At 40.9% G+C, this 60,948-nt stretch overlaps 4 protein-coding genes across 6 annotated transcripts; 3 read left to right on the top strand and 1 right to left on the bottom strand.

Moving 5' to 3' along the window:
- The first annotated feature begins 12,211 nt into the window (after window positions 1–12,211).
- LOC102781651 (SMAD family member 4-like) lies at window positions 12,212–21,091 on the top strand. Of its 2 annotated transcripts, none has more exons than XM_006789758.2 (10): window positions 12,212–12,490; window positions 13,540–13,898; window positions 15,051–15,225; window positions 15,771–16,028; window positions 16,184–16,288; window positions 16,383–16,433; window positions 16,672–16,855; window positions 18,686–18,854; window positions 18,977–19,115; window positions 19,786–21,091. In XM_006789758.2, the coding sequence occupies exons 2-10, from the start codon at window positions 13,659–13,661 to the stop codon at window positions 19,995–19,997; spliced, it is 1,533 nt and encodes a 510-aa protein (XP_006789821.2). In that variant the 5' UTR covers window positions 12,212–12,490; window positions 13,540–13,658; the 3' UTR covers window positions 19,998–21,091. The 2 variants fall into 2 exon arrangements, with proteins under 2 accessions (XP_006789821.2, XP_006789822.2); XM_006789759.2 differs by lacking the exon at window positions 12,212–12,490 and adding an exon at window positions 13,040–13,188.
- Window positions 21,092–24,461: 3,370 nt separating this feature from the next.
- On the bottom strand, window positions 24,462–34,002 carry LOC102782129 (RNA-binding protein MEX3B-like). The gene is made up of 5 exons (XM_006789760.3): window positions 33,265–34,002; window positions 32,119–32,357; window positions 31,888–31,933; window positions 28,600–29,315; window positions 24,462–28,283 (listed from the first exon to the last, which is right to left on the bottom strand). The coding sequence occupies exons 1-5, from the start codon at window positions 33,866–33,868 to the stop codon at window positions 27,873–27,875; spliced, it is 2,016 nt and encodes a 671-aa protein (XP_006789823.2). The 5' UTR covers window positions 33,869–34,002; the 3' UTR covers window positions 24,462–27,872.
- Window positions 34,003–35,726: 1,724 nt separating this feature from the next.
- On the top strand, window positions 35,727–41,147 carry tmed7 (transmembrane p24 trafficking protein 7). 2 transcript variants are annotated; one of them, XM_006789761.3, is made up of 4 exons: window positions 35,727–35,821; window positions 36,105–36,300; window positions 37,671–37,916; window positions 38,886–41,146. In XM_006789761.3, the coding sequence occupies exons 2-4, from the start codon at window positions 36,142–36,144 to the stop codon at window positions 39,120–39,122; spliced, it is 642 nt and encodes a 213-aa protein (XP_006789824.1). In that variant the 5' UTR covers window positions 35,727–35,821; window positions 36,105–36,141; the 3' UTR covers window positions 39,123–41,146. The 2 variants fall into 2 exon arrangements, with proteins under 2 accessions (XP_006789824.1, XP_006789825.2); XM_006789762.3 differs by having other exon boundaries at window positions 35,758–35,829; window positions 38,886–41,147.
- A 2,971-nt stretch (window positions 41,148–44,118) lies between these two features.
- On the top strand, window positions 44,119–52,310 carry fem1c (fem-1 homolog c). The gene is made up of 6 exons (XM_006789763.3): window positions 44,119–45,551; window positions 48,414–48,583; window positions 48,671–48,859; window positions 49,151–49,662; window positions 49,967–50,143; window positions 50,309–52,310. The coding sequence occupies exons 1-6, from the start codon at window positions 45,008–45,010 to the stop codon at window positions 50,571–50,573; spliced, it is 1,857 nt and encodes a 618-aa protein (XP_006789826.1). The 5' UTR covers window positions 44,119–45,007; the 3' UTR covers window positions 50,574–52,310.
- Window positions 52,311–60,948: the final 8,638 nt, after the last annotated feature.

Here is a 60,948-nt window from a genome sequence, read left to right on the forward strand (position 1 = left end):
ACGACCCGGAAGCTACCTGTCCATCCATACTGTCTATGAGTAGTTTGTTACAAGCTACAATTTGAGGCGACTGTGCGCAAACGCCTTTCAGTTAAAAACTGCTGCTGTCACTGATTACGATGATTGTAACACTGTGCTCGAGGGAACATCAGAAGAGACGCATGACTGCCTTTGTGTGTCCTGAAAAAGAAAGAAGAAGAAAAAAGAAAGTGTATTTGAAGATGGTTTGACTGCGTAAATGTTTGTCTTGTGAATTGTTTAACCACCCTTGAACCCTGACTTCAGCCTTTACTCTTTCTGTTTCTTTGTGAGTGCTGCTGGTCAAATGTCTCATCTCTTTGTTTAGCTTGTCTTTTCTTGACGTTGCTGCTTCAGGAATTACCATACTTGTGTGCGCTCGCTTACTTATTATTTGACTGTGCAAACCCATTTAAACAGCTGACGCGGATAAGATCTCTCACTCACACTTGCTCCTGTTTACTATTTTCATAGCTGCTGAACTGCAGCCGTATACATAAAAAGGCTGAACGGTATTCTCGGAAAGCTTTGATCAGATTGGATCATGAACTCAAGTCATTCTGTCAGGGCTTTGTTAGCCTGCGGACAAAATCACAACACAAAAGCTAGCCTCTGTGGGCAATAGTCATTGTTTGGCTTCCTGTGTAACCATGATATCTGGATAAGTGGTAACTGATTCCATGCATCAGGCATTGTTTACAAATATGAACTTAAGAAGCTAATAAATAAAATAAAAATGCAAAATATTAGTCACACCCTAGCTACAGGTTGTAATTCAGCAAATCCAGTTCCTTTTTTGGTCTCCACATGGAGTGTTCACCTGCATACAGAAAAACCCGCTTAACTTGGATTGGTCAATAGATTATGGACAGCACACTAATACAAACAGAAACGTTATCCATTCCCAACAGAAATTAATGTTCTTGTGTTGGTCTATCAATATTAGCCTGTGTCATGGTGCAGAGGGAGTTGAGACTCAGTGAAGTTTTCAATTTACCTGTCAGTCTATGTTTCTTTCCTCACCTAAAGCTTAGGTCAAAGGTTTCATGCTCACACTCATTATGGGCATGAATGTCATGGTAATTATGGGAACTGTTCTTCTTCCAAGGTGGAATTATTGTACAGCATTACTTTAAAAAATAAGACTTGGGTGCACAAGATTGGATTTATTTTGGATTTTCTCTAATGCCCACAGGCTCAAATATATACACCTTCACTAATATTTGGTGAAATGTCCCTTAACAAACTGCAAACTCAACCGGTCAATTTTGGTAGACTGGCTGGATATTTGAGTTCATTTAAATTGGTTGGTTTTCCTGGCACACACCCGGTTTTCAAGCATCCTCAAATTTTCAGTAGGGTTGAGGTCGTGGCGTTGGGAAGGCTATTCCAGAAGCTTAATGTTAGCCTGCTCTATCCACTCCAAAACTATTTGTAATGCATGTTGGGCTCATTGTCCTGTTGGAACACCCAACTGTTTCCAGGTTTCAACCATTTAGCTGTTGATTTGAGGTGAAGTTGAAGAATTTGGAGGTAGTCCTCCTTCTTCATTATTTCATGTAACAGCATGATGCTATGACCGCCATGCACAGTGACACTAGTGTTCCAGTTCAGTTCAGTTTCCAACCAGAGCTTTCTGCCCTTCCCTGTGCGCTCATGCACCTTGCAGAACAGAGTTTAATGTGCAAGAAGTGGTTGATAAGGATGAAGAAACAAAAGCAAAAACAAACCAAAAACAAACAAAAGGTGGAGCTGAAAAGCTAAGAGAGAACTAGAAATAGATGCAGCAAATAGTGTCAGATTCACGGAAACATTAGTAGTTGCACGGTAAACAGTAGTGCCAGGAATAACTAATATGAAGCCCTGGCAGTCACAAGAGGATGCTGTTGCTACCACTGGAGAAATGCAGGAGGAGGAGCAGTAATTGATGTTTAAGAAGATAGGGAAGAAATTCAAGTAAAATGTAAAATTCAAGTATTGATCATGGTGGATGACCTGGACCAAAAATGGCAGGATCCATGATTTTGTCTATTATGAGCTTTGGTTTGTGAAGAGATCATAGATACAGGTGGCTGGAAGGAGTGTGTGGACTCATACTTCAGGACAGGGGTGGAGCTCGGACAAAGTTGGTTTTGTTTTCTGACTGTGATACCATCCAGACAAATCTCTGGAGATGTACTAGAAGGAAATCCAACTGGGAGGCTACAAAGCAGACTGAGTTAGCTGAGTTATTGTAGACTTTCTAAGTGTTATTGGTGAAATAATTTCAATTCTAACCTTACTGTTATGTTACTGCTTAGTTAATTTCATGTTTTAAATGTTAGTAAAATGTGCCACCCTGTGGCCCCTTTAAGTCGATATTTTGTGACAGTAGAAGAAGAGTTAGACAGGAAGTTCCTGTTTTCTTGCAATGCTGTTTCAAGATGGCTGCTCCACATTCATGTCCTTCTTTTGGTGTTTGTTAAAGCATTGTCTGTAAGTATTTAATGGTAAAAGGCAATGAGACACTCCAAGTGTTGTCTTTGTGTGTGATGGATCACAGTTAACAAATTTTCAATGTGCTGTTCATATGTAAAGGAGATCGCCAGTTCATATGCTAATTAGCGGTGCTAATCGTCATGCTAGCATCTCAAATGCATTGTTAGGTCACTGGCTTAGGGCACATGTTGTTGTTAACAGTACAGATGAGTAATGTACATTTCCACATATGCTTTATTGTTAGAGTTTCACAAAATGAAAGAACCAGTAAACTTCATAAGATCTCATCTATTGTCTGGAGTTCCTGGGTTCATGTTTAGCTGTTTGGATAGCTAGTCAGACTTCTAGCGAGGCCAATTACACTTACAAAGACTTATTTGTTTTAAGGCGCTCTTCATTAGCTTTAACTTTACCTTTCCACACATATTGCAAAACACTTTTGTCTCGTTTATTTGCTCCTGTTCTTTCTGCTCATGCTACATACACTATTTAGAAATCTAAATATCTAATGCTACATAAGGCATTAAATGCTAATCTCTGTGCTTTAAATAAAGCGACTATAACAACAAAGTAAATTTAAATCTGTGAACCCGAATGTGGTTGCTGTAAAAGGGACTGGTTGTGGATGCTTTTCTACTGTATCACATCCAGTCAGGATGGGGATGGACACCTGATGGAGCTGTAGTGCAACTTAAATAGCACAGCCAGCCAACCAGTGAACATCTGAGGATGAGGATTTTGGTAGGAATTCCTTTGGGAGCTCTGTTATACACCCTTTCTCATTCTCTCTGTTCTTTTCCAAATCATTTCATCTTTCCAAACCACACCTTTCCTTCTTTTTTTTGTATTTTGCTTTTTTTTAAAATTTCTTTTTGTCCCTTTTCCATTTTGATTGAGTTCATTCAGTCTCAATAGAACCATTACCTCCTTCCTTTTTACTTTCGGGGGGGGGGTGTCTCCATTTCTCACCTGTGGTTCTCTTTGGCTGATCATGTTTTCTCTGGGGAAATCTTTCAGAAGAGCAGTACAATGCTGCAAGCCCCCTGTGACTCTGTCTCAGTTTCCTATCATGGCATCACAAGGTTCACCATACAAAGAGAGTGCACACACAAATACAGTAAACAAATATGCACTAATGCAGGCACAAACAACACTCACATTAGAGTGTGTTTGTGTAGTAGAGCGAAACAGAGTGAACACAGCTATTTGTATTTATTCCATGTTGACTCTGTTCAGCACTGTAATGATGCTTGTCATTTTCCACAACAAAGAATGAGCCTACTCACATGTGTGCGGGCACACACACACACACACACACACACACACACACACACACACACACACACACACACACACACACACACACACACACACACACACACACAGGGCTTCTACAGGCTTCAGGCTTATAGTCACAACTGCTTAGATAAATAAGTAAAATATACTCCCAGACAATAAATAACTACAGGAGATTGGATAACTCCACCACCACAAATGTTTGAAGCAGCAAACAAACACTCACATATGTATCTTTGTGCACAAGTAAAGCTCTCTCACACTGTTACAGTTCTGATTTTAATCCTGTGTTAACTTCAGTACCAAATGTGGGTTAATCTGCTCACGGGAACAGGAAAAGTTATCCTGATTCTTAGTAGTAGCAGCATCAGTAGTGATGATAATAATACTAACAGTAAAAATAATAATGTATTGGTCAAATGTCGATTGGTTGATAAGTGGGCCAGAGAACACCAGGAATGGAAGAAGTGAGTAAAATAAAATATAAGATTAATAAAAAATACAGCATTACATTCTGTAATAATGTCCTCTGTGATTTTTTTTTCAGTCTCTTACAACCTTGTGGACAAATTTTGGCCCACTTGTTTACATTCATTTAATAAAAGTTTGTGGACATTTGCTCATGCACAGCTCTCTTCAGCTCCTGCCACATTTAACTGTAGAATACTTTGGTATAAAGAGTTCATCACCTCAGTGACTATGAGGCACCCTGTGGCTGCAAAACAAGCCCAAATCATCACCCCTCCACCACCATGTTTGACAGTTGGTATGAAGTATCCATGCGGATATGCTCTTTTTTGGTTTTTACCATTACCTTTTCTGGACATCCACTCTATCAGATAATGTTTAGAAAAGTTTGGGACAAGCTAGTATGTGTGAAAACAGCTTAGGAGAATCTAGAGTCCTAACAAGAAGTACTCTTATCTACATCTATTTGATAAATAGTAGATATCTTACCACTAAAAAAAGAAACAGCAGTCCAGTTTGGGGGGTCAAAGACTGCAGGAGGTTGGAGAGGTGTTGGTGTCACCGTTATCAGTTCACCAGCCAGCAGACTGAATTTAACATCCTGTGTGAAACTCCCTGTATGCACTTCCTTTAGCTTTTTTACACATAGTTTTTTCTAAATTATTAATTCTGAATATGTAATTACACTTGTGACACCGTAACCTTCACATTGAAAAATAACCAAAAATGTCACTAATACCACAATCTGGTGAGCTGTGAAGGCCCACCAAAGGAAACCCTATGAGTTACTAAGACATGCAGCTACACCTTTGACGTAACAGTATTGGTTTGCATCCCTCGGCCTGATACACACAGTCGACTACTGTGCATGCATCGGCGCAATAATACAATTAACTAACATGTTTCCCAGTATGATGTTGACTGGTTTGTTGGGGCCAGAGGCATCATTGGCAGACTTACGCAAACAATATTCAGAAGCACATACAGCTAAACTAAGGTTCAGTGTCCTTGAGGAACGCAGAGCAATCCAAGCATCACAGGTTTACGTGTTGCCTTGATAGCATTTAGCCCTGCGTCCCAAGTGAGCTTCTTACCACCCACAAAGAGTACCAAACAGAAACAAACTCAATAGAGTCACAAAAACATTCAACACATTCAACAAACACTTTTTGAGCTCTTTTAGAGAAGCTAAAATAAACTTTTCTGAAGTGCTTCTTTGTTTGCACCACTTGTTGCAGCACCAATGAATTTTGGGGTAAATACCACAAATAAAAGAAAATTCATGATGAATTACTCATTTTTGTGTTTCCCTGTTTTTTCTATCCTCCACTGTGCCCTCATCTCTGTTCTCACATTTGCTTGTTAGTCATTTCTTTTTAGTTATTTCCTATTTTCTGATGTGCTGTTTTCACTTTACTGTTCCTTTACTGTCCTGATTGTTGTGTCTCATTGTTAGATTGTATGCTCACCTTTCTGTGTCCATTGCGTTTTAGTGTCAAGCGTTCATCTTCTTAACCACTATCTAATTCAAGGTCACAGGGCTGGAGAGCTGAACCCTAACCCAGATGCTCGAGAGGTCGCCAGTCTGTCTCAGGGTTTGTTCCCATTCCCTTCTTTTGGAGTTCTGCTTTTTCCTCATCTCCTCTTGCTGGAATATCCTTCTTAATTTTTGGATCAGTCCATGATTTAGTCCATTATTTGTTAATCCCCTGCACTTTGGACTCCATGTTGTCCCCTATCTGGGTTGTTTTAATAACTTTGACTTTACTCATAGCAAAGACGTGCAGCAAACAAAATATTTAAATTCAAAGAAAAAGAAAAACACAATAAATACTTGAAAATAATCATAGTGATTGAATTTCTTTTAGAGCTGGTAAATCTTTTACAAACACCTTCTTTGGTTTTCTAACGTAACATTTTGTCAAAGTCTTGAGATTTTTATCAAGAAGTGTTGTGTTTGATTTCTCTTAGACATTTTGGATTTCTATCAGAGGTGTGTTCTTTTGGCTGCAAACGAAGAAAAAAATATCTCGGAATCTGGTGGAATTTCTTTTGAAGTAATCTGCACTCATCTCTGACGTCCTTCCACAAAGGACCAAATTTTACTCAACATTATGCAGTCTGTCTGCTTCCCAGCCTGAGGAGGGTGGCTCCTACTATTTGCCCGACATATCCTACTTTTTGTTTTTATTTGGGTATTACAGTCAAACCTCATTGGCAACAAGGCTGATTTTGTGCAGACATGTTTCAGTTGAATTAGCTATTAGAGAAGAAAACCTTTAACAAACAGCATCCCAAAATGCTTTAAACACAGATGGAAGAGATTTTGGTTTCTAACTGTTTGCAAGCGGTGCAAGAATGTGTGTGTATCAACAACCATGAGAGAGCAAGAGTGTGTGCGTGTGCGTGTGCGTGTCTAACCATGAGTAGATGAGGGGAGGCATGTGGTGGCCATTTAGAAGGATTAGAGCTGTCAGAGACATCAAGCACGACTAATTATTCTGTTAACACACTACACTGCAGGGATACAGCGTGTGTGTGTGTGTGTGTGTGTGCGTGCATGCATGCGTTAGGGAGCTGTAAGCAAGGAAAGATGGAGGGCGAGCAGCTAGTAGCTAGAACAGGGGAGATATATAAGAGATATGGATATGGAGGGCAGATGGAAATGGATAAGGCCAGACAAAGGAGAACAAGAGTGGGAAAAATTGAGGAGCCGTGAGAGCTGCAGTTATTACCCAGAGAGAAAGCACTCTGTATGAAAGATGGATAGATGGGAACAGAGGGCGTCATTGAAAAGCCCAGTGGTGAAATGTGTGAAACGTAACAAAGACGGAGAAAGAAACAAGAGAATGAAGACGCGAGGAAGGAAAGAGACGTTAAAATTGGAAGGACGAAAGAAACAGAGAGAAGAGGGGTGACCTACCTCATGCCTTCACGGATGACTGCATTTGTATCCAAACATCCCAACATGCCCTGCTCTGCCACTCGGGGCAAAATCAGCCTTCAGCATCCAATCAGCCGTGGCCTTTTACCACCTCGCCGTGGGGCAGAATGTGCACGAGGGAGTAAGTCAGTCAGTGTATTTGTGTTTGCATGTGTGTGAGTCAAAACATGAGCGCGCGCACACACGCATCTGTTTGTATATGTGCGTGTGCGTGTAGTTATAGAGCTCCTCACTACGCTGCCTCTCTGATTTATCTTCAAACGGACAGCTCATTCGTCTCCTCTCACACACACCTCCTCTCACATCCATCCCTTCATTCCTTCTCTCCCTCGTGTTCACCATCTTCCATCCATCTTCTAAATACCACCCAATCAATCCAACCTTTCCTCACTAAATTCATCTCTTCTTCCATTCACTTCTCCTCGTTCCATGTACCCATCCCTCAATCTGCATTTACTTCCCGCAGGGATACACAGTTTCCACAATCGCACTGAGGTGGAAGGATTTCAGATTTAATACATCCCCCACTCGTGTGATGTGCTCAGGCTTCAGAGGAAGAGGTGAGGGGTTCGATGGAGGACAGGGAACGGGAAGCAGCAGAAGCAAAGTTGTAGGATGAATACATGAATGAAGGGAAACGTTACCCAGGGTCCTCTTACATTATTCAAACACAGCAGTCTGTCTTTATCCTTGACGTTGAAAGTGAAATACACTGTTTAACATGCGGTGTCAATCAACAGCAATTTCAGCCAACGGCAGCTTAATTACAAATCTAGTTCACAGATGACAGAATCTCCCCGTGTCACGAGTCACTTCAGACAGCATAATTAGTGGCCACAAGCAGTAGTTTGAAACATGATTAGACACACAGCTGTCTGAAATCAAGAAGCATTGCAAATTTTAGGCGTTAGCTCATCAACCTTGAGAGACATCATTATCTGTATATCATGTCTCACAATTTTTCATCTTAAATCAAAAGGTCTTTTAGAAGTGATGCAGAAATGGAAAGACATAAGAACAAAAGCAGGGGACAGAAGACAGTGTGACAACAAGCAGAAACTTCTCAGGCTGAAAACTGAAGCCAGAGCAGAAGTGCCTGAAGCTGCAGTTCCTTCAGTTGGTCAGCAGAGGTGATTCTAAATTGCATGTGAGTGCGGGCGGTTTTCTGTCTCACTGTGTTAGGCTTGTGACACACTGGTGACCTGTCCACAGTGTACCTCGACTCTCCTTCTACATAACCACAGGATGTAACCTGTCCCCCTGGGACAGGGTGCAGACAAAAGCACGTCAGAATCTGAATTGCATTTATTGCCATGTTTTCCACACAAATGAGGTGTTGGAGGGAAGGAAGATTCCAGCCAATCACCATCTCAACCTGATGAGGGTGGTGTCATCTGCATACTTTAGGAGTTTGATAGACTGGTGAATGGAGGTGCAGCAGGAGAACTGCTGCTAATGGACTGATGGTCAAAGTCAAGTGAACAAGCAGTGACGAGGTGAATGACCTCGTCCCTTTATTCTTTCCTCTCGGCAGTGAGATAATCACATCACCTGTCTTGCTTTTCTGTTTTATTTACAGCTTTGACCATGTTAATGGGTGCGCAGCGTAAAGCCCACACACCAAAGCCTAATTTAAAAATCTGTGTCGTACCTTACAATGCAACCAGGAACCCCTCTTCCATTCAGACATTGCAGGCTTAAATACATCTGACATGTAGTTACCTTTCTCTGGAGGTGCACATCACATTGCATGGAAGGTAACGTTACAGGGTTAAAAGGGATTTCCAGTTAGGATGTATGTACCCACAAATGTCTAAGGCACTAGAATGATAATATTCACCTCTGAGGAATAGCCATCGCAGTGAAATGCTCAGTCTTCGGTGTAATGGTGCAGACCTTGCTGCCTTTCAGTGCATCTGAGCTATTTGTGAGCTTGTGGCATGAATTCGTTAAGTGGCATCCGTGATGTGTGCTGGTTTAATGCTTAAAATATTCACAAAACACTTTTTTGTTATGCCATTTGAACGTAAATTAAAATACATTTTACATAACGCATAGTAAACTTATAGTACATAAGTTTACTATAAATGCAATGAAGCATTGTTGTTGGTTTATGAGGATATGTGTATTTGATTGCACTTCTTTAGCCTTTATTCAACTTCTGTGGGACCCAAAGAGATTTTTATTATTTTATTTTTAGAGCTTGCATTACACATATTTGTCACAGCAAATGAACCAACAAAATTCAACATAAATTTTTATACTTGAATTTTATACTTGGTGGACACAGAGCAGAGCTGGTGGTTTATAGGCTGGTGGTTACTGCACTCTGCTGGTAAGTGATGGGACTTATACAACATACAGCCAAGTCAGGCCGTGTGTGAGTGTGTATATTTCTAGATCAGTTTTTCATTTCCCTTTCAGCTCTGGTGCTCCCTCTATTCAAGAATTGTGACTGAAACTAAAATAACGAGGTCACGATTTTTAATTATCATGTTGCTCATGGACAGCGGGAGGGGAAGAAAAAGAAGTATCACTTAAGAGTGAGAAATGGGAATAAAGTGCAACTGACAAGAACAGAGAAAAGGGAGACACTGAGAATTAAAAAATAATTGTCCTCGCAATTTCTTCAGTCAAGGTTATTTGCTAGGAATAAAGATCAGAACACAATGAGCTCAGTGCGGGGGTGATAAGAAAGGGAAACAAAGAGAAAGATGATAGACAATTAAAGTCAAATTATGGGGGCATGCCAACTACATTAGCTACCAAAGCTGATAATTAATCACCATCGTGTGCCTGTCAGTGGGTAATAGTCACATCTGTAATTGGGACAAATGGGTAACCAGTGGGGCATTTAAACTTTGGTGTGTGTGCGTGTGTGCAAAACATGCTCTCATTAACGTGAAGAGGGTAAAATGAGCGTGCCATCAAAGATAAACGGCGTCTACTCTTCATCCCAAATAAACACCACAGCAGATGTTTTCACGTCTGTAATTAGCACCCCGTTAAGCGCAGAGGGGAGAATAATGTGTGAAATAAGCAGCTGTGGAGGAGCAGCTAAAATAAAACCTTCATGTTTCACTAAATGCTGGAAGATCAATATGAAACATTTCCTTCTGCTGAGAATCGTGTTTGCAGTAACTGCAACCCTGTGTAACAATGTTTATACTGACTAAAGATATATAACACTATGACACAGAGATTGTAAAGTATGTGTTAGATTGTATGTAAATATGTAATTACAGTGACCACTTGCCTCATTGTAAATATTAGACCCTCAGGTAACTTTCTTTCTAACATATGGATGTGTGTATTTGTAAATTTTTTATTGCTGGTTTCAGTCTCTTAGATTTACCTGGTCCCCATCTGCTCTTCTCTTCCTCTCAGGCGTTGACATTTTGCCGCATTTTCCTGAGAAACAAGGTGCATGGGAGCTTCCCCACCCTGTTTGTAAGCGGCAGATCAAATTATGCACATCTAACCTTGCTGCAGCAAGAGACTACTTCTGTTTGGATCACTTCCAAACGTGTTCTACCTCTCTACACAACTTAATTAATTCTGATTGGCTCTCGTCTCTCCAGAAAAATTTAATCTCGTTTTTTTTAAATTATTATTTCTTGTGAGTGAAAAAAGGAAAGTAGCAGACAACAGTGTGGAAGGGCATCCAGCAAAAAAACCTTTGTCAAATCAAACGTGGATCATCAAGAATGAGATTTCCATACTGGACCAGTCTCCATCTCTCCAGTGTTGTTGGCCAACACTGTGGTGGTCCTAATGCTCACCTAAGGTAAAGGAAGGGGAAAGGTGTGTTCGGGAGGCAAGGCAGAGTGGGTGGAGATCAGTGTCAGGGGTGATTTGTGACAGGAGAATAGCAGCAAGGGAAGGGTCACAAGATGGTAATGAGGCCTGTTATTACGTTTGGTTTGGAGACAGGAGGTGGAGCTGGAGATGGCTGAGTTGAAGGTGCTGAAATTGTCGCTGGGAGTGACTAGAGTGAACAGGATTAGAAACAAGTATATGAGAGAGACAGCTCAGGCTGAGCGATTTGGAAACAAAGTTAAGGGGGCAAGCCTGATATGGTTTGGATATGTGGAGAGAAGGAATGGTGGATGTACTGGGCTTCCAGGCAGGAGAAGAGGAAGCCCACAAAGAAGATTCATGGATGTAGTGAAAGAGGACATGCAGAGGACAGAATAGGATGGCAGAGATGGGGTGAAATGAAGGCAAACGATCCACTATGGCGCCCCCTAAAGAGCGCAGCAGAAAGCAGAAATGTGTAAACTGGCATATTCTTACTAGACAGTATCAGTATCAAATATTGACTGAGCACAAATGTTTCCACATGATCCTTATTTAAAGATCCATCCTGCATACAAACATACCTTGAAGAAATGTATGATTTATAAAGTTCTATTTCAGTCAAGGACAATCTAACAAAATAATAAAATAAAAATTATATCTCATAAGTATTTTACTGTATTTTCTCATCTGTAGCTGACTTTTGCAGTATTTGTTTTAAAGATAGGCACAAACTTAACTGTTGCCCAAAAGCTAAATAATCTGAAACCTTTCAGTCCAGAATCACGCAAATACTGGAGACCTGTTGAAAACCACCTCTAAAGCACTCTAGTGCAGTGGAAATACCCCCAAAAATTCAAGATACTCCATATCGAGGTAGAATGGTTTGGTTTTGGGATAGCTGTAGCTCAGGAGACAGAGCAGGTCATCCACTTCTTCTGACACAGAAAGAAATGTAAATATATTACTTTAAAGTTTTCAAAACGGAGAGAAAACACGCCAGGTGCAGGTCAGAGTAATAGACGGGAAAGCAAAGTAAATGCATTCAGAGAAATCATGAGGTTTTTGATGTAGTGAGAAGTTGCAGCAGTAATAATTAGTTACAATATCTGTAATAGCAGCAGGTGTACTAATACAGCTAAAAGTAAAAATAAAATCATGAGTTATCAGAACGAGAGCTGGCGCTCTTTACGCATGCGCAACGCGCCATTGAAGGAAATGGTTAGAGAGGAGTGAGCAGACCAGTCGTGAGTTTCCACGAAATCTGAGATTTGACTCTGATTTAATCCGCGCTTCACTCTATAGGGTATAAAGAAGGGGTTTACGGACGTCGGAGCTTTTCCCAGTCTTTCTTTAAAACACCTGCTGGAATTTATAAGGATAACCTAGGCGGTGTGCAGGACCTGCACAGACCCATCACTGGCCCCTGTCGGCACGGCTACTTGGGGACAGGGCTCGTCTGTTAGCCGCTACACCTGCTAACTCCAGGTAAGCGTAAAGTGGAAGGTTTGAAACACTAAAACCGAGTTTGTGTTTTTAAACTACAAAGACCTTACTCACTAAACAGTGTTTTACTACTTGTGAGTGATCACGTTGTTGCTTGATGTCGTGTGCGGCGGAACTTGCCACAATAACAAACATGTCTGCTAACCTCACGGTTGCACGCTACGTAGTTTGCTATCAACAGTCATCTGTGCTAGCTGATATTTTGGTATCGGGTAGCACGAACTACAAGAGAGTTGGCTTTAATTAAAGCAGTTATATCCGTGGAAGCACATCAAAATAAAATTACAGGCAAAGGCGATTAATCCATGCACCTAATATATATTTTGATCCCTCTACCTTTCTCTGAGAGATTTGTGAATTTGTGTTGAAAAGAAAATAATACTTTGTGGCTTGTATGACCAACTTTTAATGCGCCTGTAGACCAAACCATTGTTGAGTGCCCAACCTTTAATTTTGAAGAGATTGTGCGCGCATTTCCGGTTATGTCTGTCAATTGGGAGTAATTTCTTGAAGCTTCCTCCTGAACAAGCGGCAGCCAGACTGGCGCCGCTAGTTAGCTGAGCAGCTAGCGAACACAACAAGTCAAACTTAATTTTTACCCACGAATAAAAAGCTACGGGAGTTTCTAAACTCGGCTGTGGATATACGGAAAGCCGCTTCGACATGTCATTTGGTTGTTGGTGAGCTAGCATTGTCATTATGCGGCTAAAAACTTATTTTTTCTTTATAAGGTTAGAGTTTCTGGTTCACACCTGCTGCCAGCCACCCAGACTCAAAACAGAAATCCTGTTTGTTTGTTGTTGTTGTTTTGTTTTCCTGGAAAGCTAATCTGTCTTTTGAATTAACAAGGCAGTAACTCAACAGAAAAAATGCTGTTAAAAATGTTTTGTCTTATGTCTTTATATTTACCTAATGAGCTGTGCAGCACCATAATCTATTCTAGAGGTTTCAAAATTACTGAAAAGCTGAATCTGAAAACTGATTTTTTTTGTTTGTTTGTTTTTTGTTTTTGCTTTTCATTTTACTTTCAGAGCTTGTCACCAGTCTCATTAAGAAGCACTGCTGAACTGTGACAGTCTCTCTGCTCTAACATCTTGACAATGAGGTGAAACCGTGTCAAAAAGCCGCAGTGGGAAAAACATTAGCCGAGATGTCCATCACCAACACTCCTACCAGCAATGATGCCTGCCTTAGCATTGTACACAGCCTCATGTGTCACAGGCAGGGCGGCGAGAGCGAGACGTTTGCCAAGCGCGCCATCGAGAGCTTGGTGAAGAAGCTGAAGGAGAAAAAAGACGAACTTGACTCTCTCATTACAGCTATCACCACCAATGGGGCTCACCCGAGCAAGTGTGTGACCATTCAGAGGACACTTGATGGACGGCTGCAGGTATTTAAATATAAAGGCTGTTTCTGCTTAACACATCAGTGGTCATGAGGTTTTACACATCTATGAAAATTGCCAAAGATGGCACCACTTGTCAGAAAAAAAAATAGTATTTCTGCACCACAAGGTAATTTGCAAAGAGCTGTTATCCAACAGATTTGGCAGATCTCAGCATGGTGCGCAGTGAGTTCTTAAAGAAATTTGAGGAAACTGGACAAGAGGAAGACAAAATATGTGGCAGGCCTTAAAACTAAACTAAGGAATGGCCCTTAAGATGAGCCATCTGCCAGAAATGGTGTCACTGGAAGGGAAACTGGGGTGGAAAATCAGTGGCAACAGGTGAGAGGGAAGAAACTTAATTTGATATTTTTGGATCAAATTGTCACTGATATACACAGATGAGATCAGGAGAGAGGTACAACAGTGAAAATCTATAGCCATCTGTAAAACACGGTGGAGACTATGCCATGGTTTTGCACTGTCATCATGTAAGTTTGAAAATTGCATGAATATATTCTTTTTCCCCAGAGGCCCATAAAACACATACATGGGCCAGTAAAACGCTGATCCACTAACCCGAGGGCTTTTACTGGATGCTAACATCTACTCCATCAGAACGTCTGTTATCTGCAGCAGGAAACGTCACATCAAAGTGCAGGGCAAACCTCAGAGAATGCTGATATGCTCGCTTTTCTTGAGCGCACCCGCCACATTTTCTTTTAAAGGCTTACAAACACACATACTCACTCATTCACTAGCACGTTTAAACATGCCAACACACAGGTGAACATATACCTAATGTAATTCATCCAGTCAGAACTCTTTTTGCCTCCTGCTAATGTAAGAAGGACTTCCAAGAAAAAAGAGGAAATTTTTATGCCTTACTTTAGGTTGTATGTACCTTCTTTTATTTGACATTGTTAATTGTCAATGATTTTTTTCCCTTTTTTTTCTTTGTTTGCGTTTTATAATAATTTATGACACATAAATGCAATGGTATTGTATTTACAGATATTATATACAGTTAAACTATTAAAACATCGGTTTCCGTTTGAGAAATATCAATGAGCTACACCAAAGTTGACAATAGGCGTTCTTTTCTGCAGCAAGCGTATAAATGAATTAACTCTGTTTTCTGTCTTTCATTGTTCCCAGGTGGCTGGACGTAAAGGCTTCCCTCATGTAATCTATGCACGGCTGTGGCGCTGGCCTGACCTGCATAAGAATGAACTGAAGCACGTGAAATACTGCCAGTTTGCCTTTGACCTCAAGTGTGACTGTGTGTGCGTGAACCCCTATCACTATGAGAGGGTGGTGTCTCCTGGCATAGGTGAGTAATGTTGGTGAGGTTCATTTGAGATTTGCAGTTGATCCAGTTATAATCTGAGTTACAAATTTGGCTACCAACAGTTGATAAAACACATTTGTTGACGTACAAAGTTACTGTGAAGCATTTCGCTTTTATTCATTCATTTGGTAGTTTTATTTAAAAAAAGAAAAAAAGGTAATACTTGCCTGATGAGGTATTGATGTATAAAAGGTTATGTGTTTATTGTAATACCTGTGCTGATTTTCTAATATTGTCTCTGTCATATGCACTCCATATGATAATATTTTAAAACTGAAACTAATACAAAAATAAGCCCAAACTAAACATTTTCAAAAATAAAAACTAAACTGAATCAAAAACAAAAATCAAAATGAAATTAAAAAAAAAACCCACAAAACTATAATAACTCTGGTCTGTAACACAGATTGTAGTTTGACAGCTGCTTTGCCGCCTTAAGTGTTGTGATATTTATACACATCTGCATACCCATGAGCATCTGGTGCTGCCACTGACCTGTTCCACCTGTCCTTTCTCTCGGTGTGCAGACTTATCAGGACTGACCATAAACAGCTCCGCCGGGCACAGCTCATCCATGATCGTTAAGGATGAGTTTGATTTTGACGGACAGCAGAGTGTGTCCTCCATTGATGGCAGCCACTCCCTCCAGACCATCCAGCATCCCCCAACCAGTAGTCGGCCACCACCGTCGGAATCATTTCCAACTCCAACTCTGCTCCCGCCCCCTGAGCCCTCCACCTCTGCCTCAACGGCATCCTTTCCTGCTGTTGCTGCTGGATCAGGCAGTAAGATACATTCATAAAACATCACGTCGTAAACTTGCTTGTCAGTGTGAACGTTTCATACAGTCTGCTTCTCGTCTTTGAAAGTGTGTTGCACTTTTTGGAGTTCCTTGTCTTTGTCTGTCCAGCTTCAGATCTGACTTTCGTTCTCTCCTCAGATCCCACCTCCGCCTGGTCCAGGAACGGCTTCACTCCCACCATACCACACCACAGCAACGGGCATCTACAGCATCACCCTCCTATACCACATCCAGCACACTACTGTAGGTACACACGGACACTACAGCTGTAACTGTTTATAAAATCACAGACTTTTCTTTGCAGAGCAGGTGCATCTCACATCTCTCTCTTTCTCAGGGCCAGTGCACAATGAGCTCGCCTTTCAGCCTCCTATATCCAATCATCCAGGTGAGGAAACGCAACCCACCCACCCAAATACACAAACCCTGTTTCAGGGGTGAATATAATAGAAAGTCTGATTTGAAAGCATCACACTTTTATAAATGTAAAATGTAGTTTGGTTTTTCTTTCATTATAGATATATATAACTCAAAGATAAAAAAGTTTATGTAGCCTTGAGGATTAACTATGGTTCATTTCTATTGATGATGTGAAATTATTGAGATCTTCTTACCCTCTGTTTCAGCTCCTGACTACTGGTGTTCCATTGCCTACTTTGAGATGGATGTTCAGGTTGGGGAGACATTTAAAGTGCCCTCCTCATGCCCCATAGTGACTGTAGATGGCTATGTGGACCCCTCAGGCGGTGACAGGTTCTGTTTGGGCCAGCTCAGTAATGTACATCGCACTGAGGCTATCGAGAGAGCAAGGTAGGCACCAAGAAGAATAATGAACTGAGATTTTAACATGTTTTGCTTGGTTTGCATTTTTGTTTGTTTGTTTTGTATTGTTTTTTACAGATTAATTGTATCAGTTTTGGTTAAATGTTTGAAACTGAACAGTATCATATGTTACATACAGCCATGTGAAAAACCAAATGCACCACACCAGTCAACTGTTTACCAGCAAACCACCTTTACCAGCAATAACTCAAAGTAATCATTTTCCGTGTGATTTAATCAGTCTCTTACATCATTGTGTAATTTTGGCATGCTCTTCTTTACACCTTTGATTCGGTTTATTGTGATTTGTGGCCATTTGTTTATGTGTAGCTCTCTAAAGGTCCTGTCACCGCAGGTCTTGAGTATGGTGTTCTTAAGTATTGGTTTTCTTGAGTATTGGTTTTGAGGTCTGGACTTTGGCTGGGCCAAGTCCACATCTCAGTCATGCTGTTGTAGATTTGCTGCTGTGATAGGGATCATTGTCCTGTTGCATGACGACCTTTTAGCCAAGCTGTAGTTGTCCTACTGATAACCTCGCTTTTGACTTTAGAATACGTTGGTATACAGAGGATTTCATGGTTGCCTCATTTAGAACAAGGTGCTCAGGTCCTGTGGTTACAAAACACACCAAAATCCTCACCTGACCACCACCGTGCATGACAGTTGTTATGAGGTATTTGTGCTAATATGTTGTTTGGTTTTTGCCAAATGTGGTGCTGTGGATTATAGCCACAGTCTAAAGGACATTCTTCCAGAAGTCTTTGCAAACGAATCCGTGCTGCCGTGTTCTTTGTAGAGAGATGTTTTCTTCTGGCAGCACTTCCATAAAAGCCACACTGTTTTGAACGTCATGCTTAGATGAGTGATATGTTTGTGGGGTTTTTGTTTTGTTTTATTTTTTTTGCAGTTTCTCTGAGCATTGACCTTGAGGCCAGGGAAGATTGGCAGCTCTCTTGAATGTTTTCTACTTGTTAATGTCTTTCTTACTGTAGAATGACAAACTTCAAATTGTTTGGAAATGACCCTCCAACTCTTCCCAGATTGATGGACAGCAGTAATTGTTTCTCTAAGATCACTGCTGATGTTTGTCCTCTTTAGTATTGTCTTATCACAAACCTGGATGCTCCAAAATTTCTGCTTTTGTCAAGGTGGTCACATTTGCTGGTGATCAAAGAATAAAGTCCATTTGATGAATTTCTACGTACCCTCTTAATTCATATGGATGCAGTAAGACTGCCAAGAGAAAAATAATGTCTTTTCACATGACTGTAGGTAGAAATTTCAGAAGAATCTGTTCTTCTTATAACTTCTGTTTGTGCCTTCCTGTTTACTTAAAGAGACCCTTTATTCTACTGGCATGAGAAGTCATTTGACTTGAAACATAACGTTTGGCACTTTTTGCTACATTTTAAGCGACAACTTGCGTATTTCCTGTAAATGTGACAATGGGTGTTCTGTGGGTCATGCCATCCTCAACTATAGATTTAGGGAAGTGAGGAGTTGCATAATAGAGGAATATCAGAGGAGGCAGCTGGAGTCTCCTATAAACATGAATTTTACAGGAATAATTTCAAACATTTACCTCTGAGGCTGAATGAAAGTAGATTTTGGAATTGCTGTTTGTTTTGTGTAAATATGTGTCCACATCAAAAATGACAATCACATTGTGTGTTTAACTTTGAAATGATCTATGGATCAAGGCCTTGTTTATGTGAATTTGCGAGTGCAAAGCTGACATTTATAGGAATTGCACACCATATTTTGGAGAAAGTCACTCAAGTTCATTCTCTTTCTCATGTTTTCCTTCTTTTCTGACAGACTTCACATTGGTAAAGGGGTCCAGCTGGAGTGTAAAGGCGAGGGAGATGTGTGGGTGCGATGCCTCAGTGACCATGCTGTGTTTGTTCAGAGTTACTACCTGGACAGAGAGGCGGGCCGAGCCCCCGGTGACGCAGTTCACAAAATCTACCCCAGCGCTTACATCAAGGTGAGGCCGCAGGTTTTAGTCCACAGCAATTTTTCCTGTGTAATAAACTTGTCAGCTTTTAATATTTTTGGTTTGAGAAATGTAAATAAAAACAGTATTCAGAGTGTCCTCTGTCCCACCAGGTGTTCGACCTGCGTCAGTGCCACAGACAGATGCAACAGCAGGCTGCTACGGCTCAAGCAGCAGCAGCAGCTCAAGCAGCAGCTGTGGCTGGAAACATACCTGGACCTGGATCAGTAGGAGGGATAGCTCCAGCTATTAGTAAGATACAGCAACTGCAAATACTGATGCTATGATCAGAAATTAAATCAAAATGATTATATGGACTCCTGCTCAGTAGAGTCTTGACTACCCCACTCCAAAACTGAAGCTGGAAATCTTTGGATGTGTTACTTTTCATATAGACATAATCTGAGTGTCTGTACATCCAAAACCTCACAATATTGAGTTTACTGTCATCTAAGTATAAGAAAAACAATCATCTGAAAAACATATTTTGATTTAAAAATGTCCTTACTATTAAGTTTAATAAATAGCTTCACTTGTAGTTGATGAGAATCACTTGTAAGCTCACCTGAAGACTTTTTCTGGATATTACCTGACGGAGGTGGACAGGAGAACACAACTGTTTGATATAGTCAGCTCAGATACTGAATTCTCTATGATTGCTTTTATTTATAGAGTTTTTGGGGATATTGCTTCTGATAGTCCAGTGAGTTTACAGCTAGTGGTTTTCTGGCCTCCTGCAGGCTGTGTACTAAGCACACTATCCCCCTTGCTGTGCTCTGGTACAGAGACATGGCAACTTCAGACTTGTTCCCAACATTGTCCTGAATTCATCTGTGAAAATTGCCTGATTGAGGGATGCATTTTGGGTTTGTTTGTTTTTGTCACAGTGGTTATAATTGTGTCTTTCTCTGTCTCCTGTCAGGTTTGTCAGCAGCAGCTGGAATCGGTGTGGACGACCTGCGGAGGTTATGTATTCTCAGGATGAGCTTTGTTAAAGGCTGGGGGCCTGACTACCCACGCCAGAGCATCAAGGAGACCCCCTGCTGGATTGAGATCCACCTGCATAGAGCTCTGCAGTTACTGGACGAGGTTCTGCACACTATGCCTATAGCAGACCCACAACCTCTCGACTGAGATCTTTGTAACAGCAGCATGTCGCTGCAGTATACAGTGGCAATGGAAAGTCTTCCTCTGTGAATTGTTTTTGGGTAGAGAAGATGAAACTGAAGCTGTCCCACATGAATAAATACTTCCAGGTGTGTTTAAAGCACCTTCTGTGCACTGTGGCCCTAACTTTAGCTCGTGACACTAAATTAGCGGAAGCAGTTTATTAAAAATGCTTATTCACATTTTTGATAGATGGCTTTAATTTGGAATGACTGGAATGGCTTAAAAAGTCACACAGCTTCAAAGTATAAATCACCAAACATGCACAAGGTTGACCTGCAGACCCCATTAAACTGGAATGTTCACCAACACAACCACCCCACTACTGACGGATATTAAAATCACACGCAGGCAAAAACATCTGTGTACTACTGGTTTGTGTTGTCAAGTTTTATTTACAGACTGTTACAGACTGCTTTACACCTGGAGAAAGGCACAGGTTCATTCAGCTGTCAGGCTGAATAGCAAAGCAGCAGCACCCCAACACTCAGAGGAGGAAAACCCCTCGACACCAGCTCGATTCTCACCCATCCACAAATGTTGCAGGAGAAAACAACATACCCCCGTGCCTGAAGACTGCTTCCAGCTCCCTAACTGAAACATCTCTGTGGACTTGGGGTTTTTTTTGTTTGTTTTTTGGTGTGGTGTTGTCAAAGTACAGGTTTGGACTTCAAGTGATAGGTGCAAGTCTGTGCCCATGGGTGTCCTGATGTCCTAGTTTAACCAGTTATTATACAGTGTTCTGTGCAATGAGCAGAACATCTGGATTGGAGATCTTGTGGCGGGGTGTTTTCTCATACTAGAAGAGCCTTCTGTCATGCTAGATGTTGCATTTAGATGGGCGTCAAAGTAACATTCATACAAAAGCTCAGAGTCAAGATTTCCCAGCAGGCGATCGGTGTCTCAAGAATAACTGAAAAATAAGTAATAAAGTTTGTTAGCACTTTAAAACCAGCGTTACAAAGTGCTTTACACCAGACACACACTGCACATAACAAAATCCACATAAGCATACACAAATGATTCATTTCTGGGAAGAGGCCTTTGTAGGTGATCATTCAGGCCATCGGTTTCAGATACACTCTCCATAATGCCGCCATGATACTCGGGCTCTGCACCTCCTCACTTTTGTGCTGAGAACACAAAGAGAAAAGCTGAGATTCTTTGGGTACAGTAAGATGAGCAGAGCAGAGGCAGACAGCAAATTTTTATCTATGATGTGCTTGCAGAATAATGAGCAGGCTTTGTTTTGGCAAACCAAAGCGATAAATACTGAGAAACGGTATGAATGTGTGATCATGACAGCATGAAGTCCAGTCACTGGCAGCTGTTTCTCAACCTCTGTTAGCTGAGGTTTCTTTAATTGGATTTTAAAGGCCTAGACCTAATTGCACTTAAATACCTTATGACTTGCAGCCCACTTATTTACCACTTGATACAGGTCACCTGTGTGTAGTTTACCCACAAAGAGAAGGAGAGTTTAAGGCGGTTAACAGCAATATTGATATATTTTCTTGGTTTTATTTTTGTTACCTTTCTTTGTAAATTTTTAGCACTTTACGTTTTTTTCCTCGATTTAATTCAATAACCATTGTTTTGAGGTGGTGAATGAACAGTAGAGCAAATAGGCTGGTTTATAGCTAACGTAGGGCTGTGATCAGGCAGCATCGTGTGATGCATTTGTAATGAAAACATACATACATCTTAGTTTTTCTTCTGGCTTATCAGACTTTTTTTTCCTCTTCTTTTGATTTGCAGTTTTGTTTTCCTCTTTAATCCATGTAAATAACTTTGCTTTTGAAATGCATGTCAGTGTTTGCATGAATTTTAATGTCAAAGAAAGCCCTTTTTAAAATGGAGTGATTCATTTGCTCTGCATTACATGCAAATTATCATCAGAAGAGAGTAGAAACCAGCACCTGCTGTGTACTGATGTTTGTGTGTTCTAGTAAAGGCAAATAGAGGGAATCTGCATAGACGTAACTTACTCAAATGATCTAATGAATTTATGTAAAAATGTTAGCACGTCCTATTTAAAAAAAGGCACCTTAAAGACATAAATCTAATAAACTAGTCCTCTGGTTATTAGCGGTCCACCTCTAATAAACAACCACTTCGCTCGCAGGTTGAAACCTGAAACGGGTGAAGTGTGACAAACTATTCAAGAAAAGCGCATTTGATCACTCACAACCATCAACTCATGCTTGTTATTTTAACACACAAACCTCCGCTCAGTCATAGCTTCATGAAAAGGATTTTTCTTCACGAATGTCCATCTGTCCTTTTATTCTTTGTTCACAGGGATCTTCACAACCCAACAAGTAACCATAAGTAAGCCGTGGTTTGCTTTCCTCATCCCTGTTTGCATTATGTCACCATCATTTTGAAGAGCTGTGTTCAAAAATGTTTAAATCTTGACACTTCTTATTATGGATCTAATCTATTGCATGGCAGGAAACAGGATAGAGAATTTATGCTGAAGAATAGAGTCCGTTATATGATGTTGTGCTTTAAGGTGGACAGATGTTTTTATATAACTTGCGGTTATTATAGGAGCCAAAAGACAGCTCAGATGAGTTGATGCTGACTACTATGACAAATTGCAGATATAAAGTTTACCTGTATTTCTTATGTGAGAGTCTATAATTAAAAATGGCCTGATATTCTCTACACAGTGTCCTGTTCTTTTTTTTCACAGCAACATAAGAAAGCAATAATTAAATTAGGTGAACCTTAATGAAAAGAAGAAAACTGGTCTGGAGGCTGCTGAGAGGCCTACAGCAGCATTAGGGGAGCTGCAGGAATTTCTGACAAGCAATGGTCGTGTACTAAATGGGCTGTAGTGGCAAGACATGAACCATCCAACCCTGAATACGTTTTGCAACCGTGTACACCAGGTTATTAAAAAGCATGTGGGGCCAAGGTGTTGAACTTTGTAGCCATCATTCCTACAGCACTGCACATCACCAGGACATCATGATCACGGTGGCAGCGTTATGCTTTGGGGCTTGCTTTCCTCTGCTGGGACTTGTGCTTTAGTCAGGGTGGTAGAAGTTTTAACACAAGAAGACATCTAAAGATAAACAGCAGTTTTATCTTTTGCTGTAACAAGTTAAAGCATATAATCAACAAAATAATGACTTCAACAAAGATTTGCAATACCCCATCCAGTCAGAGCCCAGACCTGAATCCCACCTGTGTCCTGGAGATGCCCTTTGCAAACAAAAGTGGGTAAATACTGACCCCACCCCCTCATTCAAATGCACTTTTGCTATATTTCATATCTCCCCCCATTCTTCTTTTTGCTCTGTTGCACCCATTTTTTCCATGTTCGTTTGTCACAGAAGACATTTGGACAACAAATCAAGAAAATGATTTTTAAAGGATATCCATGAGGTCAGAGGACACAGCAGACCCTGCCTTATTTACGCCTGTAGTTTTCCAACTGTCACAGCTCAAAACCTCTCTGGTGACAAGCATTCTGTAAATACACACATTCTTTATAATACCAGCAGAACAACATGCACTTGAGCTGATGTTTGATTAAAAAGAATAGAAGGCACATGTGGGTGGGCTTTTTCAAATTTACTGCCTGATGAAAACCGTTAGCAGTCATGTATATCTTACGTTCAGTCGTGCTGCCTCTAATATCTGATTTCTTTCTGTACAAGGCTGGATGTTTGAGTGGTGTGAAATAAATAAAAGAAACACAACTACAAAAATCCCTACGGCTAATGTAAAGCATACGGAAAAAGTAATGTAGAGAAAGCCATAAAAAAATGGATGTAAAAAAGCGCTCCGACACTGACACACACTGTATTTCTATTTTTTGCTTTATCTACAGAGATGATGAGCGGCAAATTATTGAATCTGTAAAAAAAAAAAACAACAACTATGTGCTGTGTTTCCAAACTGGAATTTCTAATCACAATTTCTAACTTCACCCTAGTCTGAGCAGCAGAATTCAAAGAACAAAGTCCTCGTGCTATTTAACGCTTACCCAACTCCATATCAATATTTTTTTCAAAGGCTGCACTTTGCATCGTTCTTTTTTCTGCAATCTTGATCCAATAATTCAATTTTTGCAGGTCCTGAGGGACATTAATGCTCACTAGTGAGGAGTGTGGTGCTGCTTTCATCAGGAATACCTGTTAAAATGAAAGCTTATTTCTGCCACTGTTGGGGGGAAAAAAACAAACCCTTCTCATAAGAGTTTCAAGGTTAGCGTTCCAAAATTTCAACTTACTTAGAAGTTTGAGTTGAACTTTTGAGATAATAACTTCAAACTTCAAATTTCACCTGAACCTTCCCACTCAATCGCAAAAAACATCCTCCCGTATGTTGTAATTCTGATGAAATCTGAACTCCTCATGAAAACAATCCCACGGGAAATATGAAGAAAAGAAAAAAATGACAGCAGTCTGGCATGGCTTAAAATGAAACCGTCTTTATTAAGTAACTTTAATATCAGAAAAATAAAACTCTTAAATTCTCTTTACAGCAAATATATAATATCAGTGCTTTGGCCACAATAACTTAAAAGGCCGTTATAAAATATAGTCTGCTTTTAAACTCCTGACTCAATTTGAAAGAATTTATATGCCATAAGACTCCCCCTACATATACATAACAAAAGTAGTAAAATTAGCAAATACTTTGAACTGTTGGTACAGCTTAACAATATATGTATTTATATAGAGATAATCTAAGATACATTTTAATAGTATACCGTTCTTAATTTGGTGGTGTACAGACATGACAGGCAGCTTGGATCCTTGGCCTTTTTACAGTTGCAGTGTGATGCTTTACATTGGCGGTAAATTATGAAGACATGCTCGTGATGCACATTCCATTTTCCACTAGGTTTAAACGGCAGCTATCAATACTATTATGATCAATACTGTAAACTAATACCTAGACTACAAGCAGACAGCACTGACACTCTCCTGCGTGGAAACATGTCTGTGTTTCCAACTCTTCATTCACCTAATCACTCAGAAAATTAAAGAAAAAAAAGAAAATTTTTTACAAAAATCTTATTGTAAACATTTTAAAGATATATATATATTTATGTATATATGAAATGTAACAAAATAAAAATAAGTTCTGTATATTTATCAGTCATTAACAATAATATCATATAATACATACACAAAAATGTAAATAGATTCATATCGATAAACTGAGGGCCGACAGTGTATTGCATTCCCTCAGAGAGAGAAAGACTAAAAGGAGATCGGCTCATCGTAGAGCTGAGAAAACAACGGGACGGATGGATGACCCAAAGAGGGGGGCAGAAGCGGGACTTGTTTGGTTGCATTTTGTTATGAAAGCTCAATGATCCATGGCCAAGATGATGGATATTAAAAAGAAACGGAGCAAAGCTGTGTAAAAACTCCCAAAATACTGGTTACAGCTGGAATGCTAGAGGGACTGCAATCCAGTGTCCACACACCAGAGAGACAGCATTGACCTAATGTAGTGCGAGCGCAGTCCGAGCTGAACTCGTTCCAGTGCTTCCCCCTTTTAAAAGTGTCCGTGAGCTCATTCAGTCCTGTACTAGTCTAAAAACACAGATATTTAAAGCTAAGATTTGAGATGATTCTCATCCTTTTTGTACCATATCTTTACGTTTCAGAATTATATATGTATATATATATATATATATATTTAAAAAATATATATAGATGGAGAAGGTGAGAGGAAAGTCAATAACATGCCTGTCCCGGCCAGTCAATAGTGTGATATGATAATGGGGAAGCTCTGTGCTTAGTAGTGCACAGGACAACAGCAACTGAGCTGGTTAAAGGTGAAGTGTGTACCGTTAAAACATCTCATTAAAGAAAGAACTGAAATGTAATAGGAATAAAAAACTAAAATAAACAGACGGATTATTTCTGTCTACAAGTTTAACCCCAAAGTTTGTTTGTTTGAAACCCGAGAAGCTTCACTTATCTAGTGCTTCGTGCTGAGATGAATTTTGCATAGGCCTGGCAGAAGAGACGTGGGATTACAAAAGTGAAGCAACGAGCGGCCTTCATCTCAGTTTTGCATCCCATTGGAATCATTTTCCTGACTTCCTACCGAAAAGCTGTGAAGAGACAGCCACGGGGTGGAGCCGTCCAAACGAGTCGACATTCAAGTGAAAGAGAAGGATATTACTGAGATGTCTACAAAAAGAAAAAAGAAAAGAATCAGTAGCCTGCCTGTACAGTACAGGGATTTGTTCCAGATCACAGCTGTCTTCATAGTTTCAGAAAAATCTCTTTTTTCCTCCCAGGTGAGATTTAAGTAAGAGTAAATACTTTAACAACAGGGAGGAGGAATGTTTCCAAAGGTACAAGCTGTGCATATCTGTTTTTGGCTGAAAAACAGTACTTTGTTTCCATAAGAGGTCGTAACGAACATATAAATTAGAAGTAAATAAACTGAGGTGGGGGTGGGGAAATGCGACAACAGAAATGGACAAAATAAGAAAGTTTGGTGCCAAAAAAGATGAAAGCAACGCTCGATATCAGCTTGGGAAAATAGGAAGCGAAAGAAAGCGTCCTCGTGAGACAAGATTTGTTCCAGCGAGGAGCGTCTCGGGAGACTGAACCTCGACAAATATATTAAGACTTCGGTCTGTCAGCTTGTGTTCTTTTGAGCCCGAAAATCTGGATCTGAAGATAGTGTTGTGAATTAACTACAGGCTTCCCAAAAAAAGGCCACAAGTTTGTTTAAAGACAGAGCAACGCCATGTGTCCGCTGAACCGGTTTACTTCTGTTTACACTCAGAGTGGAATTAGGCACAAGTTTACCGTAAACAGTTCGTAAGTATAAGTGGAAAGCAACGTGGCGATACTGAAGCGGTATCTCGACCCCAAAAGTAATAAAAAAAGTTACTCACTTGTCGGTGTTATTCTGGGAAAAGAATAAAGACATGAGGCAATGAGAGATTGCCGTTGGAGTGCGACAACTTTCAAATTGTAGTTAATAAAGTAAAAACACGCCGCGGGTGTGTGTCCGTGTGTGTTACACTGTTATTATATTAGCAGTACTCAAAACTTCTCATTCAAGTCCTACTGAATGTAAACATCCTTTTTAAAGACGCGCAGGTGTGCGCCGGTAGCCTGATGATATTTGCACCAATCATCTGGGAAACATGAATTCTGAAAAGACGACCTACGCTGTATCAGATTTACTGCATTAACTTGGTTTTTTGTTTGTTTGTTTTTAAGTAACAAGAAGAACACTATTTTTCCTTAATAGTGTAGTTATACAGTCACATGTGGAACTCATGGAAACTCATTTGCCTCTACTTTTTTTTTTACTTAAAATAAAGGCAAAGGGTCTTGGCCATAATTCAATGTATTAAAAAAAAAAAAAAAACCTTTTGAGATGTAGACAAAAAAGGCCAATAGAATTCAAACTCAATTTAAAACAAATAAAATTATAGGTAGATACAAAAAAATAACAATAACTAAAGATTTTAAGGACAAAAAAGTAAATATGAATCAAAAAATATATCTATCCCAACCCCACCCTCCCCCCAATGCTACATAGAGGGTTTCGAACCCTCTCGTTGATCAATCAAGGAAGAAGACTTCACAATACCAGGCACGTGAACGGGCTCAGCACCCTAACCTCGGCCCTAAATCAACATCATTCCTTATTCACCTACTCTGCTTCACCAGCTTAAAGGAAGCCAGATGAGAATTACACTTAGACACTGACCTGGGGTCAGTTTTGTATTTCCCTCCCCTACACACACACACGTCATGAACCATAGGTGTTGGGCAGGCTGATCTCTAATCAGTTATAAAGGAAATTAAGGGGGAAAAAAAGAGAAGAAGAAGAAAATCACATATTGCGAAGCTGAATGGCCTGGGTGGCTGGGGACAGACACTCAGGGCACACAGCATCTGGACCCTGGCATATCTGGGTGGCACAATTTAGACAGAAGAGGTTATGGCCGCAAGGAACCAAGGCGGCGATCGCCTGGTTATTCATACACTGGACGCACAAATCCTGTCCCCTCCCTGTTGATCCGAGCCCCAGTCGATAGGCGAGCGAGGATTCGGGAGGGGAGGAAGAGGAGGCGGTGCTTTCACTTGAGGAGGAGAAGGCTGAGCTGTAAGAGGGGAACCTGTGGGCGTCGAGAGCCCCGGCCGAGCCAAACGGTCCCCGGTGAACGCGCTGGGCCTGAGGATGCTCCAAGGCGTCGGTCCCAGAGAAGGTTGGCGAGAGCCGGGGTGTCCCAGGCTGGCTTGTCTGGAGACATCATAGGTGTTGAAGATTAGATAAATGGACACCATCAAAAAGTTTATGTTAAAATTGAGCTATGCAGGCAAATACGTTCGTGAGAAACAACATATTAACTTAGCTTACCAAGTTTTATATCCACCATCATTTTTTAAGGGATTTCTAATGTTATAACAAAATCCTTATAAATGCACATCTGTGATAAATCACAATTCTGAGCCTGCAATTTGCATATCAAAACCCCCCAGCACGCTGCTGACCATAAAAAGACTAAAATAAAACTGCATAGGAGGCCATAAAACTGCAGCTGTTAAATTTCTCTTACCTGAGACTGAAGAGCATCAAAGGCCTGGAGGGGCTGGTGGTCCACAAAGGGGCTCCAGATGTGTGGCTGTGCAGTAGGATGTGACGAATGGGCAGTGGAAATGGTTAATGGGTCAAATCCTGAGGAGGAGCCTCCACCTCCCAGCCCAACCAGCTCCTCAGACCCCACGGGAAGAAGGCCCTCGCCAAACCAGAAACTTGCACTGCCGCCATTGCTGTTGTTGTTAGCGTTGGCATTAAACGGGCCGGTCGGGCTGACGTCTGCCAGTCGGTTGACGTTCCCGCTGCTATAAAAAGAATCGGCTGAACTGGTGCCGCTGCCCAGGGAGCTGGAGCTGTCGTTGCGGTAGTTGGAAGACATCCTGGTGCCATTGTTGATATTGCTATTGACTCGCTGAGTACCGCTGATGTTTAGTGGCAGCAAGCCACCGCCGCCTGGTGATGATGCACCTGCCTGAAGCCATCCGGCCTCTCCCAAACCAGCCGATGTCTCGAAGCTGACATCTGTCCCGTTGAACTGAAAGTCATTGTTGTCTACACCTGGAGCCTCGATGCCCCCGCAGGTTCCGGTGCGGAGGGCGATATGGGCCTCTATCTCCTCCCTTGCCCGGTCCACATTTTCCGGCATGCCCGTAACCTCGAACACTGGCTCTTTGTCCCGGCTCGGCGTCACAATGTAGGTGTGGGTCTGCTGCTGAATGCGTTTTATGGTTGCTCCTGAAAGATATGACCAGACCAGCTCTTTCACTCAAAACATGAGAGACACATGTTGAGTACAAAGACTCAATCAACGTTCTGCTCACTTTGCAACATGACTGTCCGTTATAGTTTGAAGTGGATATAATATGTTCATTTTCACATTTTCACCCTCCTTTCCCCTTAATTTCACTCTTCCGAATAAAAACAAAGAGTCTGAATAGGAAGTGGGCGGGGCTTAGGTCCTCATAGTCAGAGCAGTGAGATTGCTGTATTGGGGATATACCCCTCCCCCCTTTGACGTCACACAGATACAAGAGTAGAAAAAAGTGCTTGAACAAAAGTGTCACCTAACCTTAACCTCATGATCAGAAACTTTGTCCATATTTGATATGAGCAGCCACCAATATAAAGCAAACAAATGGCACGTGGACGCTTAATTTTTAGTAGCTGGTGGTACAAAGCTCATAAATCAAATAATAGTCCATCAAAATCTCCGACTGCAACACTAACAGCTCTGTGTACTGTCACACAGAAACTGCAGTCACAGCTAAATACTCAAGATTTTAGTGACAACGACAGTAGGCCTGGGCTATATGATACCGTTCACGATAATACCAGTGTAATTTTGGGCAACGATAGAAAAATTAAATATCGCGATAGAATATGGGTAAAACGCGCATGCGCAGTGCCTATGTTTACATACGCACATGGCGGCGACGCAGAATGAGAAGAGCGAAAGCTGATCGTTAAATGAAACGGATAAACCAGAATTGGTTTGTAAAAATGCTGAAACTTCAGTAGTGTGGCACTGGTTTGGCTTTCGTCCGTCAGATACACAACAAAGCACTATTTTTGGTAGCGCATTCTAGCGGGCCGTCGTTATTACCGTGTTGTTTGGAAAATACGGCACACTTAAAATCAATCCTTTGATTTTTCTGAAAATCGACAGTGCCCCTTATAATCCCGTGTGCCTTATGTATGAATCCTGGTTGTGTTTACTGACCTCGAAACGATTTTATGTGGTACACGGCGCTCGAAAATCTGTCAAATGTTTTAGTAGGACTTTGCTAAGTTACGAAGCCACACCGCTTGATGGATTGTCGGAGCATTACGGCTATCGTAGGCAGGAGCCTCGCGGAGTGATACGTACTGCGCTTCAACATAATATTACCATATTGTGTGTGTATAACCCCTTTTTAAGTTTTGTGGATATTATACATGGTTATGCTGAGGATATGTCGGCCAATTTCCACTGGAAATGCCTTTTGGTTAAACTGTCAGCAAGGAATTTGCACTGTTACATTTTTATGTAACTTTAATGCACATAAAAAACAGCTGCTTGTTTAAGTGAAAATACATTGATGGGGTTTTTTTGCACTAATAAAGTTGTGGAGTTGTAAAGTATTTTGTCTAGTGTCAATTATATCGTCAGTTATATCGTTATCACAAATTTTAAAATTATATAGTGATACATATTTTTGGTCATATCGCTCTGCTCTAAACGACAGTATTGTGCATTTACGGCAGTTACACTTGTTTCTTGGTTGTTGTTTTTTATAGATTTTTTTTATTTTATTTATTTTTTGGACAGGACAGGAGAGAAGCTTGGAGAAAGACATAACTCAAAAGCGGGCCTCAGCATTAACCTTATAGCATATGCATCACCGTTGCTCAACCCAGTGAGTCAAACCAGCGCCCCACACTCAGATCTATTTAATCATTGTGTGTGTTGCTTTGAAAATGGAAACAGCACAGCTGTGCAGTAATTACAGTGCTCAACTACAGGCTGGCCTACTGACTCATCTGGCTGAAATCCACACCACCTGACCAAAACACTGAATTCAAATCCAGTGTGGAAACCTTATCAAATGTCAATACTGTGTTTTTAACCGAGAACAATATCCTAGAGTGCATTTTGATGCTCGTAAATACTCCACAGCACACCTCTCGACTGTGTTTGTGTGACGCAGCGTTTCATCCTAAATTTTCAACTTCAGTGACTTTTTTTTGACACGTCACCACTTCCTCTACAGGTATTATCGCAAGGACCGTTACAGGTTGGTTTAACAAAAACAGAAAAACAGCCCAGAGCTATTTGACACACAGCTGGTAATGTCAACAGGGCAAAGAGTTAAAGACAGTGAGCAAATCATAATCAGCCTCAGGGCTTTTTCCACACACAGGTGCTAATGTGTACAAAGACTAGCTGAGAGCGACAGGGAATCTTCTGGACTTGAGCTGATGGATATCAAGATGCAGAGGCTTTTAGAAATACAGGATATCCATTAGACAACACAGAAACAGAAAGCTGTTAGATGTGGGGCCTGATAGCAGAGCTACACAACTGTGAACAGTCCCATAGTGTCTTGCCTATATCATCCAAAAACACTTTTAGTCTGCATCTGCTAACATGAAATTTGTTTTTCTGACTCTTTTTGTCCTAAATTGTATGTTTCACACCTTTCCTGCCATCTATGCTAAAACAATATATAATTAAGCTAAAGGGCAATTCTGATTTTTGTTTTAGAGACTTTAAAACTATGACTTTCAGCAGTTACATTCATGCAAACAATACAAATTAAATACCCACCTTTAGGACCCACAACCAACCCAACAACACGATATGGTACCCGCACCTGTACAGTTAAAATGATAAAGGTCAGCTATACACACTTTAAAAATACAAAACACAACAGAGAGCCTTATTTATACAGTAATTTTGCCTAGATACTGATACTAATAACACTGAGTCATCCTAACGGTTGTTCTCAACCCCTGAATGACTTCTTTTTTTTTTCCATTTAAAGTCAAGCTTGCTAACCTGAATGGTAGTCCGTCCAGGTAAAGCCGGAGTCCCGAGGCTGGCTCCTGCAGTAAGAGGGCCCGTCCTGTTCCGAGAGGCTCTGATAAGGGAAAAGTGCTCAGCCGCAGACATGATCTCCCTTTTAGCCATGGCCACATCTTCTTTACGCCCCGTCACAACAAAGACTGGCTGTTCCCCCCTCACTGGTGTCTTAATGTAGGTGTTGGTCTTGGCTCGAAGTGCCTTGATCTTACAGCCTGTCACATGGGCAAGTTAAAAAGCACATAAAGGAACCACATTAACCTCCACAGATTCAACATTGAACTCTTGAAACTCTGCATCTCCTAATAAACTAATGAACTAATAAAAGATCATGACACAAGCACTACAGCACAGGTCTCCAGTCATTAATGCCACATAAAAGTTGCATAGCTTATAAATTAAATATTCCATTCAGCAGTGGTTGAGAGTCCAGCATCATTACCAGAGCCATTTCCTGTTGTTGTCAACACCGCAGTCTGTGCACCATCCCCCAACTTACTCTCAAACTGCCCCACTAACCGAGTCCAGCCATCTATGTAAAGTTTAGATAAAACAAAGACCACATATAAGGGTCTAAGAACAGCGAGGGGATGTTTAACTGAAATCATATCGGTTATGTCACTGAGCTAACTATAACCTGCAGCTGATGTGGCAAAAGAATGGTGCCCTCTCCTCCGAGACAAAGCCCAGGCTGGTTTAGCTCAGCAAAGCACGGCTACGGGGAGGCTCACTGACAGCATACCCGTGATATAGGCGAGCTACTGCACCGAGGCCACAGAGTAGGTTCCGGAGACCAATAAAACTTTAGTTGTAAACTTTTTTCAGGGCGTTGGGCGAGGGTGTTGTTGCTGACCCAGTTTGAAGGGGGAGGAACGCTAAGCTAGTAGCTGACTGTGCCACTTTTCTTCGCGACGATTTTTTTGTTAAGCTATAACTCAGTTTTATCTCGTTGCTTTTCTGTTCCACGCCTTTAATTAATTAGACTATAAACTCACGATTCTTTAAGTTTCTTTATTTTGTCCCTTAATTCGGTCCTGCCTAACTCGCCCCACAAAGTTTAGTCTAAACTCCGTTAGCACCTTAACGTTAGCTCCACAAGCAGTCAAAAAGAAAGCGACTCACCCTGCCTGCCAACGATCTCCGCGACGTGCTCCGAGCTCGGCACGGCCACACACTCGGTCGTGTTTACGCTCTTACGCCGGTTCAACAGTGATGTCTCGGCCTCTCCGTAATCCGGCTCCCCGAACCCGCCGGACGGTAGCATCGTCATGCTGTTAGCCGGCGGGAGAGCGCCGCCGGCCGCAGGATCGTCCCGCTCGTCTCCGTTGTACAGCAACACAGTCTCGATGTGCTCCATCCCGGAGCTAGCCGGCCCAGAAAGGAGGTGTTGGTTGCGGTGGTGGGCCTGCGTTAGCAACGAGGAATCGGTTGCAACTAATGGCTCCCCCTCGTCCTCAGCCGCTGCCGTTTGGTTAATTTCGTCTCCCGAGGGCGGACGAGGCAGTGGTAAGGGCTTCAAGTCGAGGACCGTACCGAGGAGGCTGAAATGGGAGACCGAGGAGAGCGGGAGGTGGTGAAAGGGGATGCTCTCGTCAGCTAGTTCGGGCGTCTGGCTATGAGCGCCGTGCTGCTCGTCGAGGCCCATACCGGCGAAAGCGTGCAGGAGCGGCGGTGGGACCTCGGACTCTCCCTCATCGGCCTCCAGCAAAGACGTACTACTCGGCATGATGCAAGCCTTTTATTGATATTGCCGGTAATCGTTATGAATAATGAATGAAATTTGTTTGATTACAAAAAATAAAAATAAAAAAGCGACCAGCGCCTGTTCGTTGAAATGTGTGGCTTTGTTTTGTCTTTACGGCGCTCCTCTTCTCTTCTTTATTGAGGCGCATTTACAGCTGGCTTTCGATTATTTGGCACATTACTGCCCCAAGTGGTATGGAGTGAATATTACAGCGTCGAGCCAATCATTTCAACGTTCAGAAAAGGCGGCGGGGGTGGCGTGAAGGTGAAAGAAGCAAAGCTGTTCCAAAGTTGAATATTTTAATGATGTTCCAGTGTGTCTGATGAAAAAGTCATTCCTTTCTCCACACCTACTTTCTCCCACTTTCGTTTAAACTCTAGTCTTTCCTCTTAACCTTTGACTGTTTTTGATACCTTTCATTCGACACCTGCTTCATAATGCATTTGCTTTATTTCCTGCTTAACCATAACCCAACCATAAAATCCATCTGACTGATTTCTGTGGCTTGTTTTGCTTTCACTGCATACACACTGCATGTTCATGTGAAGCTTGTTTTCAGGGTGAGATGCAATTTCACAACTATCAGGAAGATGCACTCAACGTACATTATGAGGGGCGTTGTGTCATGGGAATATTAGAATGATACAACATCTGTGGGTGTAGGCATGGGCTACACCCCAAAAGTATTAAATGAGTACATGAATATTAGATGTGAGAGAAAGACATTGTGGTGTTTTCAGTGTGCGTTTTGTTGGCATCAAGATTGAGAGATAAAAATAAATGCTCATAGGGATGGGATGTAAATGTATAATGAAGGCATGGAGAGTTTTTATTTGCAAGGCAAGAGGATCGATGTAAGTCTGGCTCCTTGCTATCTATAACATCTCTAAGTGGAAAAGTGCAAGGGTTTGAAGACAGCTGTCCTAAACATTTAAAAGGTAAGCCTGCCATGAATAGAATGATATAGTTTTGTTTTTGTTTTTCATTCTTACAATTCACAGCAGAGATGCTAATATGTACTCAAGACCAATATTTCTTTTTCATGATTTCAGGGGTTACTTTGCAATGTTCAACTCCAGCAAAAATGTTTTAAAAACAAATTTTTCTATATATTTGTTTTAAACACACAGGGAAAATAGATTATTAGCTAGCACGATAACCTTTAAAATCAAGTCAACTACATATTGTGAATGAAAACTATCCACTAATATTTAAGTCAGTCATTCATTTTTACACCATACAGAAAGGACCCAAAGTAAAGCTCAAAGTAGTTTGGAAAAGTGGTCTAAACCCATAATGCAACTGAGAAAATGAGCCAAAATGTTTTTCTAGTAATAAATGAAATCAAAATTTTCCTTTCAACAACCAAATATACTTCTTCACACATTCATCCACATACAGATAAATGTTAAAGATTATTTCGCCCCCTTACTCCTTATATATTGTGTCATTATATAAAATAAATGAATATAAAACTTAAGGCACAGTGTAATAACAAAAAAGACAAAAGGAAATAAACAAACAAGACAAATCAAACAAACAAAAAACATGTGTGACGCTGTCATAGGGGTTAAATATCCCAAATATGTTACGAAACATTTAATGTGTCTAATGAAATTTGGTTATAAGTAACATAATTGTAACCACCATGCTATACCGATAGGGCTTAAGCAGCATTTCTACTCCATTCAAACTGCCTTCACTTTCATTTTAACCGGCGGCCACGTTGGAGCCCTGGATTCGGGTAATAAAAGGGAAGCTACGCTTTGCTCACACTTACGTGGTTGTGGCCCACGTGATATCACAATAGCTCCTCCTTTTATGTTTTTCCACCAGTGAGAGCAAGCAAAGGCGGGCTTTTACGGATGACGGCCAATGAGATGTGTCGTTAGTAATACGCGTCTTAGCATTAGTTGCATCCGGGTGAGGACTGGGGTGAGTAGGTAATTCTATGTAAAACATAATCTAAAATCGTAAATATTTGGATTTATTTTAACTCCTGTTACTACTTATGTCCTAATAAAACAACAACACAGCGACCATTGAAACATATTACAAATCCTGAGTTTCTTTCTTTCTCTAAAATATAAAGACCAGCTAGCTCGCTAGTTAGCTTTAAGCTAGCAGCTAGCCGCTTATATCAGTGTCCGGGTTTTCCTTGTCGGTATTTTCGCCACCTTCGGTGACGGTTTTAGTTTTAAATCTGTTGTTTTTACAGTTTTTTTCTTAGAAGCTGTCGGCTCTCAGTCTTCAGGATGCACGGATCGCTTCGGGTGTTGCTTCAGGTGCTCTGGGCCCAGCTGCTTTGTGGGTGGGTGCTCGGCTCCGAGCTAACTTTTGAGCTGCCAGACAACGCTAAACAGTGTTTCTACGAAGACATCATCATGGGCACCAAATGCACCCTGGAGTTCCAGGTGCGTGTCTGTTCTTTCGATCCCTCCCATCCATGCGAATCATCCTTGTCGTTTTCCCCCCAAATTAAATCGAGTATAGATTGTCCCCTTGAAATCTGTATCAGGCGTCAAAGATGAAAACCCAGGGACATGAACAGCTTCATGTGCATGTCTGATAAACACTAGAAATGTAAACCAACTCAGTTACTGTACTTCTACCTGAAAGATCTTCAGGTAAATATTTAAATCTAACAAGAGGTGTCCAGGTAGCAGCAGGCCAAGTTATAAGTAATAAATACTATTAAATGATCTTATTCATTATCTGTGACATGTGCCTTAAACATTTCACTAGAACCACACACACACACACACACACACATGCAGGGTGTATAACAAACACAAGAAGTGGCTGATATTGAAAGATTCTACCAATGGCTGGTTAAAGCTTGACAGGGTAGACACAGAAACACTACTCGTGGTAGCAAAAGATCCTTAGAGGTTGAGGTCTATCATACAGGTTGTGCAAAGATACCCCAGAGATAATCCAGCACATAACAGCAGGGTGCAAGATGTTAGCAGGCAGGGCATACATTGAACACCATAACCAAGTGTGTGGCATCGTATACAGGAACATCTGTGACGAGTATGGTCTGGAAATCCAGAGGTCAAAATGGGATACACCCCAAAGGTGATTGAGAGTAACCCAAGCTAACATCCAGTGAGACCTCCAGATGCAGACGAACAAACTGGTGATGGTTAACCAATCAAATATAATGTCCACGTGGTGGACCATCAGAGGAAGAAGGCCACGGTGATGAATGTAGCTATACCAAGTGAATCAAGAAGAAGGAATACAAGAAGCTTGAGAAATACCAAGGGCTGAAGAGCCCACAGGGCGAGTGGGGAATTATTGTACAAGTATGCATTAGGAGCATAGTGTTGTGTTATTTTTAAAAGTGCAATAATCACATACTGGTTCCTCAAGTGTATTTGCCAAAAAAGAGAAAAAGTGCAATAAATAAAGATTAATCTGGGTGATTGTTTTTATTTTTTAATTGTGTGCATAATTAGCCTGTAATAACAATCTGATGATATATAACTTTTCACTGTCCACTTTCTGCTGTAACAAAACAAATTTCCCACATGTCGGACTAATAAAGGTTGTCTTATCTTATGTTGGGGCAGTTGTTTTAAACTCTGTTTCTACACTGCGTTCAGATTAATTTGCACTGACACTGAAAACATGTGTAGGACTCAGACATGAAATTGATAAAGAATCTGACCTGTAAGCAAAAACGCTATCCATATATATTTTTAAAAACACTTTGTCAGTATCCATCCTACCCCTCCTTGGCTTTGTTACTCATTCCTTCTGTGCTTTCGATTCCCAGGTGGTGACCGGTGGTCATTACGATGTGGACTGCCGTTTGGAGGACCCAGATGGCACAACACTCTATAAGGAGATGAAGAAGCAATATGACAGCTTTACCTTCACAGCAGCCAAGAACGGCACCTACAAATTCTGCTTCAGCAATGAGTTCTCCACCTTCACGCATAAGACGGTTTACTTTGACTTCCAGGTTGGCGATGACCCTCCACTTTTCCCAAACGAGAACAGAGTCACTGCTCTTACTCAGGTAAACTGCGAGGATGCACACACAAACCTGTTAACTACCTGTTTCTCTCACTGATGTTTCCTTCATTGTATTTGTTAGGGTGAAATAACCTAAACGGTTATCCTTCATCCTGGTTGCACAAATGAACCAACACAGTTTCTTTAAATTAAAAGCAAATATATCCTGGTGATAAATAACCCCCAAAAAGCAGAGCAGCCACCTTGCAGAGTTTTTAAAAAATTTTATTCAGATAGAAAGGGTCACCAGACAAGCTTTGTCTGTAAATGAAATCTCAGTACTGTGGCTACTCTCACAAGATAATATCAATTAAAAGAAGGCTGAAATTTGATGATGTAGCAAGACAGTGATCCTAACCAGTGATCTACCAAAGAACGATTTTAAACAAACAAAAAAAAAAAAGACGTTTGGAGAGACCCAGACAAACCCAGAAAATTACCATTTGAACTTTGTGCAATTACTTCAGGGAAGCTGATTACATCCTATAATATGGCTGAGCTGGAGTCATTCTTTTTAGAATAATGGGGGGAAAATTCCTGCTAAATGTTGCAGATGTTAGTCCCATCCTTCTGGAAATGTCTGACCTTATCACCTTTTTGTGTTTCATTAGATTAAGTAAATAATGGTTGTCATTTATCAGGCACAAAACTAAAGGCAGAAAAAGACAGCAAGATGTGGGATGTTCAAATACTTAAATATATGTCTGTTCAGACAGACTAGAAAAAGCACAAAATATCATCTGCATACTGTAATATTAGCTAAGGAAATATAATTAAAAAGCACTGCCAAAACCACTGTTGCCAAAAGAATACCAATGATATAAATACAAGCACCACCCCTCCCTTAAATGACAGACTCATATTTGTCAGCCGTGCAGATTTAATGTTCCTGGTGGATGAATTTAGTAAATATTTTCAGCCATCTTCCAAAAATCTAAAATCAGTTTTGTTTTGCAATCTTCACCATTTGCAGATGGAGTCAGCCTGCGTGTCCATCCATGAGGCTCTGAAGTCGGTGATCGACTATCAGACACACTTTCGCCTCCGTGAGGCCCAGGGACGCAGTCGTGCCGAGGACCTCAATACCCGCGTCGCTTTCTGGTCCATCGGAGAAGCCATTATCCTTCTGGTGGTCAGCATCAGCCAGGTGGTCTTGCTGCGAAGCTTCTTCTCTGACAAGAAGACCACGACAACACGTGTGGGCTCATAACAGCCTCTGAGATCTGACTCATCACTTCCTTTGTCTGTTCTTGGGCTTGTGTGCATGGAGTGCATAGGAACAGCCGCGCTGATCTGTAATTGAATCATATCAAGCGGCCAGGTCGTACAATCTGACGCGGCTTCTTAAATCAGTACAGCTGTTCTTACAACTTTATGCAAATTAGTCTTGAGGAGAAAAAATAGTTGTGGGTTAAAAGTGTTTTTGAGGATTAAAAAAAAAAGAAAAAAACAGGAGGAAGACTTGATTGTGTTGCTTGTAACTATCTGTATTTGAAGCAGTTCAAGCACCGGCCATATAGCTAAAGAAAAACTTTAAGTCATTTGAATATTTGAAATGATTTCTAAATGTGTTCTTATTTTAAATGTGTCCTTTTCTAACCCCTGTCTTCATGATCTGTTCCAATTTTCATCCCAAACTGCTCTGAAATAAGCACCCGAGTGGATACTGGGACTAAATGTAGTCATATTATAAGGATACTGCAGATATTTGTCTTTATCTGCACTAGCTCTCAAAAGCCACGCTCTCAGTGCGAAGGTTGGATTTGTTTATGAAAAATCTGTTGCATTTTTTTCCTGTGTTACTAAAACTCACTTTATTAAGTGAGAAAATGGTAGATGTTGTGTTTTTTGTTTTGATCAGCTTTGCCATTTTAGATAGTAGTTAGAAAAGAGTTTGCTGTGTTCTGCAGAGAGTAAGCAGTCCTTTAATCCAATATTAGTTTGACACCCTTTGTTCATAAGGTGGTTGTTGGGTTGAAGGATTGAATTAAAATGCAGAAGGTATACCACGAGTGACTGCAACCCTAATTCCTTAAAGAAAATCTCTATAAATTAAAAGTAAGTTTTTGCTTTGTTTCCATTTTGCTCTCTTTTACATTGGGGGAAATATTGATCGGTTTAAATGTGCAACATAAATTCTAACATACGGGATGTAGGGTTTTCTTGTTGTTGTTTTTTTTTTTTATTATTACATCTGTGTGACTCTGTGGCAGACAAAAAAGAAATGACTCATTCTTGTATTTAAAACCGCATCGTTTTGTCTGTTAAGTGGCAATCCCAGCTGTTAGAGGTGTACCAGTTCCTTAAGTCATTGTCTTTCTTTGAGCCGACGCTGTCCATTTGGTTTTGTACAACAATATTGTAACATTTGTGTGGTTGGAAGAATTGTTGCTTGAATAGAAGATAATTCAAGTGAATACGAGTTATAATTTGATGTTTCAAAACTCTCATCTCACCCTTTTTTGACATTTATTTAGCAGTGCAGAAAGAAATTTTAAACATGCATGTTTATTTTTAGGGGTTTCACTACAAATTTTGGTGAGCAGTTTTTTCGTACTAGTGTAGGTCACATGCAATGGTTTATGGGCTTAGTTCACCTGGGTGGTTTGACTTTCAGGCAGGAATCATGTGGATCTTTATTTGTGGTTTACAAACATCTTACTGTAAATGTATCTCTTTCACATAGACATTGGCTAAAGCACAAGTATAAAGAAGCTGTTTTAACCTACATAATTTTACTATACACAGCTATATGAAAAGAGATGAGAACAGATCTAAAGCTAAAAGATTGTGGTTATATGTTAAACCTTTTCAGTCAGGGATGGGAAAAGAAAAAAAAAATCAGTGTACAAATATTATTATCCCGCTGAAAGAAGCCAAAAAAGCTTGTTTCATTTTATTGTTCAGGTTTATAGAAGTGTCCTACTTGGGATAGAAGTGATTAACCTCTTAAGCCCCAAGCCTACCTGATCTCCTGCCTTTTGCCCCTGTATCAGGGGGCGTTGGGGCTTAAGAGGTTAAAAACAACAAAAAATTCAAGAACAATCATTTTGATCTGTTATTCTCTCTCCAGAGGTCGCCATGTTTTATGTGGTGCAATTTTGGCATTTCCATTTGCACAGGTTCAGCTCCGAGGCATTGTGGGAAGTTGTTAAGTTATTGTGGGATGGATGAATAAACTTTTTGTTTAAATGTTAAATTCTGCACTTATTTAGTCACCATTAATTAATAAACTGTGTGCGTTGAGGTGTTGGGTTTCTAGATAACACCATCTGCTCATGCTTCTTTTATCCTGAGGGGGGTGATATTGTCAAGGCCATCACAATTTTCTAAAGCATGTTCATGGTTTCCTTTAGGTCAGGGGTGTCAAGACTCAGTTTATTTCCTTTGTCACATGCAGTCTTATTCTTTATTTATTTTTCTCATTTACAAAACAAATTTACAAACAGCTCGGTCTAGGGATGGGTATCGAAAACCGGTTCTTGTTGAGAACCGGTTCCCACTGTTTCAATTCCTTGGAATCGTTTGCCATTTTTGCAAACGATTCCCTTATCGATTCCAGTCGCCCCGAATGACGTCACCACGTTGCGGAGCGTCATTTACCTGGCAGGAAACATGGCGGCTCAAACGCTAAAAAGTTTGGTTATACTTTACGAGAACGGATGACAACAGGGCAACTTGCAATACTTGCAAAGTAGATATTTCATTTAAGGGAGGAAACACTACGAATATGCAAAAGCATTTGCTCACAAAACACGCGATAACCTTAAATGAATGTCGTGTTTTTAATTCCGCTCCGGACTCGTGAATCTCAACCCAGCAGTAGCAGTAACGTTTGCACGTCCTCTCCCGTTAATGCGGCAGGTAAATAATCAACTAACAGTGCATATTATGTTAGCGCGATCTGCCTTATTACAAAACCTGCCATTACTGTGCATTTAGGGGACCATGATGAGAGAGACAGACAGAGTCTGGCTCAGATGCTGGCAGTTCTTGCTGCAGTCTACCGGTAGCGTCTCCTTTCAGGCCAGGATAGACGAATGTCACCGAGCAGTGACTACTTTGTGGTAAAAGGCTTGCACCCATTTGCCACAGCAGATGCCCCCGATTTTCGGTAAGTGAATGTGTTTAATTGTAGGCAGGAACATTACTGGATATTCTTGTGTAATTGCTACAGAATCATTTATGTTATTCTTTGTTATTGCTACAGAAGAATATTTATTTTATTATTTTACATTCACAATTTTTTTTCCTGGGGACCCTGTGACACCCCATTGAAGAGCCGTAGGTTGGATCTGTTAAGATCTCACTGTTGGGTTTGTAAGGCCATGTTACTCCTAAATTTCTATCTTGTTCAAAGAGAAGATATAAAACAAAGATCTAAGCTAATTGACCTTAGTGTTCTCCTTTTTTTTAAAAAAAATAATCGATAAGAGAATCGATAAAGAATCGAATCGTTAAACAGAATCGAAAATGGAATCGGAATCGTGAAAATCTTATCAATACCCATCCCTAGCTCGGTCTTTAGGAAGTGTGTAGAATGTTGTGTAGAAAAACTCATAAACCTGCATTTTATTCACAGTAGAATGTGGAAAAGCCCTGGATGAGGCCCCGTGGTAGACTCAGGACACACTGGAGAGATGATGTCTCTTGGCTGGTCTGAGAGCGCCCCTGTGTTCCCTCGGATGAGCTGGAGTAAGTGGCTGGGGAGGGGAGGTCTTGGCATCTCTGCCGAAACTGCTGTCCACATGGCCCAGACCTGGCTAAGCAATAGAAGATGGATGGATGGATCCTGCACATCACTTTCATGGAAGGTCTAGCATATTTGAGTAAGACGAGACTAAATCATATAATGCCGCTATTACAACAGCGTGGCTTCATAGTAGAAGAGTCCAGGTGCTGAACTGCCAAACATGCAATCCAGACCTTTTTCCAACTGAAAACATTTTGCAGCTAAATGAATAAATATGAAAAAGCAGACCCACCCAGAACTGTTGAGCATCTAGAATCAGACATGAATGGGACTTTTACAGATGTCATCTCCCAGAAGCCCAACACCTGGTCTCATAAGTTCACAGATATTTACAGATTTTCAAAGAAGAGTGGATGCTGTGCAGGGGTAAACACAGCTTAAACACTTGATATTTTTTCTGGGTTCTGTTATTATAAACTATAACTATATCCCAAGTTATAGTATTATTTGGTGCATTTGTACTGTTGGCAAACTGATGTACATAATCAAAGTGAGAAAAGTTGAAATAAAAAGGTGGTAGATGCTATTTATATAACTAGAAGATCAATATGGGACTCGTTCTCTGTTTATATACAGTAAAATGTATGCATACATCTACATATGATTACAAGACCTTGGTATGTGTACAAAAATAATTATATGCTACTACACTCATCAGACACCTATCCCCAATTAAGTATATGGTGAAAAATTGTTATACAAGATTTTATTCTATTAAATATATACCCATATAGGAAAACGTGACTTGACTAACTTTACTTTCAGTATGATTGTATATTTATATGCCTTGTGGTTTATCTATACATGTCAGTTACATTCACCTAAGACAAATGCTTGAAAAAAGGTGATAACTTCCACCTCTCCAGCCTCTCTTTCACCTGTTTTCTACTCTCTCACAATGGTCACAATGTCATCTGCAAACATTAGTGTCAACAAAGAATCCTGTCTGGCCTCATCAACCTGTCTCACTGTCCTGACCAAGCATATTACAGTTATTAACAAAAAACAATAATTTGCAAACTAAATAAATAAAGCATACAATATATGATTAATGTATTACAGGGTATTGATGCAGATGTTGGTGTGACTGGAATCTCCAGATGACTGAGTCCCGCGTTTTATTGCAATAGTTGATCTAACCCTAACAAATAAGTTAAAGGAAAAATAAAAGATCAGACCGAATGAATAACTTTATAAATAAATAAATAAGTATAGTCATTAATATATATATATATATTTTAATCATTTTCATGCTGTCTCTTTAATTTCAAACTGCCTCTGGAAGCAGCCGAGGATGTGCATTACTGTGTGTCTTCCTCAGCTATCAGTGCAGTATTTGAGTCTTTCCTGTGCCTCTGTTTCTCTTTCTATGGTAGTAAGAAAATTCATTGGTGCTTGAAAAACAGACTCTTTTAACTCTTTGTTGTTGTCTGCGTAACAGGGCTTCCAGCTCTCTGATTGGCTGTCCACCTGTCAATCATGTGCTCCACTGGAGAAAAAAAAAGACTGCGTCGGGTTTGTGATTTGACACAAACCGAGTCGTGATCATCCGGTCGATCCGTGGGTGGTTAGTTAGCCTCCCCTGTTTACCTTCTTTTCCTTTGGCGGACCTGCCAGCTTGTTGAGCGGCTGTGTGGACGACTGGTAACCTGCCGTTTTTGTGGTAACGCCTGTTGGTTTTTGGAAGGGGACGAGGTGTGTCTGTGAGGGAGAAACGCGGCACGGTTAGTGGGGGATATCCCCTCGCTTGTTTGACTGAACGTCATTTTTCCTGGCTAGGCTAGCATAAGCAGCAGCAGCGTAAACGGGTGGGGGTGGATTTCTACACTTCGGCCCTTGGAAAGCAAATATAAATAACCCCCTGAGGAGTAACGTTATGCTGGGAAACAATGACCAGCGAAGGGGACAGATCTAAGGAAGAAGGGCTTCTCGAGTGGAGCGGACATGTCAGTGGATGAGCAGCGGTGAAGAGTGGTTCGGCTAAGCGGAGCTAGTCGGTTAGCTAAACGGATCGAGGAAGTTGACTAGCCACTTTTGCTAACTGGGCTAAAAACGTCTGAGTTAGTAATATAGATTAAGATTTAAGTGGTGTCAACTTGTTAAAGCTAGAGATTTAGAAAGTCACGAACTATTTGCGGATTTTAATCCCCAACAACAACAAGAAAAGGTAGCACATTGGTTTACCAGTTAGCTAGAAAGTCGGAGCTCGTTATAAACAAAGGCTGCCAAGCTTCACCTGTCCACAGCGACCTTACACCTCCACGGGTCGTCGACCCCATTGTTTGACAGACAGCGCTGCCATTTTTTAAACTACTATTAAACCGTGAATTTACGTCTCGGGGATGGATTTAAAGACCGCGGTGTTTAACGCAGCCAGAGATGGTAAGCTCCGGCTGCTTCAGAAGCTGCTGGAGAACAAAGATGGGCACGAGGTGACCAAGTTAATGGGCGAGAAGACAAACGGGGCCACCCCGCTCCTGATGGCCTCCCGGTACGGCCACTTGGACCTGGTGGAGTATCTGCTGGAGTGCTGCAGTGCTCCTGTCGAGGTCGGTGGATCGGTGAACTTTGACGGGGAGACTATCGAGGGGGCGCCCCCTCTCTGGGCTGCCTCGGCAGCGGGACATCTGAAGGTAGTCCAGTCCCTGCTGGGTCACGGAGCTTCTGTCAACAGCACAACGCTGACCAACTCAACGCCCCTGAGGGCGGCCTGCTTTGACGGCCACCTGGATATTGTGAAATACCTGGTGGAGCACAATGCTGACCTGGAAGTAGCCAACAGACACGGCCATACGTGTCTCATGATTTCATGCTACAAGGGGCACAAGGAGATAGCGCAGTACCTGCTGGAGAAAGGGGCAGATGTCAACAGGAAAAGCATCAAAGGTGAGTCTGTAAAAAGCTTTCCACAGAAAAATGTTGACTACATGGATGATAAGCCGTATTTTCTTCTTTTGAAAGAGATCGTTTGAGAAAATCGAGCAAAAAATGGGCAAAATGCACGTGACACGCATGCATCCAAATATAGGGTTTGTTATGGGATGACAAAATTAACTAATTTGCAATTGCTTTTTTCCCTGTATGAAATGACTCAACAGCAAAGCATGAACTTCTGGTTTCACAGTGGAAAGTTGCAAGCTAGCTACGTCAGCCTGGATGCGTGCGTGTGTGTCAGGGTGTGTCTGGAAGCTCATACTTTGGATGGTGTTTTCTAAATACAGGAACAATAAGAATTTGTCTTTAAGATCATTGTCTTTTATACGTGTGGTTAAAAATAAAAGCACTTAACTGCTCAGGATGTCCATTATTTTCTCTTTCTATGGAGACTGCTGCTTTCGTAGGCTTGAATTCATGGTTTTACAGTGAATTTCAACCACAGACCTTTGGATACCTACCTAGATTGGCACATTTAAGCCCCTAGTTTTAGCTCTTGTGTGATCAGAACTATACAGTTGTAGCTTATACTTACTTTCCTGTGACTAGCACTAAATTCAAGAGCAGGGCACAAACCACCCTCTCTACACTGCTTTAAACAAAACAGCTGTATTGACATAAGAGGGTAAATCTCTATTATTAGATATGACTGGAAACTTTTCAAAAACAATAAAGCTTATGTTTAGGCAGGAAAGTGAGCAAGTTAGAGGAGAAAAACAGTCCTGACAAAATAATCACAGCTGACTAGACTGCTTCAGAAGTTGTGCCTTGCTCACTTCCTTCTCAGAAAAGTCATCACTTTTCAGTTCATGAAAGACTTCCAGTAAATAACCTGTTTGGTGAGGTGTCATCTTGAATCGATTAATGCAGACAAACAAATCTTAAATGATTTCTTGAAGTTTTTCCCCAGTTTTTCCAATCAGTGTTATTCATCCAAGCCACATTAAAACACTGATTATATAATCAAAAGTCAGTTTAAACCATTTTTTAGTATAAACATGGCTTTCTTGTTGTTTACCCAGTTTTGCTTGTACATATTTAACTGAGGGGGGAAACTGTAGCGCTGCTGCAGTTTTCTGTCCAGAATTGTTATGTTTGCAGAAACCAAAGAATATAACTGCTGGTTGATCCCAAACTAACCCCATTTGGTCTCATCTGACTGAGTGTGGAGTAGCCTCAGAGAGCAGAAAGAAAAACAAACGCACTGTTAACCAGAAAAAAAAAGAGGGGGGTGAGCTTGAAGTGTTTATAATTCCCAGTCATGGCATGTGTTGAATATCCTCAAAGGGATTAACTTATCTTTATGGGACTTAAAGTTCAGTAAGCACGTGTGTGTGTGTCTGTAGATGTGTATCCCTTCCTCTTTGGGGAAAACTGAACCTGATTTTTCAGGACTGAGTGACCTACTTTTAACATGCCAGACTTGAGTAAATGTAGCAGTGGTGGAAATGGTCCTGCTTCTGCTCCATGAGTGGGCTTGAATGTTATTTTTTGTACTTTCAAATTGTGGGTTTGTTTTATTGGGTTTTTTTTTTTTTCTTGGCTACAATACCACTGTGTGAATCTTGCACGGTTTCACTGACAATGTGACATACCCTCCAACGAAGGCAAACAAGTCAAGACTGAAAACACTGCTGGTGGAACTTCATTTTTCACTTTAATTGTTTGTAATAGGTCCTCCCCTTTTTCTTTTTAACAATAGCTTAGCTCACCTGACAAAGTGCAATTTCTCCTTTTTATCTGAGGAATGTGGCGTTGGAATTTTGTGGTCATCCCTAAATATTCTTACAATTCATGATGGAAGTTATCTGCCCTTGACTCACCTTTACATCCTGCAGTCCAAAGAACCAGTGGAGTTTCTCAGACTTTTCTGTTGTACAAATGTCTGGCCTTGTGTTTTCCTTAATGGTGAACCATATAGGTCAATACGGTGGTCTGATATGCTAATTTAAGCGTGCTTCAGGCATTTTCACTCTGTAAGTTTGCAGTTGTAAGAGACTGTTATCAGAACAGCTTCTGTGAAATTCAGCACCACAATAACACCAAGGTACTCGAAGCTTGGTGACTAATTGTCTTCTTCTTATTGACTCTTAATAGTTGTATTTAGTCTCAGTAGTGAATGGAGTTAAACAGAAGTGCGATTGGGAGTACTTCCTTGTTTTGAGTTTGTTTGGTAAATTCCTGGGAAACCCCCAAGGTGGAGAGATGTCTTATTTTTGTTGCTAAACTGGATTAAACTAGAGCTCTGGTATCCCTGGAACAGAACATTATTAATTAAAAGGAAACTAAATTAAATGGATTAAACTTTTAAGGAATGCGTTCTGTGCTCTTCCTTGTTAGACATTCATATTTGTCTTTTAAACTGCTTATTTGTTTTTTTTTTATTGTGTTGCATGTTTTTTTTGGTTTGTTTGTTGTTGTTTTTTTCTTTGTCTGTGTTGTGCTGAAAAATACTTCATGTGATGTGTGTCTGTTTGCTCAAATCCTTTGTAGAAGTTGATTCTCTTTTTCTGTTCTAAAACTGATGAAACCGTTAAAAAAAAAAAAGTGAATATGACACATCTTATGGCATAAATAAATATAAAGTGGTAGCATCCATTAGAATTTTAGCATCAGTCATTGAGCCTTTTAAATATTTTTTTAAATTACCAGCTTATGGTAACATGGAGAGAGAAATTCCTTAAGTCAATATCAAGGTAATAGGATGGATGTAGTCATGGATTTGCAAACTGAATTCCTGCTAGGCTTCTGTGAGCTAATGTAGGTCTTATTATGTTTAACTCACTGCACAACATGCATCTTCTTTGTTCACAGGCAACACGGCGCTTCACGACTGTGCAGAGTCAGGCAGCCTGGAGATCATGCGGATGTTGCTGCAGTACGGCGCAACCATGGAGCAGGATGGCTACGGCATGACACCCTTACTTTCTGCCAGTGTTACAGGCCATACTAATATTGTAGACTACCTGACTACGCATCAGCAGGTCAGGCTTCCTGTCACCTACAATTAAAGTTTGTTTGTGTAGAGTTGTGTGAAGATCACATAAATATCACATATTTTGTCCCTGCAGACGAGGCACACAGAGCGCATTGATGCCCTGGAGCTCTTGGGAGCTACGTTTGTAGACAAAAAAAGAGATCTGCTTGGAGCTTTAAAATACTGGAAAAGAGCCATGGATCTGAGGTACATGGACAGTAACAACATCATCCAGAAGCCGGAACCCAAGCAGCTGATCATGGCATACGATTATGCTAGAGAGGTGAGTGCATTTACCAAGCACCACCTTAAAGTGGGCTTGCAATGTGTTTAAAGCTCTTGAAATCGGTTTTCTTTTCACATGATGTCACATTTTGACATCAAGATGGAAAAAGTAAATGTTTTTATTTTGCTGGGGAAAACCTTTAATGTTACACTCTGGTCTTTAGTATTGGAGATGTAGCCTAAGACTTTGTTAATTAGCTATATAGATTAAATCCAAGACCCATATATCGATATGGGTCTTGGTGCTGAAGTCACAAGTCACTCTGCTACTTTTTAATCTGCTTTCTAGGTAACAAACGCAGAAGAGCTGGATGGACTTATTTCTGACCCGGATGAGATGCGCATGCAGGCTCTGCTCATCCGAGAGCGAATCCTCGGTCCACAACACCCAGACACTTCCTACTACATCCGTTACCGTGGTGCCGTCTATGCTGACTCTGGAAACTTCGAACGCTGCATAAATCTGTGGAAGTACGCGCTGGACATGCAACAAAGCAACCTGGACCCCCTCAGTCCCATGACTTCCTCCAGCCTGCTGTCATTCGCTGAGCTCTTCTCCTTCATGCTGCAGGACAGGGCCAAGGGGCTCTTGGGGACATCGGTGTCGTTTGAGGACTTGATGGGGATACTGTCCAAGAGTGTGATGGAGATTGAACGAGCCATTAAACAAAGTGGACCAATGCCTCCTGACCCTGCTCAGCTCAGCAAGGCCCTCTCAATTATTCTCCACCTCATTTGTCTTTTAGAGAAGGTGCCATGTACTGCAGAGCAGGACCATTTCAAGAAGGAGACCATCTATAGGTGTGTTCCTATTGAAAATCTTCTCAGTGTTGTTTATAAAGGTCACATATGTCTCTGTGTACACAATATGGCAGTTGGAAGGGTCTAAAAGTTTCCCGTGACAGTGATTTTTGATAATGTTTCTTTCAGTCACATATACAACCTTTTTTTTTTTTTTTTTAGCAAACAGGCAGGATGTTAATTGACCTTTGCCACAGGCTTTTTGCAATTCTGTCAGTAATTTAAAAAAAACATTAGTTTAATCAAACTTGTTGTTCATAGTCATAATTCTTTGCCTTTCATTCTGACACTGTTGCATCTCTAGATTCCTGAAGCTCCACCCATGTGGTAAGAATGGCTTCAGCCCGCTGCACTTGGCAGTCGACCGCAACACTACCTGCGTGGGCCGTTATCCCGTCTGCAAGTTCCCTTCCCTCACGGTCGCTTCAATCCTACTTGAGTGTGGGGCAGATGTCAACAGTCGAGATGACGATGACAACAGGTCTGTTTTTAAAAATCACGCTTCTGTTTCACCCACATTCTCCAGCTTTTAGTTTTCACCTACATTTATTCAGGGGGAAAATGGCAGAAAGTGGATAAGAAGACATGTGCTTGTATGTTGTACAGGATAATCCTCTTACAGATCTATTATCTTTGTATCCACTAGCCCCCTCCACATAGCGGCATCCAACGGTCACCCTGACATCATGAACCTGCTCATTTCCTGCGGGACTCACTTCGACAGCACCAACGCCTTCCAGCAAACGGCCTGCGACCTCCTGGATGAGAAGGAGCTGGCCAGGAATGTCATCCAGCCCATTAACCACACCACTCTGCAGTGCCTAGCCGCCAGGGCTATCATCAAGCACGGCCTCGACTACCGGGGAAACATCCCAGAGAAACTGGAGGCCTTCGTCTTGCTCCACAGATAATGATTGTGAAGGAGTGGAGAAGAATGGATGGGTGCACAGGGAAAAGTGTGAAAAGGAGCAACATAATCTCAACGCCTCACCCACAGGGTGCTTGAAAAACCGAGACAATTATGTGGGTTAGGTTTGCAAATTCAAACTACACGGAGAGTATGAACTTGTTGGAAGAATTAAGTGCACAAAAAAGTCCTCAACTAACCAGGATGGACTTAAAATGATTTGGATTAACTGGCCCAATTTTTGGGGGATGCAACAGGAGTGGATTGCAACATGGACAAACACAGCTGCATCTCTGGATGAACTGAGCAAAGGGGTTTATGTATTTTTGCTTGAGATTTTTTTTTTTTTTTGCATATTCCTCGATTTCTATTTATTAAATGAAACTTGAGAGATTTTTCTCCATGCTGGCTGCAACCCAGTCTCAACATTGCCTGCTCACGTCTTCTCAGTCTCAAGGCATTTCTACATATACTGGGAGTTCAGGTTGTTATTATTATTTTTAAAAAATATTTTTGGTTTGCCAACAGTCATGGACCCTTCCCCAGTCATTAGATTTTTTTTTTTTTGTTTGTTTTAGTTTTAGTTTTTTTGTACTTTTACAAATACACCTAGTTTTTGGTCATGCAAATCTGGACATCTGCCAAGTGCTGTGGATTCGAGACTCATTTGTCGTTCCCACTTAAGTGTACAACAAAGCTTTACAAGAAGGGTTTAATGCGTGCAAACACCATAAGTGCTTTATTCTTTCTATGCACAGGCTAGGCTGTTGGAAAGAGAGACTGTTGTATTCTGTGCCGGCACTTGTCTGTGCAATATCTCTCATGAGTTTTTGTGTTTACCTCATTGCTGCCGTTTTCTTCAGTATCCACCTACTTCACTCAAAAAGGAGGGGGAGAGGGGTGCAAAAAAACATTGTACTGATTGTTGTAAGACGAGTGAATGAATTTGAGCGATTGTGTTTTATTTTTTTGCGTGAGTGCGTGTGTGAAAGAAATGCGAGTGCCCCCCACGGTGCGTTCCTTGTATGCAGAGTGGGTTTTTTTGCTTTTGTTTTTTTGTTTGACTTTACACAAATTATTGACAATGGGAATTTTGGTGAAGTGGCGCTCATGGAGATTCCACAATGCACGTGACTGCCAGTAGAAACCACAGCGGCCAAACTAACAGTTCACAACCGCTGGCGAGTGCAGGCTCGTACACAGAAGTGACCTCTTTAACATTCATACATGGCCGACCTTTAAATACTGTCGTTCTTTAATAATTTTTATCCCCCCCCAAAAAACGTCTGGGTAAACATTGTCCCACTGTTCACGTGCAGCAACATATCAGCCAACCAATCACTGCAGAAGACCTTTCATGACAACACCTACACTCCAAACTAGAGCAGAGCAAGGGTAGATCTGTTTGTCTTATACAGCTGTCATCCAGCTGTGTGAGGAGTTGAAGACACGAGTGGGAGGATGCCTCTACATACAGAATAGGAAAGCTTTGTGAATTATCTCGTTTGCACATTAGCTTTAGATGTGTGGGTTGGAAATTTTAAAAAAAGGGCTTTTCATAATTCTTAGGATTTCATATTACAGTTTAAAAAGTAAAAAAAAGCAGACATAGCAAATGTATTGAGGACACCCAGGGCAACTTGATGTGAATCTGCACTTTACTACAGCGGAGTTTAAGATTTGATATGGCATTAATTGAGTTCATGTCTTAATAACCAGTTTGACAATAAACCCATGTTGCACTTGTCATCTTGTCCAAATGTCTTTATTTCCTGGTTTTTCTCTCTTTGTTTTAATAGCTATACACCAGTCAGCCACAACATTAAAACCAGCTGCCTAACACAGCACAAGGGACCTCTGGGGGTGTCATGTGATTTCTGGCTTAGGAAAGCTGGAGAAAATCCTTTCAGGATGAGACTTGTCTCCCATAAATGCCTGACTGGATTGGGAGTTGAGCAGTTTGGTGGCCGGATTGATGCACCTGGCTCTGTTTAGATTCTTTGCGCTGTGGCATTGACACATTGTCCTCCTGGGAGAGGCTGCTGTCAATGCGTGTTGTGCTTGACCTCCAACAATGTTTAAGTGAGTTTTATGTGTCTTAAGTGAACTCTGCATTCTAATAAGGCAATGTTACTTGACCTGTCTGCGGTTTTAATGTTGTGGCTAATGGTGGAAGAGCGCAAATAGGCAACAGCTGATTGAGTCAGTGTTCCCACTGCTTTTGCTCTATAGTCACTGAGCAGATCTTTGAGTTGGGTGAAGCAAAGAGGACCCCTGAGATGTGAAAATGCAGACGGGGGTTGCTCATGTTGTTCGTGAGTTGCTTCCAAGAAATGCCCTCAAGTAAAAACAAGCTAATTTATGACTTGCTTGCTCAATACTTTGTGCATGAAGCAATTAAAAACAGCAGCCGACTGCTGTGCAGAGAACCTTGGAGTGTTTATTCTTCTCTAGACTACAGTCATTAGGACCCAGTAACAAGTATTGTCTCTGTATCCAACACCCGATGTGCTGTGTTGTATATTAACTCTGAGGCTCAAAGCATCAAAAACACATCAGCGAGGCCCTTGATGCTCCACAAGAATCAACAAAAAAAATCTAATGAATTATTTAAAGACCCAAGATGATGAGATTGGTGTTCAGCCATGCTGTGTTATGACTCCACTGGTGGCAATGTCATTTACTTTGCACATTACCCTCCAGGATTACATCAACATTTCACCAGGAGCCAGAGGTTTTCTCATTTTAGAAAAAAAAGGCTTCACACAAATGAATGGATTAACTTCAAGTGTGGTATGATATCAGTCGACAACATCGAGTGGATGGATCTGGACTAGGGCTGTTCGATATAACGCTATATATCGGATGACATATAAAAACGTCTATCGTTTCATTTTACGCTATTGTTTGTTTCTTGGTGTCGCAAAATAAACTGTTTACGGCAAAATTGTTTTATCGTTTTGATGGTCACTGTAGTGGCTATATTAATTTCTTAAAGTTCTCTTTTTCTCTTATATTTAATATAACCACACTATGGACGGACAAGCGCCTGTTTTTATGCGTTGTGGTTAGCAACAACGACGGTAAAACCATCGGGTGTCCGCTTGTTTATTTTACACATAAACCTTTCACAATAAAGCTCAAGATCCTGTTGAGATTTTTCAAAATAAACTGAATCACGTAAAAGATTATGCAGAGTATTTATGGATGAGAAGCAAAAAAGAGCAGTCAAATGCTAAAAAAATAAGACTTAAGACTTAGACTCAAACGTTAGAACAGGCTTTTCCCCGCAGCACGCTGTGTAATAAATACTCACAAAGAAAACAGCGGCCTTTACAACTTATGTCTAAAAATGTATCGTTTCATGCATCTGTTAAAACACTCGACTCCAGGTACACGACGCCCAGCTGGAAACACTTCACGCAAGTCGAGCTGCCCCATATTCACAGAATTTACAGAAAATGTAAAAATTTTGTGATTTACATCGTTATGGACGATAGATGTCTTATATCGGGATATGAGATTTTGGTCATATCGCACAGCCTTAATCTGGACCCAGGCTAAATGAACTTCGGTGGTTTTATTTAGAAAATCTGGTGCCTACACTGCAGTCCTGCCAGTTAATTACTGATGCGCTTGTACTTTTGGTTTATGGGTGAATTTGGGAGAAACTCAAGGCCTCACTCAGCTAAAAGCATTACTTTAGATTTCTTAATTGATACAAAATCCACATTCACCACATGCGCTGCCTTGGTTTAATCTCCTGAGTGATCATAGCTACTCCCGTTTCAGTTTAACAAAGTGAAAGGGTGAAATGTAAAGAACTGTCATGTAACAGCCAGATGATGCAGCTTCCTCACACACAAACGGACAGATACCTTCACGAATACACATTTATTCCTTGCTTCCTCCACATGTAGAGCCGGCAGCGTTCATCCCCAAAATGTGAAACCCGTCCTGAATGTTCCGTGATGAGTCACTGCCAGGATCTCCTGTAAAGCAGAGAGTGGGACTTTCTTAATGAGTCACGATCACTGTAGGTGTGTGTGCGCGCCAGGCCGCCGAGGCTGGACTGAGTGCGTCTGGTTAGATATGTATGAATCTCTTTTACGACCTGCAACCATTTTGTGGTCTATAAAAATGGATTTCGCAACCTTCAGGGACTTTTTCAATCAGCCTTCCTTAATAAGTGGTTATAGCATGTAGCCATCTGAAATCATGTCACTCTTGCGTAACAGACCTAGCCACAAAAAAAAAAAAAAAAAAAACTCTTGAAAGGAGAAATGGAGACAAATAAACAGGTAAATCAATTTTCTGAGGAAATATTTACCGCCATTCCTTCTGAGAAGTGCAATTGAACTTTGCTGTTTTGCATTTTCACAACCACGCCCAGAATTACCTTTCTAAAATTAGCAAAGGTATCATGAGGTGAAAGTGGACACATGTTTTTATTTAGTGTGAGGTGTAACTGTAGCTGGAAAATCTATTTGGTTTTACGCACATCTTCCATTCCAGCCTCAGTTATGCAAAGCTCAGGTAACCTTTTCCTTCTGCAGGAACGCTAACATAATTGATGGTAATTGTGAAATATACGGTTTAGATGTTTCTGGGTCGAAGTGCACGGAACAAGTCGAGGCTTATCACAGTACTGGTGTTTACGTGGCTCAGCCCCACTAGAAGTGGTTCTGTGTCCAACAAGGAAGAGTTTGAAAAGGGTGCAGGGGAAAAAAGGTGAAAGGCTGATATGAGGATGTTAAGTTTGTACTAAGGCTGTGTGGATAAAAGCCAGAGTTTCTAGAAAAGGAATTGTCAGCTCAGCAGGGAGGGGGTGTACTGAGTCAGAGGAATGCCCATGAAGTCTCACGAATGAAGATGATGAGAATCTACCATGCTGAACTGTCTTTTACTAAAATTCAGGCTCCCTACCAGCTTTCAAAATTGTGTCATTCTTTCTCACTAAACTATAATAAAACGCATATTCAAAGGATAAAATTGTTCATATCTCTGTTAAAATAGTGACATGCCCTCATTTCCACCAACACGTTTTTATTCACTGCTTAACTTTGAAGTGTTTGCAAATGTATTTTTCTCCATCTCTTGCTTTAAGGTGCAGAGTTACACATGGGTACATTAGGAAGGAGGTAAAGAGGAAGACCACAGAGGAGGTTTGTGGATATATTGAAGGAGAAGATGGAGAGGGTTGGTGTGACAGAGGAGGGTGCTAGGGATAGGGTGAGATGGACGATTTGCTGTGGTGACCCCTTAAGGATCAGCCAAAAAAAAGGAAAAGATTTCCTAATTTAATTCAATTCATTGTATTTATAAATCCCCAACTCACAACTATTGCCTTAATGTGCTTTATATCGCAGGCTACAGAACCTACAATATCAAACAAACTAAATAACAAGACAAAAACAGAGAAATCAGATGACCTCCAATTAAAAAGCACGTGGAGATGGTGAGAAGGAAAATCTCCCTTACCCCCCTGTCACAACCATTTGGGGTGAAGGAAAGAAAAGAGAGGAAAAGAATCTCTGTGGGAGAGAACGAAATGAAATGAATGAATATTTTATAATAATTCTGCTTAAAGGAAATAAGTATCATGTAAATAGACTTGGTCCAAGCACAGAGCCCTGTGGAACTCCATAATTAACCTTAATGTTTGAAGACGACTCCGCATTTACATGAGTAGGTTGGAGTCTAACAGATAGATATGATTCAAATGCTGCACTCTGGTCTACAGAAATGAATCCACTGTCACAGACCATAGGAAGGTTGTTAGCAACACCCACGAGTGCTGTTTCTGTGACACTCTAAATCCTGAGTGAAACTCTCAGAATAAGCTGTTCCCTTGCAGATGATCAGTTAGCTATTTAATGAGGTTTGCTCAGGAATAGGATTTTGAGCTGGTGACATGCTTGAGAAATTCTCTGAAGACTGTTGTTTCTCTAGTTGCGATTACAGCTGTAACAATCAGTGAGCTAATACAGAGGAGTTTGAGATTCAAGCCTCATTTTAATTGTGTAACACAAGGCTGCATAATGAAATTGTGATGAACCCCCTGCATGCCTCCAGAAAACTAAATATGAGTGAATAAGCAGACAAGTGATAAAGTAATAAAGCCATTACTTGTGAAGTGTACAGGGTGAGCTCAGTACTTTCAGAGCCTGAGAGGAGAAACTGTCTGGAGTTTAGCGGTTTCAGATACTTCTGTATCACTTGCCAGATGGCAGCAGGGTGAACAGGCTGCAGCTGGGGTGAGAACTGTCTTTTAGTATCCTTTGGGTTCTTCGCAGACATCTCGTCTTACTGATATCAGTGACTCTGTGGGAGGCTTTAATCACCTGCTCCATATATTCTGTATCTGAGAGCGATGCTTATGATGCGTCACTTAAACTCCAGACTGATTTTGTTTTGGCAAAGTGTATATACAGTTATGTGTTTCTGCCATATCCAGTATAAAAATGACATTTTTGTATATATTTCTGTACAATTACGGTGCTTTGACACTGTTTTGCCACCTTTTTCTATTATGTACAAGCTCAGTACAGCTCAGAAATAGCAGCTAATTGAATTTATTTAAACATTTGCGCGTTCAATCAGGGCAGAAAAAAGAAAGCGGAAAGTGAAGATTGAACGTGTAACCGTGAGTCCTCACTCATTGTACACAAGGCTTCACATCAAGTCTTATTTTTATGGCTTTTGGCAGTGCTGTCAGCTCGGCCTACTTCTGCCCTGTCTATATTTAGGGCTGAATAATGCCCTGCTGGAAAGCTGTCCTACATTAACTGTGCTCCTCCGTGTCTGAATACCTGCAGGTGAACTCACCACCAGACACCTTTTCTTTCCCCGTGCCTCAGCCTGTCTCTGTGTGCCACTCAACCCATTTCAGCTCGCTTCAGTGCCAAGACAAGCAGGATAATGCTGCCATACAAAACCAAGACATGAATATGAATACAAAAATCTGGTCTATTGTCCTTTTTTAACGCTTTACTGCTTTTCTCTAGACTAGAATAATCCTTTAATTGTCCCACAAGGGGAAATTTGGTTGTAACAGCAGCCAGAAAGACACATATACAAACAAACAGTACACAGGACACAGGACAGAAACATACACAATTTTTCTTACATATTTACATATGGACAATGGTTACTATAAACAGAGTACTGTACAGTTATTAAATTAAATAAAAATAACCACAGATAAGAGGCAAACCAGGTTGTAGTGCGAATCAGTTGATTAAATTAATGCAGTTACAGCGCAGATGTAAACATCTATGTTTGTTGGGAGCAGTTCTGATTGTACAGTCTGACAGCTGCAGGGAGGAAGGACCTCCGGAAACGCTCCTTCATGCATCGAGGATGCAGCAGTCTCTCACTGAAGGAGCTCTGCCTGCGTTATTGTGTGTGGCTGTCAGTCTGCCGTCTCTTCGATCCTCTCTGGCCTTCCCCACAGCAGCAGGAGACTCGAAAGCTTTATAAATGGATGAATTCTCCGATCACGACTCAAAGGAAACCTGATTTTCTAGTCAGATGGTCTGACTTACTGCACAGAAAAAGCATCAATAGAAGCAATGTTCAGGGACAAACTGATTTCTGCTTATAAAAAATTAATTTTCTTTGGACTTTGCTCTCATGCAATGACACAATAGGCAATGTTTCCATTTTTTGCTTAGTCATTTAACTTCTCTAATAAAGAAAATATCTCTTTAAGAATAACATTGTCTGGTTCTAGTTTCAAGGATAGATTTCAATGTGTTTCGTGATTGAGAATTGATTGTTTTGGGGGTTTCCTCCCTTGAGATGCTCTGCTTTCACTGCAGCCACATTCACTTAAGCTTGATTGTAGGTTTCTCTCATCCAGTTCTGTCTTCAGTAACTCAGATGTATGCTATGCTGTTCTGAGATCAGGTGATTGAGATGGCTATTGAAGAATATCCAATTTCTTTGCCTTGAGAAACTCCTGAATTGCTCTTGCAGTATGCTTTGGGTCATTTTCTAGTTGCACAGTGAAGTCTGATCAGTTTTGCAGCAATAGGCTGAACCAGAGTAGAGAGTATATCCCTGTACACTTCACAATTCATCCTGCTACGTCTATCAGCTGTCACATCATCAATAAACACTAGTGACCCGGGTCCACTGGCAGCTATATGTGCCCATACCTTCACCCTGCCTCCAGCATGTTTCCAGCATGTCTTTCATTATTCATCTGACATTTTTTAGGTTAAGCATTTTATCTCTGACTTAAAAATAATAACTGGCAAGCTTAATGTATAAACGATGCAAGTGGTAAGGTGCTGTCCTAAACTCAGTGCAACAGGAGCTCCTTTAATCTCCATTAATCTGGACTTTTCCATAACTGCTAGCTGCCAGATGTCAGCATCTCCCCTCTTATATATTTCAAATGAAGCTTTCAGCGTGGATACACGCAGACCTCATTGCATGCTCGTGTTCCTGGCTATCTTCCTGTGATTGCTCGCAGCCCCACAGCTTTGGGACAGTAAATCTGTCATCGCCGTCCCTTTTAAACAGAGTTTATATGGAGATTATCCTCTGCACCGATTCACCAGAGGATCACTCATTGCTTTGCTGTTTACTTTCATGGTCCAACATTGCATCTCTTTGGATGAGAGGAGCACCTGCTGACTGTTAAATGACAATGTGGTGACGGACAAAGGGGTGCTCTGAAAACGTGACAGATTACATAAGAGACCCCTCAGCTAAAATAGATTGGCAGGGTATTAACGTGGGGATCACTGTGGTCTGAATCTGACACTGGTCTGGCCTGCACACAGTCTCCACATCGCCTTTTTTCTTTCTGACTTACGCACATAGTCGTTGATTGGACCATGGGGCAATGCTAATTGTGTGTGGGTGACTGTGAGGGATAAATGATCTATTGTGTATATGTGTGATAGAGTTTTCTGCTCTCCAAGCTCACTGGCACCAAAACTTTCCACTTTGAGTCAGCTGTCAAAATAACACTCATATAAATAGAGGAGGAATTAGCTGGCATGGCAGTGATTAGCACAACAAATACACTAATGTAACACACATGCGCACAACAGACACACACACAGGCCGGTCATCTTCTGACAGAGGATCTGACACTCAGATGAGCTCATTAATATACAGTGTTAAATCTTCAGGAATAATATTAAGCAAACATACTTGCACTTACACACATACACCATCCGCAAACACACACACACACACACACACACACACACACGCACGTGTCCTTCCTGCCAATTTTTTAATATTTGTATTTATCTTCACTGATTTTTTGCCTTTATTGGACTTAAGAAATAAATAAAATCATGAATTAATTAAGAAAAAAATATGTGGAGCAACAAAAATAAGTGGCTTGATTACAAGAATGAATATTGCAGCTCTGCTAAGGTTTGTGTTAAAGCCTTTCATGCAGTTCTGCAATCTGTCACATTAATATTAGTTAACATGTCCTGTGAAACAAGAAAAAGGTGAAATGCTACAGTATATTATTGTTTATTCATTTATTTATTTTTGTTTCATGGCCGTGCTTTCAGCTCTTCTGTGTAACCCGGTGACTCAAATTCTAGTGTTTAATAGTCTTTTACTTTGCATTAATAAGTCCACCCATAGAGTCTGAACGCAGCATTCTAACCAACCAAGTTTGTTTGTGTTTGCTGATAAGTTAACACTGCAGTGTTTTATCCACATAGCTCAAAAAACTAAAAGTGAAACCTCAGAATATGGATCCTAAAACCTGTGGGTGACGTCATGGTGGTTACATCCACGTTGGCAACCCAACGATCACTTCCTGTTTTATATTGTAATCGTTTGCCACGTATAGTACACTGGTGCGGTTGTTCTGCTTTCTGCTTTGTTATTGCCTTTGAGATATGAGATTTTTACCTGGTTTCCTGTTTGTATGTTGTATGTTGTGTGTTTGCTGAGTTAATTCTTTGATATTTGATGCCTCATTTATTTATTTAAAAAAGTAGTAGATTTAGACTAGAACTCCTGCCACAATGGTGCACTTAAGGATTGATTTCTAAAAAATGCTTTAACAGGTTGTGTGAATCCCATTTTCTCCTGTTTCTCTTTATCGGGATCACAGGGAGAAGGCGCTTACAGCCTATCCCATCTACCATAGGGCGAGAGTCGGGATACACCCTGGACAGGTCGGCAATCTGAGACAGGGTTAATGCGGAGAGCCCGGTGTTACCATTCACAGTCACAGTCACACCTATGGGGAATTTAGAGTGACCAGTTGAGCTAACCCCACTAATTGCATGTTTTTGGGCTCCGAGAGAAAGCTGGAGTACCTAAACAGAACCCACGCAAAATTTCTAATCACCCTAAATTGGTATCTTTCTGCATTTGGATGGTCTCTA

Source organism: Neolamprologus brichardi, chromosome 12 (assembly GCF_056152115.1).
Source record: "Neolamprologus brichardi isolate AB-2024 chromosome 12, ASM5615211v1, whole genome shotgun sequence".
Lineage (NCBI taxonomy): Eukaryota > Metazoa > Chordata > Actinopteri > Cichliformes > Cichlidae > Neolamprologus > Neolamprologus brichardi.

Excerpts from the sequence above, each read along its gene's own strand:
- LOC102781651 (XM_006789758.2), top strand. The coding sequence starts at position 13,659 with ATGTCCATCACCAACACTCCTACCAGCAATGATGCCTGCCTTAGCATT. Across the intron at positions 15,226-15,770 it reads GGTGGTGTCTCCTGGCATAG|ACTTATCAGGACTGACCATA; the intron begins GTGAGTAATGTT and ends CTCGGTGTGCAG. Across the intron at positions 16,856-18,685 it reads GAGGCTATCGAGAGAGCAAG|ACTTCACATTGGTAAAGGGG; the intron begins GTAGGCACCAAG and ends CTTTTCTGACAG.
- LOC102782129 (XM_006789760.3), bottom strand. The coding sequence starts at position 33,868 with ATGCCGAGTAGTACGTCTTTGCTGGAGGCCGATGAGGGAGAGTCCGAG. Across the intron at positions 31,934-32,118 it reads CTGGACGGACTACCATTCAG|GTGCGGGTACCATATCGTGT; the intron begins GTTAGCAAGCTT and ends TTAACTGTACAG. Across the intron at positions 28,284-28,599 it reads TTGATGCTCTTCAGTCTCAG|ACAAGCCAGCCTGGGACACC; the intron begins GTAAGAGAAATT and ends TGATGTCTCCAG.
- tmed7 (XM_006789762.3), top strand. The coding sequence starts at position 35,762 with ATGAGATGTGTCGTTAGTAATACGCGTCTTAGCATTAGTTGCATCCGG. Across the intron at positions 35,830-36,104 it reads GTGAGGACTGGGGTGAGTAG|TTTTTTTCTTAGAAGCTGTC; the intron begins GTAATTCTATGT and ends TTGTTTTTACAG. Across the intron at positions 36,301-37,670 it reads AATGCACCCTGGAGTTCCAG|GTGGTGACCGGTGGTCATTA; the intron begins GTGCGTGTCTGT and ends TTCGATTCCCAG.
- fem1c (XM_006789763.3), top strand. The coding sequence starts at position 45,008 with ATGGATTTAAAGACCGCGGTGTTTAACGCAGCCAGAGATGGTAAGCTC. Across the intron at positions 45,552-48,413 it reads CAACAGGAAAAGCATCAAAG|GCAACACGGCGCTTCACGAC; the intron begins GTGAGTCTGTAA and ends CTTTGTTCACAG. Across the intron at positions 48,860-49,150 it reads CATACGATTATGCTAGAGAG|GTAACAAACGCAGAAGAGCT; the intron begins GTGAGTGCATTT and ends TCTGCTTTCTAG.